The sequence below is a fragment of the Cervus canadensis genome, chromosome 33 (assembly GCF_019320065.1).
Source record: "Cervus canadensis isolate Bull #8, Minnesota chromosome 33, ASM1932006v1, whole genome shotgun sequence".
Taxonomy (NCBI): domain Eukaryota; kingdom Metazoa; phylum Chordata; class Mammalia; order Artiodactyla; family Cervidae; genus Cervus; species Cervus canadensis.
Genome location: NC_057418.1, coordinates 173,161 through 245,249, shown reverse-complemented (window position 1 = coordinate 245,249; position 72,089 = coordinate 173,161). Strand labels below are relative to the sequence as shown.

Sequence of the window (72,089 nt, the reverse complement as noted above, 5' to 3'; positions counted from 1 at the left end):
TCTTTACCCTGAGGGCAATGACAGACACTGAAGGCTTTAAACCAGAGTTGTAACTGAGAGGAGGAGCAATTGGTGGTGTGTGCATTTTGAAAACGCCAACCTAGATTAGTAAGGAGAAAGGACTGGAGGGAGGGAAGAGGGGAAGAAAGGAAATTGATTAGGACTAGGCCAGGCCAGGAATGAGGTGATGATGGGGTAAGGAGAGGTGCACATTTAGGGAAAATAGAGAAGGTAACTTTGGTAGGACTTGGTGATGCATTGGACTTGGGGGTGAGGGATGAGGAGGGGTCTCTGGTTTCTAATGGTATAACAGGAAGAAGCCAGTGCCCGTCCAAGAGACCAGAGACACAAACGCCGGGGATGCTGCAGGTCTGGAGTGGGGAGAGGATGAGGAGGTTGGGTGAGCTGGGTTCAAGCTGCCAGTGAGCTACCCAAGGGAGGACAGGGAGAGGACAGTCACAGGACCTGGCCCATCTTTACTGTCTCATTGCTCAGTCTTCCTCTCCTCCAAACAGGACTGTCAGGTCTATCAATTTTAAGGGTCCATCTGGGCCAAGCCTTGAAGTCCTTCCTGGGGATGGAAAGGTGACAAGGTTTTTTCCCTGCCTTCAAGAACCTCACAGTTTAGGAAAAAGATAGAAGAGGAAGCATAATTTCCCATTCACTGTGACGGAGGTGGGGGGGAAGGGCTGTGGGAGTGGGGAAGGGCCCTTAGTTCTGCCTACAGACAAAATCAGCTGCCTACAGCCACTTATGGCCACCTGCGGGCCATGTGAGACTATCCAGCATCCCCAGAGGGTTCTTGCCTTCATTCCGTTGCTTAGGCAATTCCCTCTTCCTTGAGCACCCTTGTCCCCATCTCCATCTGTATATACACCACCCATCTTCAAAACCTGTTCCAAAGTCATTACCACCAAGAAGCCTTCCTTTCTCTTGCATTTGCAGTCAGTCTTTCCACTGCACCCCCGGTTACACCCAATGCACGCAGTGTGCATCTGATCAACGCCTTCCTCACACGCAGCCATTGTAGCATGGTTAGTTCTGTCCAAATCTGCCTCCCCCACCAGCTGGAGAGATCCCAGGGCAGAAGTGTGATTCTGCTGCATCCTCAGAGCTGGGCACAGTCACAGTGTAGGCCGAGTTAAGGGCGTTTTCTCGCGGTGCTTGGAAACACCTGGGCATGCTCAGTGTCGCCCATTAGTCCCTAGAATCAGTCCCCCTCACCCACTACCCTCCCGTTTTCTGACACTCCCTCACTTTGGGCTTCTTTAACTTCTCAGGCCCTCTCTCCTTCTCCACTCTTTGGCCCGCCAACCTTCTTCTTGCAGCTGCAGCATCCAGCTTATTTCAGCAAAGAAACAGACCTAGGTCTTATGAGAGCTGTCAGAGAGACAGGGACGCGGCTCCTTTAACAGTGGCCAGCGAGGGGGCGTCGCCTGCAGAGAACTAGCCCGAAAGGGGGTGCGGCTCCTTTAAGAAGCGGCCAGTCCACTGAGAAGAGGCCCCTGAACCGCAGGAAAAGGCGAGGTCCCTTTCCAAGCTGTAGCACCGCCTGGAGAGCCCTGATTCCTAGAAGCCGGTACCTTCGCTTTAATTCGGGTGCGAGGTGTCGGGAGTGGCCATTACATCAACCGCCACGTGTGGGCCTCTCAGCGGGTGTGGGCGTGATGACCCCGCCCCCGGCCCCTGCCTTGGAAAATACCGGGGCGCCCAAGTCCCGGCCCCTTGCCCTGCCCCCGGACCGGCTCGGGCCCCTCCCGGCCCTTCGGGAAAGCACCCCCTCCCGCCGGGCCCCAGACTTGCAGTCAGCTCCCTCCCGCCATTGTCTGCGGGGCGCCGGCTGGGGTGGACGGCCCGGACTGTGGGCCCCTCCCCTCACCTGCGGCCGCCCGGGCCGCCCTAAGCGCACCTGGAGTGATGGTTGGGGTGGGGAGGGCGCGGATTCTTCCCGGGAGAACAGCAGCCGGAGAACACCGCGGCCGTAGCCCCTTCCCAGAGCCGGGAGCCGCAGACAAGGGCCCGAGGGCACCCAGACTCCCGGGCACGTCTTCCCAGGACCTTTGGGCGCGCAGGAACCCGCACCCGACCGGCGAGTCGGCGGGCAGATAGGGAGGCAGGTCGGCTGGAGGTTCCTGGCGTCTGCAGGCCCCCAGCGCGCAGACCCAACTGGCGCCTCTAACGGACGCTCTGGCTCTAGCGCTACCGGTACTGCCACGGGCCTGCCGCTTGGGTCCAAACCGTCCTCGGCACGCAGCTCTCCTCCTCCAGGAGCAGACCCCCGCGACGCGCCCCCCACCCCCCGCCGCTGCCGTTCCGCCCACTGCAGCTCCTTGGTGACCGCGGTGACACCCAGACGCATGCACCTACCCGACCTTTCCGGCGAGACAGACATCCCCACGCGTGTACCCACACTCATCCACAGATGCCCGCATGCATGCGTGATCACACACACACACTCCGCGCTCTCTCTCGCTCTTCCTGGGGCTCAGCCCCATGGAGCCACCAAACACCCAGACCTACGGCAGGCTAGAGAGAGGCTTGGGTGCAGCGCCCCCTTCCCACACCCTCTTCCCGGCCCCCAGGCGAGCTGCATCCGCCCCGCGGTGCGCCCAGGTGGCTTTCTTAAAGGGAAAGTTCCATCAGCCTCTTGAGGCTCTGTGCCGCCTTGAGTCTGCCCTCCCCGCGGATCTGCTCCTAGCTCCTCCTGAGCTTGTTGTGTTTTGGTTTTGGGCAGGCGGGGGACAAGAGTTTGGTGAAAGTTTGGAGAGTGAAGATGGCTTGGGAGACCTAGCCAAATCCCTCCCCTCTCTGAGCAGCTCCCCTGGCCGCCCTGCCCACCCCCGCCACCCCAGCCACCCCCCCACCCCATTCTCATCCCCACCCCTGGCCGACTTCTCAGGCTCCTCCTCCCAGGGAATAAATTTACCAGTTGCTCCAAGCTTTCCAAAGATTGGGCCCCATGAACCCCTGGGAGTGGACTCCACAAAGGAGCCCACTGCTCTGCCTCATCCTCGCTGCCCTCCAGCTGGGGCCCTTGGAGGAAGTAGATGTCTCCCCTTGGGCTAGGCTGGAATGAAGCCAGAAAGGCCTTGGGCACTTGGGGTACTGGGACTGGAGTTAGCCTGCCAGGCCCCGGCCTTCTGCAACTGCCTCCACCCTAGAGAGAAGTCTGAGCGAATTCCATTCCCTTTGGATCAGTGCCTCTGGGGACTGTGGGCACAGCTGGGTAAGGCCTGGGTCCTACTCCTTGGAACTGGAGGGCTTGGGGGTCCTTTCTCCACTGACCCTCTCACTGGTTTGGTCAAAGTTACACTGCCTCGGGTGCTATCCTTGGGCTGGGAAGATCCCCTGGAAGAGGGCACGGCAATCCGCTCTAGTATTCTTGCCTAGAGAATGCCATGTATGGAGGAGCCTGGTGGGCGACAGTCCATAGGGTCACAGAGTCAGACACTACTGAAATGACTCAGCATGCACAGAGGTTGTTGTATTTCAAGGGCTGCAGACACCAACCTGGGCCCCCTGTTCTTACCCTGGGGAGACATGCGGAGGTTCCAATCCTAGCTAAAGGAGGTTTTGCCAAAGGTAGCTTTGCTGAGCCTCAGTTTCCTGTCCTACAAAATAAAACACATTGCTCCAGGCTGCCTCTTAGCAGCAAAGCTTGGCAGTTGGTGGAAAGGGGCTCCCATATTTACTTGTCTTGAGGCCACCAGCTTTCAAGGAGTTAGTACTGGCTGTCAGGGGACTATTGTCGCCCCACCATGTGCTCAGGAAAGGGACCAGTCTCTTCTCTGCACCCTGAGTCTGTCCTCACTGTTGTCTGTCCAGGAAACCAGTTTTCTTTGATCCCTGGGATAGTCAGCCTCCAAGAAGCTGATTCACATATGCCAAACTCAAACAAGATTGGTTGACAAGTGAGATTCCACTTGATTAATTTACAGAGGCTCTAAGCAAGATAGCAGGCATCAGGCACAGACATTTCCTGTCAAGGAGCACTAGTCCATTCCACTAGGCTTCTCCAGGGCCCAACCACTCAGAACTTACAACCTATTCACTTTAGAGGCTTGGTCAGAACCGGGAAGATTTGGAGACGTTCTCATCAGCAAGATTATTTTTGTTTTAACTCTGTCCCCTGTCTTGCAGGTTTGTGATTTGTATTCCACAGCTCGTTTGTGATTTGTATTCTACGAACGAACCTCAGGTGTCTCACGTGTGCGCGTCCTCTTCCTGAGAAGTCTGTGGCTCACATGCCCCCCGCCCTTGTGGACTTGTCTAGATGGATCTGTGTTTGGGGGGGAGTGATTGTGCACTGAAGCAGCCCTGGGTCTCAGTGTGCGTGTGTGTGCCCAACTCTGGGGACTGGGCCCCTGTGGTCCAAGCCTCCCTCCCTCTGCCTCTCCTGCTGGGACATAAATTATCTTTCTGGTGTCTCCCTCCCTCCCTCCCCCTGGGGCTTGCCATAAAGGGCCACTACACAGGGAAGACAGGATGGAGGCTGCTGGAAGGTCCTCCATGGAGTGGAGTGGGGACAAGGGAGAATAGGAGGGTGGGACAATGGCCTCCATTCCCCTTGAAGGGGTAGACTGGGGCTGGGGGTCCCTGAGAAGAGAGCACTGCATGTCAGTGAAGCTTCTGGGACCAACGTGGCCACCCCACTCTAAGGGCTCCATGTGAAGTGGGGATGGGGAGTGGGCTGGGGTTGGAAGAAGCGAAGAGGAGGAGTGCTCAGGACTCAGCCCTGAGTCAGGGAGAAGGTGCATTTGGGATGAATCCCGGGACAGGGAGACAGTCTCACACTTTCTCCCTGGGGATTTGGGAAAGTTGGAGATGTTGCCCACATGGGTTTTGCTAGAGTGATGTCATCACAGAAACTACATTTGCATACATACAGAGACTTATAGATCTGTGCATTTTACCCATTTTGATCTAGAAAGGGCTTCAAGCAGATGCGCAATGAGGTGAGTACTGAGGAAAAGCTTAGGAGAATGATTCTGGTTTGAAAAATTGCCTGTCTCCACGAGTCAGAGACTAAAGTGACTGTTTTCTTCCAACCAGAATGAGGCCCCAAGGGAGGCAGGTTTGGGCTTAGCCCAGGTCAGAGCCCAGATGGCTTCACCCCCACCGTGGCCTAGGCCTCTGGCCCACAGGATGGGAAGGGCGTGGCCAGCCTGAGCCACTGTGGGGAGAGGAGGGGGATCAGGCCAGAGGACAGAGGGGAGGACCGGTGGGGTCAGACATCTCGCTGGCTGGCTTCTTCCTGGGCAGGGCAGCAAGAGGACAGGCAGCAGCTGGGCCCCACCCACTGTGGTCTAAGGCGTGTCTCAGGAGCCTCCCATTGCAGTGCTATTTCCTGGGAGGGCTGGGTCCACATCAGATGCCCTGGTGCTGACTGGTCTCACTTGTCATCATCAGCCCGAAGAAGCAAGGCTTCTGTCGGGCAGCACAGAGTGTGCTTAGGTGTGTGTCTGGTGGGATGCGGGATCAGGTCAGGGTGGGCACTTCTGGAAGGCACTCTAGGAGCTGGCGGCATGGGGCAGTTGGTGGAGGGGTGCTGGGGGACCTCGTGAAGAAGTTGGGGGAGGCTGGACATAGCTTTGAGGTATAGCCTGGCCTGACCAGGCTTGAAGCCCCGGCCTCAGGAGCTGCAGAAACCCACCTGGGCTCTGCCCTCAGATTCTTCCTCCCTTGAATGCCTAGTGGTCAGCGCCTAGCACCTTCCCTATCCTGTCCCAATGCAAGGGAGGGATCTAGGTTGGTTCCAGAAACAAGAGCTGCCTCTGGGGCTCCAGGTGCCCTTCAGGTCATCCTGCTGTGCTTACTCTGGCCCTGGTCCAAGGGTCAGCATGAGCCAATGACAGGAATCAGAGCAGGGGCCCAGGCTGGATCTCAGCAGCTGCAGGTAAAATGAGAGAGAGAGAACGGAAACATTGACTTTGGCCTGTCTGGGGCACAGCCTTGATGTCCAGAGCATTCAGTGTTCAGATTTCTAAATACCTTAGAGCTCTTAAAAGTCCAGGATTCCCAATGCCAAGGGTGCCAGAGCTCTGAACACCACAGGGAACCCGAAGTCTAGAGTTCCCAGCACCCAGAGGCCCTAAATGCCCAGAGCACCTCCTGTCTAGATCTCTGGGGTTCCTAACATTCAGCACTCACAGTGCCAATTCACTGGAAAGGAATCTGGAGTGGGGGGAGTGCTGACCCTGTTGACCCAGTTCAGTGACTGGCATTGCCTGAGGAGTGGCCGTCACAGAAGCTGGGCCAGGGGTGGTGCTGGAAGGAGAAGTGATGCTTCCTTGATGCTCTCATCCTGTCCTGAAGTGGGATGGAGGCTGGTGACCTTTGCTCCAGCCCCTCCCCACCCCAGGCCACATGACCTGTGTAAGTGAATGTCCACTAACTCTCCACGTGTGAATGCATATCTGCTCTGTGCTGGGGACTGTGCTGACTTCTAGGAACTCAGCGCTGAGAGGAAAGGAACTCCTGTTCCCTATACGGGAACGCGACCATGTGCCTGTGGCCCCTGTCGGGGTGAGACAGCCTGTCTCTGAGGCCCACGTGTAGTCAAGGGCTCAGCTGTGAGAAGGAAGGGCTGCTGGCCTGCGAGAGTGTGGCTGTCAGGCTGTGAGCACAGTCAGCCAGCAAGTTGACGGGTCTGACTATGTCTCCCCATTAGGCCGTCTCTGCCTCGCTGCTTTCTTAAGGGGTGGAGGGAAGGCCCCTATTCCGTCGGATCAGGCCTCCCTGCGAGGAGCAGGAGGCTAGTCCTGGGCTAGAGTCTGACACCCAGAGCTGTCCTGTTGAGGGATGAGAGAGATTCCTCCCACTGCCCCTGCCCCCGCTGAACCCAGAGCCTCCTTGGATTGGGAGGAGTGGCTATAAGTGGAGCAGCCAACACCAAAATTGGCCATCCGCCCCTGGGGAAAATCCTGAGACACCACCCCCTCCTCCCGGTCCAGCCCACCCAGCTGGCTGACCTGGAGCCTGGGTAAGGCTCCTGTCTGACTCCACCTCCCCAGGTCCTGTCTGAGTAGCCCTTTCAGACCACGAGGAGGACAAAGCCATGAAGTGCCTGCCAACGATGACGTCACAGGGAGCTCTGACATGATGCGGAGTGACACCGGGCCCCAAGTGGGGGGTGTCTGGCGGCCCGAGTGGGTAGGTCTCTGTCTGCTGGCAGCAGCCCACAACTCCCAGCAGCTGAGGATGGCGAGGCTGGGTGAGGTTTACTGGGGGGCCTGCCATACCAGTCTCCCCCACATGCCTTATAGCCTCCTACCCCTGGGCTAGCTCAGGGAGCAGACTGGGAGCAGGCTGGAAGAGGGGAACGGGTCAGCTGGGGCTGGCTGAGCTCCAGGGCAGCCAGCCAGAGTCAGGGAGCCCTGGCAGACCCTCAGAAAGGGGGTGGGAGGGATCCCCAAGACAGCCATGGCTGCCTGCATTCTTATCCCAGGAATTCCACTTGATAGCCAGGTAAACTGGAACCTCGCTTTCCTCAATATTCCTCAACAGAAGACTATCAGTAGTGGCTCCCAATCACAGTACTGTTGTGAGGATTAAACAGGGTGAAGTAGGCACAGAAGAGGGCCTGGTCCATAGTAAGTGCTCATCCTCCTTCCTAGGGAAGGCCAGGATCCTATCAGGGGGCCCACCTGGCCCAGGAGCAGCTCCTGGCTGGCCTGAGCCTCACTGGGCTTTCCAGAATCTGTGCAGCCCCATCCCCACCCCATCCCAGTCGGCGCTTGACTGCAGACTCCCCAGGAATCCTGGGCTTCCTGGCAGGGTTTCTTCCAGCAGCCTGCACTGAGATCTTGGAGCCCTGGTGCCCTCTGGTGACAAAATCCATCCTTGGCTGTTACAGCCTAGCCTTAGGGCACATCTGACCAAACAAATGCTATCTTTATGCCTTCCTCACAGCATGTTTCCAAGGTAGCAACTATCCCCATTTTCTAGAACTGAGGCTCCGGCAGGTTAAATCATTTGTCCAAGGTGAAAGAACTAATAAGAGGTAGAACCTGAGCTTGAACACAGGTTGGCCAGTCTCCAAAACCTATGCTCTCACCCTGCGAACAACATACACACATGGTCATGTGGTGGCCCGGTCAAAGTTTTATGTGCCGTACTGATAATTGGAGTGCAGTGATCTTGGGTGTGTGTGCATTGAAATTCTTCAACTGTAAATACAAACTCGTGTGACTTGGTGTTGAGCACAGTGAGGTTGGGTGTTTGACTATGGAGACGTTTTGCGTGACCGTGTGATTGTATTGTGTGAGTGTAAGCATAGTTAGGCTGGTCGTTTGTGTCGGGTGAAGTTAGCCACAGCAAAGTGCAGCTGTGTGTGTGTGTGTGTGTGTGTGTGACTGTTGTGGAGGGGTGTGTGGGGGACACTGACGAGGGCCCTGAGTCCCCAGCACCCCTGGCCTCTGTGGCCCCAGGACTGTCTGTGCTCACCATGACACTCTTGATGGGTGGCTCCACAAGCCTGATACACTCTCTTGGACCTCCCTGGTCTTAATCCTCCCCTCTCCCCTACTTTTTTTGGAGGAAGTAAGGCAAATAGTGCTGCCAGTGGAATTGGCTTTCAGTTTTTCTGTAGGATATTGGTGAACATTTTATTTGTGAGCATTTTATAAACCTTTGAGTGATTACTCCATTAAAAAACCATTAAAAAAAGAAAAAAACATAAATAGAGCTATTCCAATTCTTTCATTTGAATTCAAGTGTCAGTTCTTATTCGTTCTCCAGGTCTTGTTCACAGGTCACTGGGGGTCTCCAAGACCTTTCCAGGGGATCTCCAAGGCCAGAATGATGTTCGTAATACTACTGCATCGTTCTTTGCCATTTTCACCTGGTTGATGTTTGCAGAGCAGCAACGGGCAGAGCTGCTGGCCCCCAAACAGGAATCAGGGCGGGGCTCCCAACTGTACCAGCAGTCTCAGTCTCTCTCTCTCTTTTTTTCTGCCACTGTGCGAGCTCAGTACAAAAAAAGAAGAAAAGGCCGATTTTGCTGCTGATAAAACAACAAAATTATAAATTTTATTAAATCTCGACTCTTGAGTATATCTTTTCAACATTTCGTGTGACAAAGGGAAAGTGTGCATGTAGAAGTATGATAGTTTTCTCCAGGAAAAACACTCAAAACGATTGAGTGGTCAGCCGAATGTCACTTTTCTCACTGACTGGCTACTTTCCCTTAAAAGAGCACATGACAAAAACAGTTACTCAGACTTGAGTTTTTGGCATGATTTTCTCAAGTGAATGAAGTGAGCCTGTCACTTCAAGGGAGAAAAAAAAAAAACAAACTTGGTGTTTGTGGCCAGTGATACAATTAGAGCTTTCAAGTGAAAATTAGAGTTTGGGAAACTTCCATCTGCTACCGTGAGTTTGAAAGCTTCCCAAGTTTGATGAGATTGGTAATGACATTAATGAACGTACAGGACCTTTTTTGTTTGTTTGGATTTTTGTTTTGTTGTTTGGTTGGTTGTTGGTCATTGTATGTAATGAGATGTGTCAACATTTGGAAGACCTGATAACTAACTCGGTGAACCAATATTTTCCGAATGATCAGGGTACGAGTTACAGAAACACGCACAGATAAAAGAGCCATTCAAAAGCAAGACAGACCAATGGATTTTAATAGAGTATAATCAGTTCATTGATATAGTTTCAGATTCCACACTGTCACTAATGTTTGAGAAATGACATCTGTTGAGTTTTGGTGTGGTATCAAAGAGGCATAGCCACAGCAAATTAAAAGACTATAGTTGTTATTTAGTGGCTCAGTCGTGTTCACCTCTTTTGTGAACTTTTTTAGACTGTAGCCCTCTAGGCTCCTCTGTCCATGGGATTCTCCAGGCAAGAATACTGAAGTGGGTTGCCATTTCCTTGTCCAGGGAATCTTCCCAACCCAGGGATCGAACCAGTGTCTTCTGCATTGGCAGGTGGATTCTTTACTGCTGAGCCCCCTGGGAGGCCCGAAAAGACTATTAACTTCTCTCTTTTCTAACTACATATATTGGGAGGCTGAGTTTCCTTCACATCTTGCAACCAAAACCATTTAGTGCAACAGATTGAATACAAAAGGTGTGAGAATCAGTATGAATAAATGTGCATATCAACAGATAAAACTCAAACAAAAATTTTTGTGTCCTCAATTTAAAAAAAAAACTTTTTATATTTAAGTATGACCAATTAACAATGTTGTGATAGTTTCAGGTGGACAGCAAAGGGACTCAGCCATAGATGTACACGTATCCATTCTCCCCCAAACTCCCCTCCCATCCAGGCTGCCACATGACATTAAGCGGATTTCCCTGTGTTATACAGTGAAAGAACGCGTTCATCACTTAGTCATGTCCAACTCTGCGACCCAGTGGACTGTAGCCTTCCAGGCTTCTCTATCTATGGGATCTCTAGGCAAGGATACTGAAGTGGGTTTCCATACCCTCCTCCAGGGGATCTTCCAGACCCAGGCACTGAACCTGGGTTTCTTCCATTGCAGGCAGATTCTTTACCATCTGAGCCACGCACCTTTAAGGTGCGATACAAGAAGGTCCTCAATTACTTAAAGGTTCCTAAGATGAAAAAGTTTAAGAACCACTGAATTAGAGTTTTACTTAGAAAAGGACAAAACTGTGTTTAAAAACTTGCTAAGAAACAAGATCTTATTTGTCCCTATAATAATAATGATTACATAAAATGATAGAGGCATTAGCTAATGCTACAATGGCTATCACATTGCAATATATAGATGTATCAAATTAATATGTGGTCCCCTTAAATGTACACAGTGTTATATGTTAATTATATCTCATTTTTTTTCAAAGGAGACTTTATTTTTTCTTGTCATTATTAATGTACTATTAGAGAATAAGCTTCTTTTACTGTTTTCCATCACAAGGCAAAGAAGTCACAGGTTTTCCTCATTTTCACGGTAGGCCTGGTGGCATTTTCTCTCCCTTGTGGAATGTTCACTTTGTCACCTTCGCCCTGTACAGCCTGGTCTTCCTTCATGAGAAGAAAAATCGATCCCTCAGTAGCTCCTGCCTTCAGAAGTGGTGACATCGGCCAGTTGTCTGGCTGGGTTGTCTATAATTACTGGCACACTTTCTCATTCCATCTCTCCTGTTTCTAAAGACCCTTTTAAAAAAGCGATTATTTGTTAAGGACTTTGTTAACTTCAAGCCAAAAAGAAAGTGAAGTTTGCTATATATGAAGGATGTTAAGATGTACTGCTGTACATTACTGTGCCATAGTATTTCAGTTTTAACTTTGCATCTCTTAACAGCTTTCTCATCTGTCAACAGCTTTGGTTTTCTTAGAATCTTAAAATTCTGGATGAACTTTATGTTTTTTTATTGTCTACAAACCTTTAAATGACAATATTGTTTTTAGAATACTAGAGCCTGTCAGTGGCTTCATCATTTACCTTTTGAGGATCCCATAACTGATGGTAGAGTATGGTCTTATTTCTTCCCACTAGGACTACCAGCTGGAGAAGGCAATGGCACCCCACTCCAGTACTCTTGCCTGGAAAATCCTGTGGATGGAGGAGCCTGGTAGGCTGCAGTCCATGGGGTCGCTAAGAGTCGGACACGACTGAGTGACTTCCCTTTCACTTTTTACTTTCATGCATTGGAGAAGGAAATAGCAACCCACTCCAGTATTCTTGCCTGGAGAATCCCAGGGACAGAGGAGCCTGGTGGGCTTCCGTCTATGGGGTCGCGCAGAGTTGGACACGACTGAAGTGACTTAGCAGCAGCAGTGTTAACTTTATATTTATTTTCTCATTTAATCCTCACAATGATTCTACAGGCTAGAAACTAGGATTCTTATTTTATAGGTAAGAAAACTCAACCTCAGAAAGGTTAGGAGAAGCCTCTAGGAATGGAAATGACCTGAAAGCCCTTTTAATTCATACATTCAAAAAGTTGCCCAGCTGAATTTTGGTACTTGAACAATTGTTATTAGTGATAAATTACCACTGAAGGGAGACATGAGCACAGATCTGCACCCAAACCCTGAGGATGTTTAGGTCCTGGCCCGTGAGAACCCCATGCTGAGAGCATGTCTGAGCCCTGCTGATGATGTCTTGCCTGGACTGTTTCCAGAAGCTTTATGCCAAGCCTTCACCCCCACCTCACCCCCACATTTTCGCCAGTGGTCTCTCTGAGCCCTTACCAGGGGCAACACGCTTGAGCTCCTCACTGCACCCTGTATACCTGGGCCCTGTGATCCACCATCACGCCAGAATCTCACTCCTGAAGGTGAGATCTGGGTGGGTTCAGACTCCAGGATGGCACTGTTTAGGCAGCAGCAGCAGAAGTGGGGGCTGGAGGGGGAGGGGAGTGGGTACAGATGGAGTGTGAGCCGAGAGAAGCAGGCATCGAGGGGAACCTTGGGCTCTCGGCCCCCGGCCACAGCCAGGAATGCTCCCAGACAGTGCTGACCTCTCACCCCAGCTCACTTCAGCTCAGGATCCACAGCGCCCACCACTCCCACTTCAAGGACCAGCAGCCACCTCTGGAGCAACTGGGGCATCACTATAGCAACCAGGCCAGACAGGATGGGAGTGGGTTGGGGCTGCTTTAAAGTCTTTTATTGCTTCAGAACATAGGCCTGCTCCTCTCATTGTGGTCATGTTCAGGGGCCCTGAGGACTGGGAGGTCCAGACCAGCAGGGACCATCCGCTCCCCACTGTGTCTCTCAACTCAGGGAAGGAAGTTTCTGTGGTCTCAGTCAGGGACTCGCCAGCACAGTCCAGGAGGAAATTCAGGCTCTCTGTCTGGGCCTGCCCCACCCCAGCACTCTGGATGCTGGTGAGCATCTCCTCTGGGCATTCTGGTGGCAGAGCTGGAAGGGAGGCAGGGAGGGGCTGACCCCTTGCCTCTGCCCCTCTGGGCTGAGATGCATTAGGGATAGGACCTCATCAACTGAGTACCTGATGGGAGGAGTAGAGGAGTGTCTGCTCGAGGTGGGGCTGCTCAGGGCTCGGTGACCTGGACAGAGCCTTGTGCAGGCAATTATCTGTCAGACTGGATCTAAACTCCTTACCCTCGGACCTCTAGCCTCCCCACCCCTAAGTCTAATGCAGAGGTGAGCAGGGGAGGGCCTTGACAGGTCTGCAGTGACCCATGCAGCGCCACCAGCTGTGGCCCCGTGGGGTCAGGCTTCTCTGCATCCCTATCTCTGTGCGTCTCTCTGTTTCTGGGACTCCTCTGCCCACCTGGCCTTGTGGGGTGCCTCTGTGTTTTGGTCTCCCCGACTCCACGTGTATTTCGGGCCTTGTCTTTGTGAAGAGCTCCCTGAAACCCTGGGGGTTTGACAGAGGGGCACAGACCTCAGTGACAGGGCCGTGGGAGACAGCAAGTCTTTGGAGACACAGACTGGTAGGTGACGTGAGGCCTTAGACAGCACAGGGTCTCGGTGACAGCGCATTGCAGGTGGCCCAGGTTTGAGGAACGTTGGGCTGTTCATACCTGACACACAGATTGGGTGACTCTGAGTGTGTGGCTAACACAGGGTCTGGTGACTCAGAGCGATTCAAAGCGAGTTCTTGGGCAGCCGAGTGACAGCAGAGGATCTTGACTAGGGCAGCCGGTCCCTCCCCTGCGGGGACACTTGGCTGTGTGTGGAGACACGTTTGGTCGTCACATCTGAGGGGAAGGTGTGCTATTAGCCTGTAGCGTGTAGAGCCAGCATGTTCCTCCACAGTCCACAAGGACCTAAGTGTGGCGGCCTACTCTGACACCTGACTGCCAAGCTGAAATCCTAGCTCCGGCCCTCTGCGACTCTGGGTGAATCTTTTTATGTCTAACGTAGAGTACCCAGGCGGTACCCTTCTGGGGTGTTGGGACTGCTGAGCTGACTCTTGTCAAGTGTTTGGAATTGGGCCTGGCACAGAGTAGGTGTGTTTTTTGACTCAGGCCTGGAGAGAACAAGGGCAGGTTTAAATTCAGTGACTCAAACGTTCTCTCCCTTTCTCGTTACAGTTTCTACTTCAGACAGGCTTCTTCCATCTCAGGAAACCACATGGCCAAAAGCGCTCCTGTCTTATAGTTACTGACCAGGGTTCTTGGCCTTCCTTGTGGGTCAGTCCCTAAGTCGTGTCCGACTCTTCAACCCCATGGATTGCAGCACGCCAGGCTTCCGTATCCTTCACTATCTCCTGCAGTTTGCTTAAACTCACATCCATTGAGTTGGTGATGCCATCCAACCATCTCATCCTCCAGTGTCCCTTCTCCCGACCTCAATCTCCTGCCCTCATTAAGGTCTTATCCAATGAGTCGGCCCTTCACATTAGTTGGCCAAAGTAATGACCTTCCTTACTCAATAAATAATAAGAGGCCAGACAAGAAATCCAGGCAAGGACTTCACTGGGGCTTCTACTGCATCAAGGGGAAACAAAAACAAATAAGTTTCCCTTGCTGGCTCCCTGAGTGGGAAGGGCAAGTTGGTTCCGTATATGGGGTGAAGTAAGGGCTGTGTGCAGGGGTTGGGCCATAGGGGTGGCTTGGGTGGTTTGCCCACTCCTACACCCCTAGGTGCTGTTGAGGGCAGGCGGCATATGGAATACCCTGCTTTTGTTCCTGACCTCCACTTTTGTTCCCAGCACTTTGGAAGTGGCAGTTGGGTTTCTGGCCTTTTTATATCTTGTCCATAATTTGCCCTAACTGCATGTGCATGGTTATTCCTCATGCCTTATTGTTTCTTTGTATTTTTGTTGCTTGAGGAATGTTTGTCCAGATGTAAGCATTGCAGCAAAGGGTACAAGGTCCCAGGTCTCAGCTGGTCTCTTCATGTCATGCAGGTGTAGTTATTTCTGAGGAAAAGAGACAAATACCTATACATTCCAAAGAAATGGCTCTGATTGGCTAAGCCTGGATCACCTGACCATCCACGTCTTGCAGAACACCACATAAATAGATTAACTCTTCTATTCTCCAAGAGGACTTCCCTGGTGGCTCAGCAGTAAAGTATCTGCCTGCAATTCAGGAGACCAAGGTTTGATCCTTGGGTTAGGAAAATCTCCTGGAGAAGGAAATGGCAACCCACTCCAGTACTCTTGCCTGGGAAATCCCATGGACAGAGGATCCTGGAGGGCTATAGTTCATAAGATCACAAACAGTCAGACACAACTTAGCGACTAAACAACAACAACAACAATTTTTTCATGGCAACTCTCCAGAGTAGAACACTTACTTTCCTCTTTTAACAGCTAAGGAAACTAATGCCCAGTGGTTCAGTAACTTGCAAACCCAGAATTGGATCAAGGCAGTCTGGTTTAAAAAGATGCACCCTTCCTTCACAGCAACCATCTTGAATGTTTATATTTAGATATATTAGATTTTATTTTAAAATGTGCAGTAAGAAGCAACATTGTATTTGTTCTAAGATGCAATCACAGAAGCATTTTCATTACAAAGAATTGCTCGTTTTTCTTTTTCTAAGATAAAGCAATTGCATTAGTCATTAGTCATCTGGTTTTTTGAGTGGGCTAATGAGAGAATGGTTGTGCTTTTCTTGATGAGAGGAAACAAGAAGAGCTTGTCCTGGGGTGAAGGGTGGGGTAGGAGGGAAGAAGGGACCTTGGTGATGAGCAGAACTAAGTCTAGATAGAATCTGGCCTGGTCCTGAGATAGGACTGCCATGTTGACAGATTCTTTATTTGGATGATAACCCAAGACAGGACTTAATCTTTCAACTGTTCCTGAAGCACTGATAGGGATATAGCACAGTCAAATCAATAATTCACTAATAATACATCTGCTGTCAGTTGCACACATCTTGAGGGAAAGAATGCCTGCATTTTGAGAGCTATCTTGCCCTAGGGCCAAGGGTGCGAGATGAGGGGCATAGATAGACAGGTGTGCTACTTACATCCTTATTCATATCACCTAATGCTTCTTAGGTGGTTAGTATAAGGAATAACCAGATGAAAGCAGGTGAGTGCGTTGAATAGGAAGAGGAAGGTCCCTTGGGGAATTTGGCTTCAGAGGTGAGGTTATAGTGCTCTCTAGTGGACACCTTGTGAATTTACACACTATCAGACTGGATGCAGCAAATTGGTTTCTGCTTTTTGGTTTTTTGTTGTTTTTTTTTTCAACCAAGGGGCTGGTCTCCAGAGTGTTTGGGAAGCAGGCCCATAAGAAACAGTGTGTGTGTGTGTGTGTGTGTTTTGGGAGCTATGAAGCTTTGCCTAACTTCACCATGCAGAAATCAGGAAATGGTTAGAGAAGAAAGATGTGGGAGTAGTTGATGGCAATAACCCAAAGATTTTATTTACTTATTTATTTTGATTGATAGTTGCCATTTTAATTGATTTAATTGAAATCGATTTGGCATAAAGGAGTGCACAGAAAATTATTAACAGTGACCTCAAAGGTTTTTTTTTTTTTAGATTTCATTTTTTAAATTCTTTTTATTTTTCCCAATTATTTTTATTAGTTGGAGGCTAATTACTTTACAATATTGTAGTGGTTTTTGCCATACATTGACATGAATCAGGCATGGATTTACATGTGTCCCCGTCCCGAACCTCCCACCTCCCTCCCCATCCCATCCCTCTGGGTCATCCCAGTGCACCAACCCTGCACACTTGTCTCATGCATCCAACCTGGACTGGCAATCTGTTTCACATTTGATAATATACATGTTTCGATGCTGTTCTCTCAGATCATCCCACCCTCGCCTTCTCCCATAGAGTCCAAAAGTCTGTTCTATACATCTGTGTGTCTTTTTCTGTCTATTACCATCTTTCTAAATTCCATATACATATATACATTAGTATACTGTATTAGTGTTTATCTTTCTGGCTTACTTCACTCTGTATAATGGGCTCCAGTTTCATCCATCTCATTAGAACTGATCCAAATGTATTCTTTTTAATGGCTGAGTAATATTCCGTTGTGTATATGCACCATAGCTTTCTTATCCATTCGTCTGCTGATGGGCATCTAGGTTGCTTCCATGTCCTGGCAATTATAAACAGTGCTGCAATGAATATTGGGGTACATGTGTCTCTTTCAGATCTGGTTCCTCGGTGTGTATGCCCAGGAGTGGGATTGCTGGGTCATATGGCAGTTCTGTTTTCAGTTTTTTAAGGAATCTCCACACTGTTCTCCATAGTGGCTGTACTAGTTTGCATTCCCACCAACAGTGTAAGAGGGTTCCCTTTTCTCCACACCCTCTCCAGCATTTATTGCTTGTAGACTTTTGAATAGCAGCCATTCTGACTGGCGTGTAATGGTACCTCACTGTGGTTTTGATTTTCATTTCTCTGATAATGAGTGATGTTGCTGTTGTCATTATTATAGTAAAATTTTAAATATATATAATGGTATATATAATATACATATAGTATATGTATTAAGTATAGCAGATTCCCTCTCTCTCATACACACCCCCCCCACACACACACAAGGTCATACAATTCACGTGGCTAATACGAGATTCTAATAAAATGTTTATTAACTCTAAATTTAGGTCTTATCATTCCTGAACACTCTGATTACCTTGAAAACGGGCAAAATAAGTATAAATTAACTACTGTCCTAACAAGGCGCTGCACATCATTCACACTGTTTGAGGTAAGAACATAAGACAGCGTCCTAACCCTTCTAATTATCTTAGACTTCTCTGTGCCTATGTTATAACACACTTTTAGTGATTAAATGATATTACAACAACGGAGTTCTTAGCCCTGCAGCTGTCTCAATAGTTTTGTATAAGTGAGAGAATGACCCCAACCATTTGTTCTAGCCAACTGCGGCAGTAGTAACAAAGCTCAAAGCTCATTGGAGGTTTCACTTGCATGTTTTATAGATGACTTTTCCAAGTCAACCTTCAAGGTTACAATAAAAAGTCTTATATTTCAAAGTCATGTTCAAATTCTCCTTGCTTCTAGAAAAATTTTAAGATTACAGAATCAGAAATTGACAAAATTCTTAGACTCAACATCCTGAATTATACTAGGATAAAAATTAAATGCAGCTATTTGTGTTTGCTCACATATATAATTAGTGAGGTGGTTATACAGAGTGATATTTAAAGATGAGAAGTTAATACTAATTTTTTGCCCACTTTACTCAGTCATCTAATATTTATGCTGTGCTTACTGTAAGCCAAGAGTGATAAAGAATGCCAAAAAGAAAAGCAGTTACTTTAATCTCCTTGACTTAGTATCTTGACAGGATTTAAGGACTTGCCTTAAATCCCTGTCTAAAACATGCTCTCAGCTGATGTTTACTGACATTTGCTTTCATTTCACTAATATCATTTTTGCTTTTATTATTTTTAATAGCTAAAATATATTTCATTGCATCACTCTAATCACAGTCAAGAGTACAACACATTCAGTTCAGTTAGGTTCAGTTCAGTCGCTCAGTCATGTCCGACTCTTTGCGACCCCATGAATTGCAGCATGCCAGGCCTCCCTGTCCATCCCCAACTCCCAGAGTTTACTCAAACCCATGTCCATCGACTTGGTGATGCCATCCAACCATCTCATCCTCTGTCGTCCCCTTCTCCTCCTGCCCCCAATCCGTCCCAGCATCAGGGTCCTTTCCAATGAGTCAACTCTTTGCATCAGGTGGCCAAAGTACTGGAGTTTCAGCTTCAGCATCAGTCTTTGCAATGAACACCCAGGACTGATCTCCTTTAGGATGGACTGGTTGGATGTCCTTGCAGTCCAAGGGACTCTCAAGAGTCTTCTCCAACACCACAGTTCAAAAGCATCAGTTTTTCAGTGCTCAGCTATCTTCACAGTCCAACTCTCACATCATACATGACCACTGGAAAAACCATAGCCTTGACTAGACAGACCTTTGTTGGCAAAGTAATGTCTCTGCTTTTAATATGCTGTCTAGGTTGGTCATAACTTTCCTTCTAAGGAGTAAGCATCTGTTAATTTCATGGCTGCAATCACCATCTGCAGTGATTTTGGAGCCCAAAAATTAAAGTCTGACACTGTTTCCACTGTCTCCCCATCTATTTCCCATGAGGTGATGGGACCAGATGCCATGATCTTACTTTTCTGAATGTTAAGCTTTAAGCCAACTTTTTCACCCTCCTCTTTCACTTTCATTAAGCGGCTTTTTAGTTCTTCACTTTCTGCCATAAGGGTGGTGTCATCTGCATATCTGAAGTTATTGATATTTCTCCTGGCAATCTTGATTCTAGCTTGTGCTTCTTCCAGCCCAGCGTTTCTCATGATGTACTCTGCATAGAAGATAAATAAGCAGGGTGACAATATACAGCCTTGACGTACTCCTTTTCCTATTTGGAACCATTCTGTTGTTCCATGTCCAGTTCTAACTGTTGTTTCCTGACCTGCATACAGATTTCTCAAGAGGCAGGTCAGGTGGTCTGGTATTCCCATCTGTTTTGGAAATTTCCACAGTTTATTGTGATCCACACAGTTGAAGGCTTTGGCGTCGTCAATAAAGCAGAAGTAGATGTTTTTCTGGAAATCTCTTGTTCTTTTGATGATCCAGTGGATGTTAGCAATTTGATTTCTGGTTCCTCTGCCTTTTCTAGTACAACACATTAATATCTATTAAATACTAGACAAAAGGAGTACATTTTTCTAGAGTTATCATTACAAGATGTACTCAAGTTAGCATACTTTTAATAACAGATATATTTTTCCTCTTATCATCATTTCACTCATTACTTCATTATTCATTTCATCCTCTACTAGCTATAGCCCTATACTTGAGAATTTAAAAAAAGTAAACAATATGAGATGTTATCTGCACATGTCTGTCCAGTGGAAGAACTAGCTATTGATCAAACAAATACAACAAAACTATCAACCAAGAGATAAAGCTACTAAATTCTGAAATATGTTTCTCAGAATTTATATTTGGAAGGAGATTTGATCTGGGACTCTTGACTTGATTGCTTATTTGTTGAAACAATAAAATAACCTTATAATTTTATCTATTTTTTTTTCTCTTTCCATCAACATAGCATCTTAGGATGTTAGAATTCTCATAAGAAGAAAACAGCACGTGATATGGACTTTATAGCTGGGAACTCTACCTTGGTGACTGAGTTTATTCTGTTAGGGTTTCCAACTTGCCCTGAACTGCAGATTGTCCTGTTTCTGACTTTGTACTCTATGATTTTAATGGAGAACATTGGATTGATGATGCTAATCAGGGTTGATCCGCACCTTCAAACACCCATGTATTTTTTTTTCCTTAGTAACTTATCCTTTGTAGACCTTTACTATTCTTCTGTCTTCGTTCCCAAAATGCTTGTCAACTTCCTTTCTCGGAACATGTCAATTTCCTATCACGGCTGTGCCCTGCAGTTCTATTTCTTCTGCGCTTTCGCAGATACTGAATCCTTTATCTTGGCTGCCATGGCGTATGATCGCTATGTCGCCATCTGTAACCCTTTACTATACATGGCTGTGATGTCTCGGGGAATCTGTATATGGTTGATCGTCTTGTCATACTTTGGAGGCAATACGAATTCCCTGGTGCACACATCCTTTGCATTTATTCTAAAATACTGTGATAAAAATATCATTAATCATTTTTTTCTGTGACCTGACTCCCTTGCTTAAGTTATCGTGCACAGACACGTCACTCAATGAGTGGCTTCTCTCCACATATGGCAGCTCAGTGGAAATTATCTGCTTCATTGTCATCACCATCTCCTACTTTTACATTCTCCTCTCAGTCTTAAAGATCCGTTCTTCCACCGGAAGGAAGAAGACCTTCTCCACCTGTGCTTCCCACCTGACATCCGTGGCCATCTACAAGGGGACTCTGCTCTTCATTTACTCACGACCCAGCTACCTGTATTCCCCCAACACTGATAAAATCATCTCAGTGTTCTACACCATCATCATCCCAGTGCTGAATCTCTTGATTTATAGTTTGAGAAACAAAGACGTAAAAGATGCTGCTAAAAAAAGTCTTAAAACCAAAGATAAATTCCTCCTGAGACATAAGGTTCCAGGATTCATCTAAATCCCCAATTGCAAACTCCAGCTGTGTGTATGCTCAGTCGTGTCCAGCTCTTTGCAACCCCATGGACTATAACCTGCCAGGCTCTTTTGTCCTTGGAATTATCCAGACAAGAATACTGGAGTGGGTTGTCATTTCTTCCTCCAGGGAATCTTGCCCACCCAGGGATGGGACCTGTATCTCTTGCTTATCCTGCATTGACGGGCAGATTCTTTACCCTTGCAGTGCCTGGGACAAAGTGTAACTAAGAACCTGCAACAACCTTGCCAGCATATACACAATTTCTCACACAAACATTTTATCAAACACTTGTTTTCACAGAAGCAAACTCATTTCATAGCCCCAAGATAAAGGAAACATTTAAAAGTTTCAAAATTGCTGCAAAGTAATATTTGAATAACTTTCCAACTATTCAGTTCAGTTCAGTCACTCAGTAGTGTCTGACTCTTTGCAACCCGGTGGACTGCAGCACACCAGGCTTCCCTGTCCATCACCAACTCCCGGAGCTTGTTCAAACTCATGTCCATTGAGGTGATGATGCCATCCAACCTTCTCATCCTCTGTCGTCTCCTTCTCCTCCTGCCTTCAATCTTTCCCAGCTACAGGGTCTTTTCCAATGAGTCAGTTCTTCACATCAGGTGATCAAAGTGTTGGAGTTTCAGCTTCAGCATCAATCCTTCCAATGAATATTCCTTTATCATTGACTGGTTTTATCTTCTTGCAGGCCAAGGGACTCTAAAGAGTCTTATCCAACATGACAGTTCAAAAGCATCAATTCTTTGGCACTTTCTTTGTGGTCCATCTTTCACATCTGTGCATGACTACTGGAAAAACTATAGCTTTAACTAGATGGGCCTTTGTTGCTAAAGTAATGTCTCTGCTTTTTAATATGCTGTCTAGGTTTGTCATACCTTTTCTTCCACGGAGCAAGTGTCTTTTAATTTCATTGCTGCAGTCACCATATGCTGTGACTTTGGAGCCCAAGGAAATAAAGTCTATCACGTCCAACCATTAGGAGCTGGAAGTAAATACTAGAACAGATTGTATTAGGTTGTCTGAAAAGATATAGTAAGAACCTCAGAGATTGTGCCTGTGTGTGTTTTCATGTGTAGAATATCTCCTTAAGAAGATTGCATTTACAAAATTACTGGATTAGAGAGGAAGCCAGATTCCTTTGGTTTCTGTGCTATCTCTTGTACCCAACTAGTCAATTGCACTTTGATCAGTTACTTAATTTTTCTGTCTCAATTGTCTGACCTGTAAAGTGAGGAGAGTATAGTACCTACATCAGTGGCTGTTGTATGTTTGACTAAATGCTGAGAATCATGCTGAATCATTTTAAATACCTGATAGATCTTAAATACATGCATTTCTTTAATCAATTAAAATACATAAAGTGCAACAAGATCGTGTGAGGCAGGGATGCTAGGAAAGCAATAATACAAAATCAAATACCTTTTCTTAAGTGCTGTCCAATAACAAGTCAAGAACCTTTTATACCCAACCTAATCCAAATTAATTTGAAAACATTTTTCTAGGTGGCATCTTGTAGACTAAGGTTTAATTGCAAGCAAAGTATTTGTTTTCCTCCCTATCTTTTATTTTTTATGTCTGAAAGTATTACTGAAAGTGTGGAACATCCTTCTCTGGTATCTCAGAAACACAATGAGCTACCGAGCGTATAACCTGTGTTTTCAATAGCCGGTCAACTGACGTGACATTGGGAAGCACCACAGTGAACATTTACTTGAAGCCTGGACATAAAAGGACATATATAATTGCAAAATATATTTCTATACCTTATGTTTTTGCTATTTATTATTATTTTCATCCTTATTATTTATTATATCATTATTTAATTGCCACTTATATATCTATCGGTGAGATATCTGTTCAAATCATGTTCCTATTTTTAACTGGATTTTGTTTTTCTTATTTATAAACATTTTTGTATAGTCTAGCTACAAATTCTTTGTTGCAAAAATGTTTTGCAAATATTTTCTTCATCTATAAATCTAACATCTATCTATATTACATAATAATACATAACATTACCTAAGAATACAAAACATTAAAAATGATTTCATAAAATTATGTAACAGGAATAATTAATAATCAACAAAACATTTTTTCCCCTCTGCTTATATTCTATTCATACTGCTTCAGTTTTCTTTTGCTCTATAAACACTATCTCAAAATGGCACAGGTTAAATAACTGGGCTGTCTTCTGTTATTCTTCATGTTTACCATGATCATATGGTATCAAACCATACAGTATCCCATGGACAGAGGAGCCCAATGGGCTACAGTCCAGGGGGTTGCTAAAGTGTCAAACGTGACTTAGTGACTAAACAACAACAACAACCAAGTATAAACATTAGTTTAAAGATTCTTGTTGCAGACAGACCTCAGATTGGGAGATAATAATAGCAAACGAAGCAACAGACCAAGGACTAATCTCAAAAATATACAAGCAACTCCTGAAGCTCAATTCCAGAAAAATAAATGACCCAATCAAAAATGGGCCAAAGAACTAAACAGATATTTCTCCAAAGAAGGCAACAGATGGCTAACAAACACATGAAAAGATGCTCAACATCACTCATTATCAGAGAAATGCAAATCAAAACAACAATGTGGTACCATTACATGCCAGTCAGGATGGCTGCTATCCAAAAGTCTACAAGCAATAAATGCTGGAGAGGGTGTGGAGAAAAGGGAACCCTCTCACACTGTTGCTGGGAATGCAAACTAGTACAGCCACTTTGGAGAACAGTGTGGAGATTTCTTAAAAAACTGGAAATAGAACTGCCATATGACCCAGCAATCCCATTTCTGGGCATACACACCGAGGAAACCAGATCTGAAAGAGACACATGCACCCCAATGTTCATCGCAGCACTGTTTATAATAGCCAGGACATGGAAGCAACCTAGATGCCCATCAGCAGACGAATGGATAAGGAAGCTGTGGTACATATACACCATGGAATATTACTCAGCCATTAAAAAGAATACATTTGAATCAGTTCTAATGAGATGGATGAAACTGGAGCCTATTATACAGAGTGAAGTAAGCCAGAAAGATGAAGAACATTATAACATACTAACACATATATATGGAATTTAGAAAGTGGTAATGATAACCCTATGTGCAAAACAGAAAAAGAGACACAGATGTACAGAACGGACTTTTGGACTCTGTGGGAGAAGGGGAGGGTGGGATGTTTCGAGAGAAGAGCATCAAAACATGTATATTATCTATAGTGAAACAGATCACCAGCCCAGGTTGGATGCATGAGATAAGTGCTTGGGCCTGGTACACTGGGAAGACTCAGTGGGATTGGGTAGAGAGGGAAGCGGGAGGGGGGATCGGGATGGGGAATACATGTAAATCCATGGCTGATTTGTGTCAATGTATGACAAAACCCATGACAATATTGTAAAGTAACTAGCCTCCAACTAATAAAAATAAATGAAAAAAAAAAAAAGATTCTTGTTGCTTTATTTCAAAAGTAGTTGACATTCCATCTTACAAATAACAACATGTGAAAAAATGAACTTCATGTGAACAATATGTCATATTGTTTAGGTCTAAAAAATATACACATCACTCACATTCCAATTTTCACATATTATCCAAGACACACACACATGCAAACACGTGACACACATATAATGCATGCAAACACAATGGAGATAAGTCTATACATTTCAGAAACAACTGAAAGTGAAAGTCACTTAGTCGTGTCTGACTCTTTGTGACCCCCTGAACTATACAGTCCATGGAATTCTCCAGGCTAGAATACTGGAGTGGGTAGCTATTTCCTTCTCCAAGAGCTCATTCTAAACCCAGGGATCAAACCCAGGTCTCCCTCATTGCAGGTAGATTCTTTACCAACTGAGCTACAAAGCAAGCCTACAGCATTTATTATCACTCATCTCATTTGCATTTTATAAAGAAAAAGAGTTTTTTATATTTCACTGGAGTGGGTAGCTGTTCTTTTCTCCAGGGGATCTTCCCAACCCAGGGTTTGAACCCAGGTCTCCCATATTGCAGGTAGAGCCTTTACCACCTGAGACACCAGGGGAGCACAAGAATATTGGAGTGGGTAGCCTACCAATTCTCCAGGGATCTTCCTGGCACAGGAATTGAACCAGGGTCTCCTGTATTGCAGGAGACCTGTATTCTTTTTTTTTTTTTTTAGGAGACCTGTATTCTTTACCAGCTGAGATACATGGTAACTCAAGAGATGAAAATCCATGTGTTAAATAAGTTTGTAGAAATATTTCCCTTCAATGAGTAAAGAGATTCTTTCTTTGGCAGGAGACAATTCCCACAAAAAGGTAATTAATATTATGACAAATCAAAAATACATATCTAGAGAACTGCTCATTAATACCTGCTTATGTCTCACCAAATACTGAACATAACATAAACCAAAACCAGAAACATAATTATTTTATTATCATCAATCCATGATATGCTTGTTATTTCTGGAACTGATACAGATACTCTTAAAACAATCATGGTTTTGAGAAATATTAAAATTGCTATCTTGTTTTGTATCCACATGAATATTCAAAGAAAATGCTTAGTCCTGACTCTTACAGCCAGGTACCTCTAACATTAGAGTCTCACCCACATTATTTTGAAGAGGAGAAGACAGGTAAATTCATCAAATGTATTCTCTGAAGTAAAGAAAGGGAGGCCCAGAGACAAGCTTGTAGAAAGTAACATGCCTCACAAATGACATTTAGATTAGGTTCAGTTTCTCAATGTTCTGTTCCAGGTGCTTGTTTTTATTGAGTAATAATAGTTCTGCCTTTTTAAAGAGTGGGTGCATGAATGTATAATTTTCTGAATATAAAGACTATTGCAGATGGAACTGTGTTCTATCTTATGATATACTGCAGATGTGCAGAAGTGTTACACATCCATGTGTCCTTTTCTTGATCATTTTCTAAAAGCTTAGACAAGAACAAAGAAAAATGGATGGAGGGAATTGCTCCTCCATGACTGGATTCATTTTCTTGGGAATTACTGATAACACAGAGGACAAAGTTAGACCATGGTTCTAACTGTTTATCTCATTGGCCACTTGGCAGATCTTGGGATGATATTGCTGATTAAGATGGATCTGCAGCTCCACACACCCATGTACTTTTTCCTCATCACCTCTCTTTAGGTGTCCTCTGCTATTCCACTGCAATTCACCCCAAGATGCTCTTAGACCTATTTTCCAAGATTCTAAGACCTATTTCCCTTTTTATGGCTGTTGGCTGTGCAATTCTTGGTCTTCTGTATCTTTGCTGATTGTGAGTGTCTGCTGCTGGCAGTGATGGCCCATGGCCGGTACAAGGCCGTCAGCAGCCCCTTGCTCTATGCGGTCAGCATGTCCAGCAGGGCGTGCTCCCTGCTCATGGCTGGGGTTTACCTGGTGGGGATGACAGATGTTTTGATACACACGGCATTAGCCTTCTGTTTATGTTTCTGTGGGCCAAATGAGATTAACCTCTTTTTTTTTTGTGATGTTCCTCTTCTCCTATTGCCATCTTGTTCAGATACACAGGTCAATGAGCTAGTGATATTCACGGTTTTTGGCTTCATTGAACTGAGTACCATTTCAGGAGTCCTTGTCTCTTATTGTTATATTATCCTTTCAGTCTTGACGATCCACTCTGCTGAGGAGAGGCTCAAAGCTTTTTCCACCTGTACCTTCCACCTAACTGCTGTGGTAATTTTCCAGGGAACTATGCTCTTCATGTATTTCAGGCCAAGTTCTTCCTACTCTTTAGATCAAGATAAAATGTCCTCATTGTTTTACACCCTCATGATTCCCATGTTAAACCTTCTGATTTACAGCCTAAGGAATGAAGATGTGAAACAGGCCCTAGTAAAACTGAAAACTAAATTGAGTTTTTAAATATTTATATCATATGTATGTGTACACACCCACACAAATATATAGTAGTTGTTTAATTAAAAAATTAAGAAATTAATATAAATTTCTCAGGTTCCTAAATAAAGAAGTATTTGGATTAAATCTCAATCCTAAAATATATTGCAATTTCCTTCACAAGTCTGCTTAGTGTGTGTCCAGAATTTAAATGTGGCACTAACTGTTTTTTAAAAACTTTTGACTTCGCTAATTATGGTAATTTTTGTTTCAGTTTTTCATTAAAATGTTATTTCAATTACCCTAAGACTTATTGTGCATTTACTGAGAATTTTCAGCACTTATTTCCTTTATATGTTGTAGTACATCTTGTAGATTCTGTACTAAAAGTTGCTAGTGTTAATATTAAACATTAAGGAACTAAACATTCAAGCAATTCATAATAAGACTTAAAATCATTATGAAATAAAAATTGAGAGCTGTAAATCCAAAAGCAAAATGTCCAAAACTATTGTAAAAGAAAGATATATGTGTATATATACACATATATGTATATACATACACACACACACACGTATATGTATGTGTATACATACAAGTGCTGTTCTGTATTTAGTTGCTCAGTCATGTCTGACTCTTTGCTACCCCATGGACTGTAGCCCACCAGGCTCCTCTGCCCATAGGGATTCTCCAGGAAAGAATACTGGAGTGGGTTGCCATGCCCTCCTCTAGGGCATCTTCTCAATCCATGGATTGGAACTCCATGTCTCATGTTTCCTGCATTGGCAGGCAGGTTCTTTACCACTAGTGCCACCTGGGAAGCCCATGTTAATATATGTAAGGTCATGTATATATATATATATATATACACACACACACACATATATATACATATCTATATATACAGCATAATTGAATATACATATTGTTTATACATGTATACAACAGTTTTTTTTTGAGGGGGAATGCAGATGAATTAGTTGTGGACACTAATAATGGATCTATAAAGACCTGCAGAATGATTACATTAGAAATAAAGAGCTATGAATTATTGATATTCACCTTTGTTCTTGTTTCCTGAAGGTTAAGCACTGAATCAGTTTGTTGAGAAAGTGAAGATATGGCCATATATTTGAAAGGCCATAAGCTACGGAAAGACTGTTCATTATCCATTAAAATTTTAAAAGCTAAAAGCCAAGGATTGTCTTAAATTTTCTAGTTCCCATTCTACAATATCTTTATGTGAATGTATTTCAGAATGGAAGTAAAGTCAAAGAACTTACTCTGTTATTCAAAATTTCGTTTGTAAGACTTTATGGCATATTGGGCTTCCCAGATGTCTTGGTTGTAAAGAATCTGCCTGCCAATGCAGGAGATGCAGGGGACATGGGTTTGATCCCTGGGTCAGGAAATCCCCCTGGAGGAGGAAATTGCAACCCACTCCAGTATTTTTGCTCAGAGAATCCCATGAAAAGAGGAGTCTGGCAGGCTACAGCCTATAGCATTGCTAAGAGTCAAACATGACTGAGCTCACAAACATGCATGGCATATTAGGGAAAATTCTCATGGTGGAAAAATACTGCAAAGAATTTTTATTTTAGATAAAAGATTTATAGGTTTCTAATCCTAGCATATTTTATCATTTTATCAAACTCTTTTGGAACTGTTGCTTCTGAAAAGCAGCTTGATCAAAGCACTGTCTGAAAATTAAAGTCTAAGAAAAATGGGGCATCAATGGATTGTGATGTAACATACTATCTAATTAATCCATCTCCATTCACATGACAGATATTTGTTACATTATCTAAAGACTGATATGATTTGCATATTGGTCCATTTTATTGGATCCAATGTAAGTGATATGAAAATGAAAGAAAATTTGAGCTCATTAATTGATAGCCAAAAATAGAATTGCAGCAAACAACATCTAGATAATATCTGGCTTTCATGTCTGGAATTACAGATGTTAAAGATGAAATTATGGGAATATTTTTTAAGGAATATATATTTCAAATAGAAGCTTGGGCATGGTGTGTAAAGACTCTCCTATAATGGAATTTTACAGAAATAAGGAGCAACATATCAAAAGGCTCTGATATATTCAAGCCAGTCTACTTCAGTCTTCATCACTATCTTTCCTTTTCTCCACATTACATCCCTCTGACATATCACCGATCTTGATGGAAAATGTATTTGTTCAAGTGCAGTATTATCAGTGACAGTGGTCAAATTTCCATTCTATAATCCCTTTCTTCATCCTTGAATTTGAATTGTTATCTGTAAATGTGGCATGATAGTAGACTCAGTTATCTATTTAACACAAAGAAGAGAGAGATGTATAGTGGTCATAGGCTGTATAACTACATTTGATAGAAAGAGCAGTAGTAATGTTCAATAAACCAATACATAAGAGGGTTTCTGTTTAAGCTGGAGGGAATGACTTTTATCCTCACTGGAAATCTCTCTCCCTAGTTAGAAACATGCTCCAGACCAGGTAGCGATGCCCCTCTAAATGGAACTCATCACTTCCTTTCTATCCTTCAGATCCCCCTGTGTAAAGTGGGGATTTCAGCCAGATTACCTGTAAGGTCCTTTCCAGATGATACAACCTGCCCCTATAAAATATGACTATACTTCTATGTAAAGCCATCCCTATAATTAGAACAGATTTGAAAAATGAAAGAAAAAAGAGCCCTTCATATTTAAACAAAGAATTGTGTGGCCTGTTACTCAAATTCAGAATCTCATAGATTCCTCATAGAAGTAGATATTCAACCTTACTAGTGCTCAGGTAAATAAAATTGAAACAAAAAGTAAAGTCATATTTTATCACCTACAGAATGGCAGAATATAAACAATTGAAATGTCAACTACTGGTGAAGTTGTGAAACACCATGGCCTTCACACATTGACAGTAGATGGAAAATTGCCACAGTGCTTGGTAAAACTCCATGGCTGAGTCTTCTATAGCTGGCTATACAAATGTCCTAGGACCAAAAATACCATGCCTGGAATTAAGCCCAAGAGGGAAGAATGAATATCTTCACTAAAAGACATGTACAGAAATATCCACCATAGTAGTATTTGAAATACTATAACATTTAAAATAACTCAATTTTTCCCAGTACATTAGTACAGGACTTGATAAGCTTTTCTTTAATGTATATTTTAGGGTTTGTAGGCCATAAAATCTTAGCCACACCTAAACAGTTTTTTGCTATATGACAAAAGGAACCATCTGTAATACACATAGAAATGGTATGTCTCAGTTTAGGTAAAATGTCATGGATCAAGTTTACTGACTCCTGCTCTGGATTAGATAAATTACTTTATGGCAAGTTTATATGTTGAAAAAGTAGACTGAAATGTAGATGAATAAACTACCTCTGCATACAACAACATATAGAGAAATTTCACAAACATAATACTGAGTGAAAGAAGCCAGACATAATAGTGTAAAGGCAATATGATTTCTTTGGTATATACCTCAAAAATAAACAAGCTAAGTGATATATGGTATTGAACATTAATTTGTGATGGGTATGAGTAAAATTGCCAAGAAGCAACAAATTACTTTTTTGGGGGGGGGGTCTGGTTATAGTTTCATTTTTTAAAATGTTCTTGCAGTGTACTTTTGTAGGTGAAAATTTCTGTATGCATATTGGACTCTGATTTTCATTAAGCAAAGTAGATTCAATGAGAAATGGTAAGAAATCTTGTTTGTATTTTTTAATCTAAACGCCTATTGTACAGAATGAATGCTCAGTGTATATATGTGATTTTAGTGTAATGCATAATTCCACAGAGTATCTCAGTGCAGTATTTATTTTTATGTTGTTAGAAATGCTGCCTTACTCATAGAAAAACAGTGCCTTTATTCACACACTGGCTCTCCCAGTCATTCTCTTAGCTGTAGTGAGACATAATGTATTTTGTATAGTATCATCCAATGAACTGTGTGTCATAGTACTCTAGGTTTGAGGAACAGAAACTGTATCCTGAAAAAAGTAATTTCTTCCTCAGTACATATTTACCAATAGAGGACTGTCTTAATGTTACCACGAGTACCAGGAAAATCCTAGAGATTTTTTTTTCCCACTTGCTTATATATGAGGAAGACATTTTCTTCTAAAGACTTGTTTTTCAATTATGTAAGATCTCCATTTTTAATGAAACACAAATCCCATTGTGAGATATTTTATGTTATTCAATTTAAAATAATAATTTTATCTACCCAAACTCAGGTTTAAATTGTTGGGTGAGAGTAGATTGAAAAGTGTTAGTCAACATGGTCTTGATAACAGCACTGTTAAAAAGCTAAAGCTGGGTTCTGGATGAATGAAATGCAACAGAAGGGATTCTTCCCAGAAGACAAGAATGTAGCTGAGGGGAAAATTCAAATGCATAGGAATAGAATGACTTAACTAAAACAATTCTATGTATACCATATGTGTGAGAGTGAAGTAAATAATGATAAGACTATTTTGTAATACAAATGGATCAGTTTCTTGATTTTAGTGAGAAATTATTAACAGTTATGTGGTTTGATCTTTGCCTCAAAAATATCTCCATAGAGTACTATACTTGATACCTTAGTATTGGTGTGATTTGGCTTCCCAGTGGCTCAGTGGTAAAGAATCTGCCTGCTAATGCAGGAGACACAGGCTTGATACCTGGGAGAAGATCCCCTGGAGAAGAAAAATGCTACCCACTTCAGTATTCTTGCTTGGGAAATCCCAAGGACAGAGGAGCCTGGTGGGCTTCAGTCCATGGGGTCACGAAAGACTCAGACATGACACAATAACTAAAATAATAAACAACAGTTGGGATTATTATACCAAGAATGGGAATAACAATTAAAAAAGCAACACAATTTTTCACTAGGTATCTTTTCCTCCAAATTAAAATTGGACTAATTAAATGAACTTTAACCTGCTGAATTTCGTAGTTTTAGAGAAAATAACGTAGATGAGAGCAAGAAACAAATAAAAGAAGCAATCAGAAAAGGAACCCAAACAACTGTGACTCTGTTTCTGTTTTGTAAAAAAGTTGCTTGTGCCATATTCTAGATTTCACATATAGGTGCTATCTTATGATATATATCTTTCTCTGTCTGACTTCTCTCTTCTCTCAATATGAAAATCTTTGGGTCCATTCATGGACCTGTGCTGCAAAAGACATTATCTCTCTGTCAGATAAATATATGGTTTTCATGTATATACATACACTTTCCCTGGTAGCTCACATGGTAAAGAATCTGCCTGCTTTGCAGGATATCCTGGTTCAGTTCCTGGGTGGGAAGATCCCCTGGAGAAGGAAATGACTACCCACTCCCATATTCTTACCTGGAGAATTCCATGGACAGAGGAGCCTGGCAGGCTACAGTCCATGGGGTCACAGAGAGTCAGACATGACCGAGTGACTAAGCACAGCATAATACATTTAAAATTTGTTTCTCTCTGATTTATTTCCCCACACAGTTCCTGTTATCCCTTACTACATAAAACTGTATTTCAAACCTAAATAACTTAAAATAATGACCATTGATTCATTATCTTGTTTTTTTCTCATGTTAACTGAGGATACATGAAATATTCATGGAAAGATGGGTTAGACTGCAAGGTCTTTCCTAACTGCACAGGATGTAAATGACTAGCAAAATGGACTCAAATTCTTCTCTTCCCAGTCCATGTTATCTCAGAACTTGTCAAATCTGTTACTCACATGATTTGTCAGACTTTCTGTACTGTAAGTCATGACTTTTAGACACTGCTTTCTTAAAGGCTAGACTCAGAAGTGACTTACAATATTTCTGACAATTTCTGTTCATCAAAGCAGTTAGAGTGTGGCAAAAATTTTAAAAAAAAAGGTAAAGAGGTACTGTATCTCTGAGGAAAATATGGGAAAAATGTACAATTTGCTTTATTTTTCCCAAACTATCAATGAGCTCATTGTAGAACTCTTTAATTTCTAAGTGCTGATTTGGTTATTAATGATTTTTAATGTTATTGTTATTAAATCTGTGAGCAGGGGTGCAGTCTCTTCTTAATTTTGCTGTGCATACATGCACACAAAGTGCCTTTATGAAGCACTTCTGAAACAATATGCATATAGAGGGAGAGGGACTGACATTTTGGTCATTCAGGTCGTTGTGAAGAGAACTAGTTCTGGGACGCTGGGAAATAGTCCAGTCATATCAGAGATACCAATATGTTAGATCAAATTTTAGATTCTTTACCATCTGAGTCCCCAGGGAACACATTATTTTAGGAATAAATTGGAACTCTGATGATTTAGAAAAAATTGTCATACCTGTGCAATTTTCTAAATGGGTCATCTTTGCACATATGAGCCATATCTGTATTAAAATCCCCCAACCAGCTATATTTTATTTATTTTATATCACTTTGATAACAAGAAATACTTAATAATAAGTGTTTAGAAAGCCCTACTTTTCATCTTCTTGTACCAGGGAGCTTAGGAAATGCAAAATAAGCATTGATCATATCTCTGAGGCCTTAATTGTAGTAGAGAGATTCTCAAATGAACAAAATAAACATAACTCAAAAAAGAGTGCACAATTTAGAGAATGTGAGAGAGTCACAAAATCAGTGAAATATCCTTGGATGATATGTAGTTGGAGGATGGGAATAAGATGATAATTGGTGATAAGAGCTGCCTTGAAAGTTAAGACCCAGAGGGATCGGGTGGAGAGGGAGGTGGGAGGGGGTATCGGGATGGGGAATACATGTAAATCCATGGCTGATTCATGTCAATGTATGGCAAAAACCACTACAATATTGTAAAGTAATTAGCCTCCAACTAATAAAAATAAATGGAAAAAAAAAAAAAAAAAGAAAGCATTAGAAGGAATGTTTATAGTGTCATTATTCACAACTAAATAGAAATAACCCAATGATCATCTAACTGAAAAATGGGTCAATAAAATGTGTTATAGCCTGAAAATGAATTATTATTCTGTCACTTAATGAAACAAACTTATATGTTCAAGAACATAGATGAACATTGAAAACAGTATACTGAAGAAAAGAAGCCTGACAGAATAAAAACACATACTACATGATTTTGTTTATACACAAGGCCAAGAATAGGAAGCCATGCTGTATCAGAAAGGAGTGGTTTCCAGGGCTCAGGGAGGGAAGACGGGGAATGACAGCTAATAAGCTTGTGTTTCTTATTGGAGTGATGAAAATGTTCTGAAGTAGATAGTGGTATCTACTTAAGTGATAACTGAACAATCTTGAAAATATACTAAAAGCTAAAGAATAGTATACATTAAAAGGGTGAACTTTATTTTATATGCATTATAATTTAATAAAAAAGGTACTGCAAAGTGTAATAATACTCCAAAATGAGATAGTAAAGGATAGTGTTTCAGAAACAAAACGAACAATCAAAAGGAGCTGGAAATGATGGAGGGAGAATATTTTTCAGTTTCATTAGGTTTCCTCTTTGACTAGAGAAGGAGATAGTTTCAGGCTAACTGTGAGGCACACCACAAAGACAATTTGCAGTTTTCACTCTACCATGAATCAATTTGCTGACAATAGTGAAGCAAAAAAGCTTAGCCTTTGCTAAATTGTTCCTGAATGCATGTGGGAATATAGAGAAGCAGAAATGTAGTTAAGGAAATATTTGAATAACATCAAAGCCAAAGGACAGTAGCACAGTGATTTAAATCCCAATGAATCTGGTTAAATAAAAAGCCATCTGTCTATTGTTCAGCTAACCAATACCTGCTTGTTTCAGGTACGTTCCTAGATCCTATCTTAAGAAATGTAAGAGAAAATATTTAACTTTTTGATAAAAAAAGAAAAAAAATATGTAAATGAAGCATTTTATGCTTGGTTACTCACTAAAATCTGCATCTAATGGCTAGAAATAGTGTTTTCTTCTCATAATTGAAAGGATCTGTCTGAGCTTGTTAGTATCCACAATACAACATTTTATCTTATTTTACTGTTGGTTTACACAAAAGCCTTTACTCCCTATAGCATTGCGCATGTGTATATGAGCTTAAGATATGTTTTGTTGTATTGAAAAATAGTGTAGGTGCCACAATAAAAATAAAAATATGTACAAATGTATCCCCATGTGAACACATGCCATGTTAACTTAGGTCTAAAGACAAGTCCATAACTTATACTCTTGCTCCATACACCTAAATATATACATATGTTCACACATAAATACAAATGTATAACAGAGAGAGAAGTCTATGTATTTTAGAAATATGTATCGTCCCTAATCTCATTTCCATTTTATTATATAAAAAGCCATTTAGAATCTAAAGTGACACAAATATGTGTGATAAATTCTGTTACTATGACAAACCTAGACAGTGTGTTGAAAAGCAAACTCATCACTTTGCTGACAAAGGTCTGTATAGTCAAAGTTATGGTTTTTCCAGCAGTCACATACAGTTGTCCGATCTGGACCATAAAGAAGGCAAAGTGCCAAAGAATTGATGCTTTTGAACTGTGGTGTTGGAGAAGACTGTTGAAAGTCTCTTGGACAGCAAGGAGATCAAATCAGTCAGTCTTAAAGGAAACCAACCCTGAATACACACTGGAAGGACTGTTGTTGAAGCTGAAGCTCCAATACTTTGGCCACCTGATGCAAACAGACAACTCATGGGGAAAAACCCTGATGTTGGCAAAGATTGAAGGCAGAAGAAGAGGGCGACAGAGGATGAGATGGCTGTATGGCATACTGAACACGTGTTTAAGCAAACTCCAGGAGATGGTGAGGGACAGGGAAGCGTGGCTTGCTGCAGTCCATAGGGTCGTGAAGAGTCAGACATGATGTGGCAACTAAGCAATGAACAACATTGTCTCTCCTATCATTTCCATTTTATTATATAAAAAAGACATTTAGAATCTAAAGTGATGCAAATGTATGTGATTAATTTTGTTGCTTTCACTTCCTCTTAGCTCTTTTTTCCCACTGGTAAAAAAATTCATCCCTTGACAACAACCACACCACAAAGAGATAATGAGCATTGTGGGAAAGCAATAGCAAATTTCTAGAAAACAAGTCAGTAATGATTATTTCATGTCTCACCAAAGACTAAACACAACATGAATTAAAATAAGTAACATAATTCTTTTGTTGCTGTTGTTATTACTAGTCATTGATATACTCACCATGTAGGGAACTAAGTCAAAAACTCTTTAACAAATCATGCTTTTTTGAGAAACACAAAAATTGTAATCATGTTTTTTACTCAAGTGAATATTTTCAAGCATTGAAAATATTTAATCCTAAGTGTTAGAGACTAACCTCTCTATCATTGGAGTTTCTTTCATATGGTTTTCAAGAGGTGAAAAAAAGGTATATTTCTCCAGATCTACTCTCTGAGGTTAAAAAAAGAAAAAGTAAGGCTCAGAAAAGAGCTGGTAGAAAGTGACAAACCCTGTGGATGGCATCTAGATTTATATCAATCTTTCAAAAAGGTTTTTCTCAAATTCATTTTATTCTCTCAGTATAGAGGGCTATGCCTCCTTAATTTGTGTGCATGACTGGATATTTTTCTGAATATAAAAACAGAATAGCCAAACAAATATAAAACATGTTCTGCCTTATGATTTTTCACAGATGTGTAGAAGTGTTACACATGAATGTGCCATTTATTTTTTTTCTTGATCAATTTCTCAAGAGTTTGATACAAGATCTAAAAAGAATGGAAGGAGAGAATTGCTCCTGTGTGACTGAATTCATTTTCTTGGGAATTACTAATAACACTGTGAACAAAGTGACCCTATTTACCATGGTTCTCCTTGTTTATCTCATCAATCTTCTGGCAAACCTTGGAATGATAACCCTGATTAGGATGGACCCCCAGCTGCACACACCCATGTACTTTTTCCTCAGCCACCTCTCCTTCTGTGACCTCTGCTATTCAGCAGCAATTGGTCCCAAGATGTTGATAGACCTTTTAGTCAAAAACAAATCAATCCCCTTCTATGGTTGTGCTCTGCAATTCTTGGTCTTCTGTATCTTTGCTGATTGTGAGTGTCTCCTCCTGGCAGTGATGGCCTATGACCGGTACAAGGCCGTCAGCAGCCCCTTGCTCTATGCGGTCAGCATGTCCAGCAGGGCGTGCTCCCTGCTCATGGCTGGGGTTTACCTGGTGGGAATGGCAGATGCTCTGATAACACACGATATTAGCCTTCTGCTTATGTTTCTGTGGGTCAAATGAGATTAACCACTTTTTTTGTGATGTTCCTCCTCTCCTGTTGATATCTTGCTCAGACACACAGGTCAATGAGTTAGTGATATTCATGATTTTTGGCCTCATTGAACTGAGTACCATTTCAGGAGTCCTTGTCTCTTATTGTTATATCATCCTATCAGTCTTAAAGATCCACTCTCCTGAGGGGAGATTCAAAGCTCTCTCTACCTAACTGTTGTGGCAATTTTCCAGGGAACTATGCTCTTTATGTATTTCAGACCAAGTTCTTCCTATTATCTAGATCAAGCAAAATGACCTCGCTGTTTTACACCCTTGTGATTCCCATGTTAAACCCTCTGATCCTATGAAACAAGGATGTGAAAGAGGCCCTAGAAAAATTGAAAAATAAATGGCTTTAAATATTTATGTTAGGCATATGTGAATAAACATGCATCCACACACATATAGTGACAAATGATTTATTAAAATTATATGGTAGAATACATGACAAACATAATTTTTCAATTTCTTAAGGTAGTATTACACTAAATCTCAATCTTAAATCTATTATTGTTCCTCCCACTTGTCATGTTTAATTATTTTTCCTGAATTTGTACATGGCATTTAGTTTAAATGAAAAACATTTCTGACTTTTCCATTATGCTAATTTTGTTTAGTTTTTATTCAAACATTGTTTCTATTATGCTGAGACTTACTGTGCATTTACTCAGTGATCTTTGAGCATGTAGATTCTTTATATACTATAGTGCATCTTGCAGTTTAAATACTACTAAATATAAGCCAAAACAAATAACATATTAACTAAATGGTCAAGTAACTCATTATAACTTCAACTTCATCATGAAATAATACATACAGGGCTATAATTCCAAAGCAAAAATATCTAAATCCAGTCCAAAATAAAATCATCTTTGAATAGAGATATTCAGTCAAATCTAAATAAGACTCAATTTAAGAGATGAAAGGATAGTAGATAGAGGATTTGACAGTTATTCAGGTTGTGGAATATAGAAGTCCATGTTTGTTAGAAGAAGTCATATTTGCTATAACATGGAAGAACCGTGAAGGCAACATACTAAGTGAAATAATCCATACAGAGGAAGATAGGTACTCCGTGGTCTCACATACAGATAGAGTCTAAAAAGTAAAACTCAGGAGTTCCCTGGAAGTCCAGTGAACAGGAATTGGTGCTTTCAATGCCCAGGCCTGGGTTTGACCCCTGGTCAGGGAACTAAGATCCTTGCAAGCCTTGGGGTGCAGCCTAAGTAAAAAATAAATTTCATAGAAGTAGAGAATAGATTGGTTGTTGCTAGGAGCTGAAAGACAGGAGAAAAGGGTGATGTTGGTCAAAGTGCACACATTTTCTATTATTTACTGAACAAGTTTAGGGGATTTAATCTACATGATACTCCAGCTAACAATACTGTAGTATAAACTTGAAATTTGCTAAAAGAGTAGATTTTAACTGTCCTCACCATACACACACTCAAAATGGTAACTATGTGAGGTTATGCATGTATTAATTAACCTTATTGTGATAATCATTTCACAAAGTATACATATATCACTTCATCACATTGTATACCTTGTAACTATATGTGGTATCTATCAATTACATTTGAAGTAGCTATGTTAAAAATGAGAAGGAAAGAAGTCTTAATATTAGATTATAAAGCCCTATGGAAAGTATAGAAAGTGACTTGTTAAAATACAATATTGTGTTTTGTTATCAACTACCAATTCCTCTGCACTTCTCCCGAGATACTTTTCCTTCCTTCTTTCTCAGCCCTAAGTGCCCCTTTTTTGTCTCTTTGTGGTTCACAAACAACCACTTACCTAAAGCATTGTTTTATACCACACTGTTTGTGCTCATTCTTTGGTAATGAACAAAGCATTCCATCCTTGTTAATCAAAGCACTGAAAGTTGCCTGAAGCATAAAATAAGCAAATATATATTAACCTAAAAATACTAGACAACCTTTTTTGGCTATTACTTGTATCTCAGAAACACAAAATTAACTGAGAGTTTTCTAAGTGCCATATATATATATCACAATATGCAGGTGGATTCTTTATCAGCTGAGCCCCCAGGGAAGCCCTATATATCACAATATACTATAACTATTGTATGCATATAACAACAGCTTTGGGAAGGTGCAGAAGTGATTGTGGAAAAAAAATAACAGACTTTTATAAAGACATACATATTTATTAATTGAATTAGATGTAAGAAATTATAAGTTCTTGATATTTGATGCTTCATATACCTTGAATCTGTTTCCTGAAGGCTAAAGGACAGAAAGTGAGAATATAAACATATATTTGAAATACCATAAAGTACTGAAGATCACTCTTATTTATCCATTAAAAGTGTAAGGTTAAAAGACCTCTGATAGTCTTAAATTTTCTAGATGTCATTGTAAAATATCCTTATGTGAAAATATTTCAGAATGGAAAAATAAAGCCTACAAAATTCTTTTGTTATTCAGAGTGGTATTTGTGAAACACTATAGCATGTTGAAAAGAGTTTTCATGGTGGAAAAACCTTAGAATAATTGTATAATATAAAAGGTTGAAATTTTCTACTCCTGGTATATTTTATCAACTCAGCCAAATGTCTTTTGAATTGTTGCTTATGAGGAGAAACATGGCAGAAAAAATTGACTGGACTATATTAAAGTCAAGCAAAATAGGAAGTTGATGGATTTCCATTAATTAAGAGTTAATGAACACATTAATTAACCATTCTTCATGCTTATTATATATATTTATTTCAGCAACTAAAGGCTGCATTGCAAATATTAGCTCATTTTATTAGATCTAGTGGGAATGATGTAAAGAGAAGGGAATTTTAAGCTCATTAAATGTAATTCCAAAAATAGTACTGATTTAGATGAAAAATTTCTATGTGTATATTACAATCTAAAATGACATTCCATAAACACAGTACCTTCACTATGAGATTGTAGGAAAGTACTGATTTTTATTTTTAATTCTAAAAGTCTCTTGTAAAGGATTTATTGTATGTTTATGTAATGGATATAGTGCATACTTTCTAGAGTATTGAAAGGTTGTTGCTGAACGATAAGACGCCAGGATTCTTGGCCTCCGGAGGAGATGAATTCAATCCGGGACCAGAGACGAGGCTGGATCGCTCAGAGCTTTTGTGTAATAAAGTTTTATTAAAGCATAAAGGAGATAGAGAAAGCTTCCGACATAGGCATCAGAAGGGGGCAAAAGAGTACCCACCTCCTAGTCTTTAGCTGTAAATTATATAGTCACTCACAGTCTGTTAATGAAAAGAAAGGAATGTCTTAGAATTTAGAATGGCACCAGATAATTCATCTCTGGCCATAAAACGATTGACTTGAATCTTGTAGAAGGGCAGATTACCAACAGATAGTTTCATTTACATAGATTAGGGAACAATATCTGAGTAAGTAGTTTAGGCCGTTTGGCGGAACCAACTTGAAGACAGAGTCTGGGGTACATTAACATAGCTTAAGACAACATTTCCATAAGAAAAAGAAATGTATTGGTTAACTCAAGGTTTGAGAGTAGTTAGCTTCAGGTGAAACCAGGTATCATGGCAACACAGCATTTTAAGAGAAACCTCCTTTTAAATTTGTATAGAGAAGAAAAAAATATATTGCTGGTTTGCTTCCTCCTGCCGCTTAAGAGAGATAAAATTGTCTGGCACTTGCAGCCTCTTTCCTCCGTTTGGAGACCCCTGGCCTTCCTGCCTGTTACCCTCTCAGTATCTCAGTACCTTATTAATCTTTATGTTACTAAAAGTGCCACCTTGCCTGTAGAACAACACTGTCTTTATCCACCCACTGGATCTCCCCTCATTTTCACAGAACCTGTGAGCTATAAAATACTTCAGTACCATACCACGCAATGAACTCCATGTCATAATAGGTTTGACGAACAGACAACTGTATTTTGAAGAAGATCGTCTGGGTGATATGGTCTGCCTAAAATTGTTTTAGTGTTTGAAAAGCACCAGGAAAACTCTAAATATAGAGCCTTTCTCTCACTTGCTTATATCTGAGGAATACACTTTCTCTTTAAGAGATGTTTTACAGTTATTTAAGATCTCCATTTTTAATGAAACACAAACCCCATTGGAAGATTTTTCCCCCCCTTAGGTTACCCAGCTTGCAATAACAATGTAGTTACCCACGCTCAGTTAAATTGTTAGGTGGGGGAATATTGAAAGGAAGTTAATCTACATGTGTTTGAGGAACAGTCCTGTTAAAAAGCTAAAGCTGGGTTCTGGCTGAACAAACTAGTTGTTGCAACAAATAGTTGCATCCCAGAAAACAGGGATTCCCGAGGTAAAAATTAATTTGGATTGGAGTATAATTAGAGCTTCCTTGGTGGCTCAGACATTAAAGAATTTTCCTGCAATACTGGAGACCGGGGTTTGATCCCTGAGTCAGGAAGATCCCCTGGAGAAGGGAATGGCAACTCACTCAAGTATTCTTGCCTAGAGAATCCCATGGACAGCAAAGAGTCGGACAGAACTGAGTGACTAACCACCATAATTATGCGACCAAAACCAATTCTACGTACACCATATGTGCAACAGAGAAGTGGAATGACAATAAAATTCTTCTGAAACACAAATCCATCAATTTCTTGATTTTACTGGCAAAATATTAGCAATTAGTTTTGGCTTGAACTTTGCCTCACTGATAGCTCCACAGTAGTACAATTGGTATTTCAGTGTTGCGATCCTCACAACCAAGAATAACAATGACATAAAAAGGCATCAAAAGTTGCCATTAAGAATCTCATTAAAAAAAAAAGAAAATCACATTTCCAAAATTAAATATGAAATAATTATATGGATTTAAGCTAAATGATTTCCCGGATTTGTAGAAAATAAAAGTAGAAAAACAAACAAATGAAAAGAACAAAGAAAAACACCCAAACAGATAAGAAAGCCTGTCTCTGATAGTTCCCAGATGAGATTTCTGGTGAATTAGGAAATTTGTTATGCTGAGTATATTAATTTCAGTCCATTTGACATTTGTGTTATGTTATTGTGTTGTGACTTTATCCTCATTGCTTTAATAACTAATGGTTCTGAGCAAGATCTCATGCATTAACTTCTTGCTTATGTATTTTCTTTTTGAACATTTCTGTTAATTTTTATTTTTTGGGGGGCATTTTTTAAGTCTTTTTTTTTTTTTTTCAATGAGGAAAGCTATTAGTATATTGTGGATACAAGTTCTTTGTCATATATATGGATAAATGGTTTTGAAATATTTTCTATTTTATGGAAATATTTCTCTCTGATTATGTTTATTTTTTGTTGTGAGTGAGTGAAAGTTGCTCAGTCATGTCTGAATCTTTGTGACCCATAACTGTAGCCCCCCAAGCTCCTCTATCCATGGGATTTCCCAAGCCAGTACACTGGAGTGGATTGCTGTTCCCTTCTACAGGGGATTTTCCAGACCCAGATATCGAACCTAGCTCTCTTGCATTGCAGGAGAATTCTTTACCATATATGTCACCAGGGACGGACAATCTTTTGCTACATAAACACTAGTCCAAAATTCAGTTCAGTTCAGTTGCTCAATCGCATCTGACTCTTTGGGACTCCATGGACTGCAGCACACCAGGCTTCCCTGTCCATCACCAACTCCCAAAGCTTGCTCAAACTCATGTCCATCGAGTTGGTGATGTCATCCAACCATCTCATCCTCTATAGTCCCCTTCTCCTCCTGCCTTTAATCTTTCACAGCATCAGAGTCTTTTCCAATGAGTCAGTTCTTTGCATCAGGTGGCCAAACTATTGGAGCTTCACTTCAGCATAAGTTCTTCCAATGAATATTCAGGACTGATTTCCTTTAGGACTGACTGGTTGGATCTCTTGCTGTCCAAGGAACTCTCAAGAATCTTCCCCAACACCATAGTTCAAAAGCATCAACTCTTTGGTGCTCAGCGTTCTTTTTGTCCAACTCTCATATCCATACATGACTACTGGAAAAACCATAGCTTTGGCTAGATGGACCTTTGTAGACAAAGTAGCGGAGAAGTCCATGGCACCCCACTCCAGTACTCTTGCCTGGAGAATCCCACGGGCGGAGGAGCCTGGTAGGCTGCAGTCCATCAGGTCGCTAAGAGTTGGACATGACTGAGCGACTTCACTTTCACTCTTCACTTTCATGCATTGGAGAAGGAAATGGCAACCCACTCCAGTGTTCTTGCCTGGAGAATCCCAGGGACGGGGGAGCTTGGTGGGCTGCCGTCTATGGGGTCGCACAGAGTCGGACACGACTGAAGTGACTTAGCAGCAGCAGCAGCAGCAGCAGACAAAGTAATGTCTCTGCTTTTCAATGTGCTGTCTAGGTTGGTCATAGCTTTTCTTCCAAGGAGCAAGTGTCTTTTAATTTCATGACTGCAGTCACTGTCCACAGTGATTTTGGAGCCCAAGAAAGTAATGCCTGTCAACACGTTTCCATTGTTTCCACATCTATTTGCCATGAAGTGTTGGGATAGGATGCCATGATCTTAGTTTTTTGAATGTTGAATTTTAAGCCAAGTTTTTTACTTTCCTCTTTCATTTTCATCAAGAGGCTCTTTAGTTCTTCTTCGCTTTCTGCCATAGGGGTGGTGTTATCTGCCTATCTAAGGTTATTGGGAAAGAGTTTATAGATAGTATTATACTTCAGGAATGGCATGTAGATTCAGACAGATGTTTTTCAACTGCCTATCTCAGATATTTTTATTATTATCAGTTAAATAGCAATATCTCTTCAAAGAGTGCCTTTTAATGGAGACTTTTCGGAATGTAAAAAGAAAATAGCACAAATAAATTATGCTTTCTTATAAATATGTTGTGAATGTCCAGGAGTGGTTCACATATATGTATCATTTTCTCCGTCATTTCTTCAAAACTTTAGACAAGAATACCAAAGATTGGAAAAAGAAAATTGCTCTTTCTTAACTGAATTCATATTTAGGGGAATTACTGATAAGTCTGGGATTAAAGTGATCTTATTTATCATGTTTTTTGTTGTTTATCTCATTAACATTCTGGCAAATCTTGAAAAGATTATTTTAATTAGGATGGATCCCTAGCTGCATATACCCTTGTACTTTTTCCTCAGTCACCTCTCCTTCTCTGACCTCTGCTATTCCAAAGCCATTGGCCCCAAGATGCTGGTGGACCTATTTGCCAGTTCAGTTCAGTTCAGTCACTCAGTTGTGTCCAACTCTTTGAAATCCCATGAACTGCAGCACGCCAGGCCTCCCTATCCATCACCAACTCCCAGAGTTTACCCAAACACATGTCCATTGAGTCAGTGGTGCCATCCAACCATCTCATCCTTTGTCATCTCTTCTCCTGCCTTCAATCTTTCCCAGCATGAGTCTTTTCTAATGAGTCAGTTCTTCATGTCATGTGGCCAAAGTACTGGAGTTTCAGCTTCAGCATCAGTCCTTCCAATGAACACTCAGCATTGATTTCCTTTAGGATGGACTGGTTGGATCTCCATGCAGGTGAGGGGACTCTCAAGAGTCTTCTCCAACACCACAGTTAAAAGCATCAATGCTTTGGTGCTCAGCTTCCTTTATAGTCCAAATCTCACATCCATACATGACTACTGGAAAAACCATAGCCTTGGTTAGATGGACCTTTGTTGGCAAAGTAATGTCTCTGCTTTTTAATATGCTGTCTAGGTTGGTCATAGCTTTTCTTCCAAGGAGCAAGGGTCTTTTAATTTCTTGGCTGCAATCACCATCTGCAGTGACTTTGGAGCCCAAGAAAATAAAGTCAGTCACTTTCCACTGTTTCCCCATCTATTTGCCATGAAGTGATGGGGCCGGATGCCATGATCTTAGTTTTCTGAATGTTGAGCTTTAAGCCAACTTTTTCACTTTCCTCAGGAGGCTCTTTATTTCTAATTCACTTTCTGCCATAAGGGTGGTGTCATCTGCATATCTGAGGTTATTGATATTTCTCCCTATTTGCCAAGAACAAGTCAATTTCTATCTATGGTTGTGCTCTGCAATTCTTGGTCTTCTTTATCTTTGCAGATTGTGAGTGTCTCCTGCTGGCAGTGATGGCCTGTGACCGGTACAAGGCCGTCAGCAGCCCCTTGCTCTATGCAGTCAGCATGTCCAGCAGGGCGTGCTCCCTGCTCACGGCTGGGGTTTTCCTGGTGGGGATAACATTTCTCAGATACACACGGCATTAGCATTCCATTTATGCTTCTGTGGGTCAAATGTGATTAACCATTTTTTCTGTGATTTACACCTGTTTTTTTTTTTTTTTTCCCTGTCCTGCTCAGAAACACAGGTCATTGAGTTAGTGACATTCACTGCTTTGGATTTTATTGAACTGAGCACTCTTTCAGGAGTCCTTACTCTTATTTTTATATCATCTTTTCAATCTTGAAGATCCACTTTGCTGAGGGGAAAGTCAAAGATTTTACCACCTGCACCTTCCACTTGACTGCAGTGTCAATTTTCCAGGGAGCTATGCTTTTTTATGTATTTCAGACCAAATTCATCCTATTCTCTAGATGAAGACAAAATTATTTCTTTGTTTTACACTCTTGTGATTCCCCTGCTAAATCCTCTAATATTTAGCCTATGGAAAAAGGATATAAAAGAGGCATTAGTAAAATTGAAAGCTAAACTATATTTTTAAATATCTGTATTATGCATATATGCACACAACCACCCACATATAGTAATTGTGTGATTAAAATTTTATGGCACGACACAGGAGAAACAATTTTCTCAAGTTCCTAAGTGAATAATTATTTGTATTAAGCTCCACTGTAAAGACTGGAAGAGGAAATGGCTACCCATTCCAGTATTCTTGCTGGAGAATCCCTATAGAGAGAAGAGCCTGGTGGGCTACAATCCATGGGGTCGCAAAGAGTCAGATATGACTGAGTGACTATGCACAGCTTCACTGTTAAGGAATATTGCAGGTTTCCTCAGATATCATGCTTAGTATGTGGGCAGGATTTATATATGACACTTACTGTTTTTGAAAAACCTTTTCACTTCTCTACTTATGCTAATTTTTGGTTCATTTGTCATTCAAACACTATTTCAGTCTCACTAAAACATTATACAATGTCTTAAAGGTTTTGACTTAAAGTAAATCAAAGATTTACTGAGCGATCTTTCAGAACTCAGGTTTTGTATATTTTATAGTATATCTTATAGATTCTATACTAATGAATTTAAGCTGGTACTACTAGTAGACATTAATGAACTAAGCAGTTTAGTAATAAATGAGCCACACAATCATCATGGGATAAAAAATTTAAGGGCATTTGTGAGACATTATGGCATGTTGGAAAACTTTTCATTGTGGAAAAAGCTACAAACTTATAAAAGTCTTATTTTTACATAAAAGATGTATAGGTTTCTATCTCTACCATATTTTATCAATTCACCAAACTCTTTTGGAACTGTTGCTCATAAAAGGCAGCCTAACTGAAAATATTGTCTGAAAATTAAAGTCTAAGACAAACAGGGCATCAGTGGATTGGCAGGTATTGTGCAGTAAATAAACATGTAATCTAGTTAATTTGTCTCCATTCAAGTGTCCGATGTATATTACAGCATCTAAAGACTGATTTGACCTACATATCACTCCATTTTATTGGATTTAATAAATATGATATGAAAAAAAAGAAGAAAAAATTAAGCCCATTAAGTGGAAGTCAAAAATACTGCTGCAGCAGACAACATTTGATTAAAATAGGCTTCCTCATCTGGAATTGGATAACTTAAAGAAGAACTGAGTGTTTTTTAGGAAATTTGCAATTCAAATCAAAGCTGTAGCAATGGCATGAAGATACTCTTCTATTCCACGAAAATTCTTGAAATTCCACAAAAATAGGGAACAGCATATCAAAAGACTCTGATGTATTCTAGGTTGTCTACTTCAGTCCTCATCACTAACTTTCCTTCTTCTTTCCATAGCACATCCTTCTTACACATCACTGATGACTGATGGAAAATATCTGTAATGTCAGTTGTTACTTCTCATCTTTCATTTCTAATTTTATTGACTTGAATCTTCTCTTTGCTTCTCTTGAAGAGTCTGATTGAAGGCTTATCAACTTTATATTCTCAAAGAACCAGCTTTTAGTTTTATTGGCCTGTGTTATTATTTTCTTTATATTTTTCATTTATTTATGCTCTGACCTTTATGTTTTGGTTCCTTCTATTAACTTCGGGCTTTGTTTATTCTTTCTCTGGCTGCTCTAGGTGTAATGTAAAGTTGTTTCTTTGTGATTTTTCTTGTTTCCTGAGGTAAGTTTTATTGCAATAAGCTTCCTTCTTAGAGCTGTTTTGCTGAGCACCTTAGGCGTTGGATTGTCATGTTTTTGTTGTCATTTGTCTCTAGGTATTTTCTTTTTTAATTTCCTCTTTCTTTTCTTCAGTGATATTGGTTGTTTAGTCACATATTGTTTAGCCTCCATATGTTTGTGTTTTTTACAGCTTTATCTTGTAATGGATTTCTCATATTGTCATTGGAAACAGATGCTTGTTACTATTTCAACTTTTAAAAATTTACCAGGTCTTGGTTTGTGATCCATGATATGATCTGTTATGGAAAATATTCCACGTTTACTTGAAATGAAAGCGTATTCTGCTTCTTTCAGATGGAATGTCCTACAAATATCAAATCTATCTGGTCTATTGTGTCATTTAAGAATTGGTTTACTTATTAATTTTCTGTCTGGGTGAGCCATCCATTGGTGTAATTTGAGTGTTAAAGTTCCCCACTATTGTGTTACTGCCGACTTCCCCTTTTATAGATATTAGCACTTGCCTTATATATTGAAGTGTTCCTGTGTTGGGTCCATATATATTTACAATTGTTATGTCTTCTTCACGGACTGATCCCTTGGTCATTGTGTAGTGTCTTTCCTTGTCTCTTTTAACATTCGTTATTTTAAAGTCTATCTTGTCTGATATGAGTATTGTTTTTCCAGCTTTCTTTTGATTTTCATTTGCATGGAATATCTTCTTACATCCCCTCATTTTCAGTCTGTATGTGTCTCTAGGTCTGAAGTGGGTTTCTTTGTATATATCTTCTTGATGAGACTTAATTTGTTCAAATTCTTTGTTCAATTTTTATTAGGTTGTTTGTTGTCTTACTGTCTGTGAGGATTCTTCATTTACTTTGGCTACAAGTTCTTTGTCATCTATCTATCTATCTATCTATCTATCTATATGGTTTTCAAACATTTTTCCTCAGTCTTTGAATATACATGCATTTATACACACACACACACACACATATATATATATTCAAAAACTTGCTTCTCTGATTTATTTTTGCACTGTTCCACTTACCTTTTGCTACACAAAGTGCATTTCAAAACTAGATAACTTAAGAGAATGACCACTGACCATGTGTGCTCAGTAGTGTCTGACTCTTTGTGACCTCATGGACCGTAACCTGCCAAGCTCCTCTCTCCAAGAAATTTTCCAGGCAAGAATACTGGAGTGGGTTACCATTTTCTACTCCAGGGGCTCTTCCCTACCCAGGGATCGAACTCACATCTCCTGCTAGACAATCCGATTCTTTCCACCTGGGAAACCCTTGAATATACATGCATTCATATATACTCAAAAGCTTGTTTCTCTGATTCGTTTTTGCACACTGTTCTAGTTATCTCTTCCTACATAAACTGTATTTCAAAACTAGATAACTTAAGAGAATGACCACTGACTCCTTATTTTGTTCTTTCTCATGTTTACTGAGACTGCATGAAATATTCAGTGGAAAGGTGGGCTAGGTTGCAAGTTCTTTAATAATTGACATTAGATGAGAATGTCTAGAAAGATGGACCCAAATTCTCCCCTTTTAGTTCATGTAATCTCAGAATGTGCCACATTGTAAATTCAGATGGCTAGTTGGAATTTCTACATGGTAATTCATGGCTTTCACATACTGTCTTCTTCAAGACAAGACCCAGAAATGACTCACAGTATTTCTGCTAATTTTTTTTTTGATGATATCTTTTTTATTTTATTTTTATTTTTATTTTTTTTAATTGGTTGGAGGCTAATTACTTCACAACATTTCAGTGGGTTTTGTCATACATTGATATGAATCAGCCATAGATTTACACGTATTCCCTATCCCGATCCCCCCTCCCACCTCCCTCTCCACCCGATTCCTCTGGGTCTTCCCAGTGCACCAGGCCCAAGCACTTGTCTCATGCATCCCACCTGGGCTGGTGATCTGTTTCACCATAGATAGTATACATGCTGTTCTTTTGAAACATCCCACCCTCACCTTCTCCCACAGAGTTCAAAAGTCTGTTCTGTATTTCTGTGTCTCTTTTTCTGTTTTGCATATAGGGTTATCATTACCACTTTCTAAATTCCATATATATGTGTTAGTATACTGTAATGTTCTTTATCTTTCTGGCTTACTTCACTCTGTATAATGGGCTCCAGTTTCATCCATCTCACTAGGACTGATTCAAATGAATTCTTTTTAATGGCTGAGTAATATTCCATGGTGTATATGTACCACAGCTTCCTTATCCATTCATCTGCTGATGGGCATCTAGGTTGCTTCCATGTCCTGGCTATTATAAACAGTGCTGCGATGAACATTGGGGTGCACGTGTCTCTTTCAGATCTGGTTTCCTCAGTGTGTATGCCCAGAAGTGGAATTGCTGGGTCATATGGCAGTTCTATTTCCAGTTTTTTAAGAAATCTCCACACTGTTCTCCAAAGTGGCTGTACTAGTTTGCATTCCCACCAACAGTGTAAGAGGGTTCCCTTTTCTCCACACCCTCTCCAGCATTTATTGCTTGTAGACTTTTGGATAGCAGCCATCCTGACTGGCGTGTAATGGTACCTCATTGTGGTTTTGATTTGCATTTCTCTGATAATGAGTGATGTTGAGCATCTTTTCATGTGTTTGTTAGCCATCTGTATGTCTTCTTTGGAGAAATGTCTGTTTAGTTCTTTGGCCCATTTTTTGATTGGGTCATTTATTTTTCTGGAATTGAGCTGCAGGAGTTGCTTGTATATTTTTTGAGATTAATCCTTTGTCTGTTTCTTCATTTGCTATTATTTTCTCCCAATCTGAGGGCTGTCTTTTCACCTTACTTATAGTTTCCTTTGTAGTGCAAAAGCTTTTAAGTTTCATTAGGTCCCATTTGTTTAGTTTTGCTTTTATTTCCAATATTCTGGGAGGTGGGTCATAGAGGATCTTGCTGTGATTTATGTCGGAGAGTGTTTTGCCTATGTTCTCCTCTAGGAGTTTTATAGTTTCTGGTCTTACATTTAGATCTTTAATCCATTTTGAGTTTATTTTTGTGTATGGTGTTAGAAAGTGTTCTAGTTTCATTCTTTTACAAGTGGTTGACCAGTTTTCCCAGCACCACTTGTTAAAGAGGTTGTCTTTTTTCCATTGTATATCCTTGCCTCCTTTGTCAAAGATAAGGTGTCCATAGGTTCGTGGATTTATCTCTGGGCTTTCTATTCTGTTCCATTGATCTATATTTCTGTCTTTGTGCCAGTACCATACTGTCTTGATGACTGTGGCTTTGTAGTAGAGTCTGAAGTCAGGCAGGTTGATTCCTCCAGTTCCATTCTTCTTTCTCAAGATTACTTTGGCTATTCGAGGTTTTTTGTATTTCCATACAAATTGTGAAATTCTTTGGTCTAGTTCTGTGAAAAATACCGTTGGTAGCTTGATAGGGATTGCATTGAATCTATAGATTGCTTTGGGTAGAATAGCCATTTTGACAATATTGATTCTTCCAATCCATGAGCATGGTATGTTTCTCCATCTGTTTGTGTCCTCTTTGATTTCTTTCATCAGTGTTTTATAGTTTTCTATGTATAGGTCTTTTGTTTCTTTAGGTAGATATACTCCTAAGTATTTTATTCTTTTTTTTTTTTGGTGAATGGTATTGTTTCCTTAATTTCTCTTTCTGTTTTTTCATTGTTAGTATATAGGAATGCAAGGGATTTCTGTGTGTTAATTTTATATCCTGCAACTTTACTATATTCATTGATTAGCTCTAGTAATTTTCTGGTAGAGTCTTTAGGGTTTTCTATGTAGAGGATCATGTCATCTGCAAACAGTGAGAGTTTCACTTCTTCTTTTCCTATCTGGATTCCTTTTACTTCTTTTTCTGCTCTGATTGCTGTGGCCAAAACTTCCAACACTATGTTGAATAGTAGTGGTGAGAGTGGGCACCCTTGTCTTGTTCCTGATTTCAGGGGAAATGCTTTCAATTTTTCACCATTGAGGGTGATGCTTGCTGTGGGTTTGTCATATATAGCTTTTATTATGTTGAGGTATGTTCCTTCTATTCCTGCTTTTTGGAGAGTTTTAATCATAAATGAGTGTTGAATTTTGTCAAAGGCTTTCTCTGCATCTTTGGAGATAATCATATGGTTTTTATCTTTCAATTTGTTAATGTGGTGTATTACATTGATTGGTTTGCGAATATTTCTGCTAATTTTGTTTGTCAAAACAGATGAAGTATGGCAAAAATTCAAAGAAGGATGAATAAGCAATGCATGCAATATAGATGAACCTTGAAAATATTTCAATTAAGACAAGGCTGATGAAAAGAATAACAGTAGCCACCAAAAAACAAACAAAAAAGCATGTTGCATAATTCTATTTAAAAGGAGGCCAAGAATTGGAAAGCACAAAGAATCAGAAAGCAAATTAGTAGTTACCAGGGCTCAGGAAGGAAGGAAGTAAGGAAGGGAAAGCAACAGCTAATAAATATCTAATAAATAAGAATAAAGGATTTCTTATCATAGTGATGAAAATGTGGAAGTAAATACTGGTGATAGCCTAAGAACCTTAAAAATATAGTAAAAACAAACAACTGTAGACATTAGAAGGGTGAATTCTATGATGTACACATTACATTTCAGTAAAAAAGAAAACATGAACAAAGTGTGGTAATATCCTTAAATGAGATGTGAAGGAGACTCTAAAACACTATGAACAAATCTAAGGAAATGGAAATGATGGAGGGAGGATCTTTTTCGAGTTTCAGTAGGTTTACTCTTTAACTAAAGAAGGAGAAAACCATTTCAGGATAACTGTGAAGCACATCATACAAAAAAAAAAAAAAATTGCAGTTTTCTTTTTACCATAGGTCAATTTGATGACAGGAGGAAGGCATGAAAACTCAGCCTGTGCTAAGTAGCTTCTGAATTCTCAGGGGGAAATACTGAAGCAGAAATATAATTAATGAAATGTTTGCATAACATCAAAGCAGAGGGGCAGTAGCACAGGGATTTAAGTTCCAATGTACCTGGTAAAATATGAGGTCATCTGCTTGTTGCTCAACTAGCCAAGACCTGCTAATCTCAGGTAGGTTTCCAGTTGCTAACTTAAAGAATATGGAAGAGAATACTTAAGATTTTCAGGAAACAAATTGTAAATGAAACATTTTGTGCCGACTTACTCATTAAAATCTGAAATCAATGGCTAAAAATATTTCAACCTCAGAATCACAAGAATCTGAACTTGTTAATATCCACAATGAAACTGGTTATTTGTTTTATTTTGCTCTTTATTCACAGGAAATATTTACTCTTTTTATCTTTGGAAAAATGTATACATGAATTTAAAGCATGTTTTGTTTTATTAAAATAGATTAGGTACCACAATTAAAATAAAAACATGTACAAATTCATGAACCACATGCCATGTTTACTTAGTTCTGAGGGAAAAAAGTTCATTGCTTACATTCTCTTCTTATAAACATTAACACCTATACACATAGAGGAAAGTCTATGAATTTTAGAAACATTATTGTCCCTCATCTTATTTCCAATTTAGTAACTAACAGACCATTTAAAATCTAAAACGATGCAAATCATACAATAAATTCTGTTGTTTTCACTTCCTTTTAGTTCTTTTTTTCACTCGTTAAGAGATTCACCTTTTGACAACTGCCACTACACAAAGAGGTAATGAACATTGTGGGAAAGCAAGAATAAATTTCTAGAAAACCAGGTCAATAATACTTAATTCATGTCTCAGCAAATACTGACCATAACATAAACTAAAACAAGTAATGTAATTTTTTTTTTATTACTAGTCGTTGATATACTGACTCTGGAACAAAGTCAAATTCTCTGAAACCAATCATGCTTTTTTGAGAAACATAAAAATTGCTTTCATTTTTTATATATAAGTGACTATTTTCAGTCATCATAAATGCTCAGTCCTGTGTCTTACAGTCTGTGTCTAACACAGGCATCTCTTCTAGGTTTTTCTCAAGAGGTAAAGAGTTAAATTTCTCTAAATCTACTCCTTGGGATGAAGAAACTAACACTCAGAGACGAGCTTGTAGAAAGCAACAAACCTCATGAATGACATCTAGATTTACATGCAATTTCTCAAAGGTCTTTCTCAGATACTTTTTTATTATTGAAGAATTGACAGCTATGCCTCTTTAAAGAGTGGGTACATGACTGAATACTTTTCTAATTATAAAAAGACATTTATAGAAAAATATATTCTGTCTTATGACATTTTGTAGATACCAAAAAGTGTTACACATGCAAGTGTCCTTTTCTTGATCATTTTCTCAGAAGTTTACATAAGAACTAACAAGAATGGATAGAGGGAATTGTTCCTCCATAACTGAATTCATTTTCTTGGGAATTACTGATAATGCTGTGAACAAAATGATCCTATTTACCATATTTCTCCTTGTTTATCTCATCAATCTTCTGGCAAATCTTGGAATGATAACCCTGATTAGGATGGATCCCCAGCTGCACACACCCATGTACTTTTTCCTCAGCCACCTCTCCTTCAGTGACCTCAGCATTTCCACAGCAGTTGGCCCCAAGACGCTGGTGGACCTATTTGCTAAGAACAAATCAATTCCCTTCTATGGCTGTGCCCTGCAATTACTGGTGCTCTATACCTTTATAGACTGTGAGTGTTTCCTGCTGGCAGTGATGGCCTATGACCGGTACAAGGTCGTCAGCAGCCCCTTGCTCTATGCGGTCAGCATGTCCAGCAGGACATGAGTGTGCTCCCTGCTCATGGCTGGGGTTTACCTGGTGAGCATAGCAGAGACTTTGATACACATGACATTAGCCTTCTGCTTATGTTTCTGTGGGTCAAATGAGATTAACCACTTTTTTTGTGATGTTGCTCCTCTTCTATTGCTATCTTGCTCAGATACACAGGTCAATGAGTTACTGATATTTACTGCTTTTGGCTTCATTGAACTGAGTACCATTTCAGGAGTTCTTGTCTCTTATTGTTATATTATCCTATTGGCCTTGAAGATCCACTCTGCCAAAGTGGGGTTCAAAGCTTTCTCTACCTGCATCTCTCATCTAACTTCTGTGGCAGTTTTCCAGGGAACAATGCTTTTCATGTATTTCAGGCCGAGTTCTTCCTATTCTCTAGATCAAGACAAAATGACCTCTTTGTTTTACACCCTTGTGATTCCCATGTTAAACCCTCTGATTTATAGCCTAAGGAATAAGGATGTGAAACAGATCCTGAAAAAATAAAGAATAAATGGTTTTAAAAATTTATATTTTGTATACGTGCACACATACACATCCATACATATATGGTGATTGATAATTTATTAAAATTAAATGGTAGGTTACATGATAAACATAATTTCTATTTGAGGTATATTGCTATTTCCCCCACCTGTCATGCTTCTTTATATTTCCAGAATTTGTATATGGCATTAGCTTCTGGGATAATTTTTTCTGACTTTTTCAATATGTTAGTTTTTGCTCAGTTTTTAGTCAAGCACTATTTAAATTATGCTAATATTTATAGTGCATTTTATTCATTGATCTTTGAGCTTTTTGGTTCTTTATGTACTACAGTATATCTTGTAGTTTAATACTACTAAATATAAGCTAGTATTAATAATGTATTAACTAAACAATCATGTAATTCATAATAAGCCTGAAATTCATCATGAGCTAACACATAGTGGTCTATTATTCAAAAGTAAAAGTATCTAAAACCAGTCTAAAGGAAAGTCATCTTTGGATATTCAGTCAAATCAGAAAAGGATTCAATTTGGAAGATGAAAAAATAGCAGGCAGAGGATCTGACAGTTACTCAGATCTTAAAGTGTATGAATCCATACATGTTAGAAGAAGCCATATTGGCTACAACATGGAAGAACCATGAAGGCATATGCTAAATGAAATAATTCATACAGAGGAAGACAAGTGCTATACAGTCTCACATGCATGTAGAATCCAATAGGTCAAACACATAGAAATAGAGAATAGATTGGCTGTTGCTACGGGCTGAAAGGTGGGAACAATGGTTGATATTGGTCAAAGTTTACAAACTTTCTGCTACTTGATGAATTAGTCATGAATTAGTCACATGTGCATTGTGACTCTAGTTAACAATTGTGTATTGTAAGACTGAAATTTGCTGAGAGAGTAGATCTTAAGGGTTTTCATGGTATGCACACTCAAAATGATAGCTATGTAAATTGATGAATGTGTTAACTAACTTTATTGTAGTAATTATTTCACAATGTACAAATATATTAAATCTTCATGCCCTGTACTATATGCATGCTATTTGTCAATTTTATCTGAATACAGCTAAACACACACACACACAATAAAAAAATGTAAGGGACAGTGGACAGAATCATAGTAAAGTACATAATTGTGCTTCATTATCAACTATCAATTCTTCTGTGACTCTCTGCTCACCAATTTTCTTCCCTTTTTCCTTATTCTTAGCTCTGGTTAAATACCCCTCTTTGTCTCTTGTGGTTCACAAAATAAACCACCTAATTAAAAGATTACTTTATATTATCCTGTTTATCAGAGTTCTTTGCTAAAGAATGAGCATTGCATTCAAATAAACAAATATGTAGTAAACTAAAAATAGAAGACAACACTTTTTCACTGCTAATCATATGTCAATTATATGTCAATACAACTGTATGTCAATTATAGTCAATACAAAACTGGGCATCCCTGATGGTTCAAGATGATAAAGCGTCTGCCTGCAATGCGGGAGACACAGGTTTGATCCCTGGGTCGGAAAGATACCCTGGAGAAGGAAATGGCAATCCACTCCAGTATTCTTGCCTGGAAAATTCCATGGACTGAGGAGCCTGGTAGGCTATAGTCCATGGGGTTGCAAAGAGTCAGACAGGACTGAGAGACTTCACTTTCACTTTCCTTAATACAAAATTAAATGAGGGTTTGATAAGTAGCTTAAAAATGTATATCAGAGTACAGTTAATATATCGAACACATATACACAAGTTTGTTTGGAAGGTGCATAGAATGGTTTTGGACATTAAGATAATATACTATAAAAGCATTCACTATAAAGACATATACTATACATATACTATAAAGACATTCACTAGAAAGAATAAACTCTGAGTTCTTGCTATTTGACTATTTCATCTGCCTTTGATCTGGCTTCCTGAAGGCTAAAGCACTAAATTAGTTGGTTGAGAAAGCTAGGATGTGACAATGTATTTTAAATACCATAATGTACTGAAAGACTGATATTTATTCATTACAATTATAAAATTAAAAGCCTCTGATGGTCTTCAATTTTCTAGCTGCCACTGTAAAATGTCCTTATGTGACAATATTTCAGAATGGAAAAATAAAGCCTACATAATTCCTCTGTTGTTCAAGGTGGTATTTGTAAAACACTATGACATGTTAAGGAAAACTCTAAATTCTTGCATAAGATAAAAGACTTAAATGTGTGCTCCTGGCATACTTTATCAATTCACTCAAACTTCTTTTGACTTGTTGCAACAATAAGGCAACAACATGGCAGCAAACATGGTCAGAAATATAGCTAATCAAAATGGATGTCAATGGATACCATTAATTCAGTGGTTAATAAACATGGATCTAATTAATCCATCTTTATATATATGATCAATTTTAACATCAGCATCTAAAGACTGAGTCAATATGAATACTAGCCCATTTTATTGTACCTAGTAACTAATATGTAAAGAGAAGAAAATTTTAAGCCCATTAAGTGGACTTCCAAAAATAGAACTGATTCAGTTGATTGTAGGCTTCCTCTTCTTGAATTGAAGAAATTAACTAGAAATTATAGAAATTGTTCAAGATAATTTCTTAGTCAGATAGGAATTTGGGCAAAATGATTCTTCTTTCCTGATAATAATCTGAAAAAAAGGAACAATACAACACAAAATTTATTCTAGCCTGTCAATTTCAGTATTCTTCATTCTTTACCATTCTAATGTCTTCACATCATATTCTCCTCATACATGCACCAATGACTCATGGAAAATATCATTGTGCAAATGCAATTTATCAATGCCAGATGTAAGGTTTTAATATTACAGTCAAATTCCTATATCTTGACCTCTTTTTGCATCCTTGCCACTGAAATACTTTGGCATAAACATGGCAATCACTGACTCAATGGCATGAGTTTGAGCAAGCTCCGGGAGTCGGTCATGGACAGGGAAGCCTGGCGTGCAGTCCATGGGTCGCAAAGAGTCAGTCATGACAGAGTGACTGACCTGGACTGAAACATGGCAAGGCAGTGTTAGATTTGGTAGATGTCTAATGCAAAGGATAGACACACTCATACTTGTTGTAAGCTGCACAAGTAAACTACTTACAAATAGAACAGCAGTAATGTTCATGACACCAGTAAGTAGGAGGATCTGGGTTAAAGCTAGAGGCAGAAATCTTTAGCTTCCCTGGATGGCTTTCTCATTAGTTAGAACCATGCTATGAACCAGGCAGGAACACCACTCTAAATACCACACTCTTGCTTTCTATCCCTCAGATCACCCTGTGTAGAAAAGGGATTTAAGCTAGATTACCTCTAAGGTTCTTTTCAGGTGATATGATCTGCTTCTATAAAATATAACTTTACTGTTGTGTAAATCCATCCATATCATTGGAAACAATATGAAAAAAAAAAGAGTCACTTCACATTCAATCAAAGAAATGATCTGAATATATACGTTGGTTATCTCAGCTGGTAAAAAAAAAAAAAAAAAAAAATCCACTTGCAGTGCAGGAGACTCTAGTTCGATTCCTGGGTTGGGAAGATCCCCTGGAGAAGGGATAGGCTACCCACTCCAGTATTCTAGGGCTTCCCTTGTGGTTCAGCTGGTAAAGAATCCACCTGAAATGTGGGAAACCTGGGTTCATTCTCTGGGTTTGGAAGATACCCTGGAGAAAGGAAAGGCTACCCATTCCAGTATTCTGGCCTTGAGAATTCCGTGGACTGTATAGTCTGTGGGGTTGCAAAGAGTTGGACATGACTGAGTGACTTTCACTCACTTACTCACCCTGAAATGTCAGTTACATGAAGCCATCGAGACAGTGTGAGTTTCAGTAGGCCAAAAACTTTTAAAAACAGCTGTTTTACATGCCCTGTTATCCAAGTTCAAAATCTCATAGACTCCTTATGAGAGGGTAACAGGCAGGAAGGCTAGGAATCCCCAAGCAGAGGAAATAGACTGCAAGTGGCAGACATTTTGCTTGTTTGCTTGTTTGTTTTGTTTGTTCCTTCTCTATACAAAATTAAAAGGAGGTTTCTTTTAAATTCTGTGTTGTCAGAATGACACCTGGTTCAGCCTGGACTTAACTTTTCTCAAACCTTGAACCAATGATGGCTCAACAAATCCATATGTCTTACTCATGGAAATGTTCTCTTAAGCTGTGTTAATGAAACTATGTATTTGCTTGGAAATCTGCCTTTCTTACATGAATAAATGGTGTGTCACAGCTTCAATAAAACTTTACAGGTCAAGTTTACTGACTCCTGCTTCAGATTAGACAAGTGACTTTATGATAAGTTTGTATGCTGGAAAAGTACACAGAGCAATGAGAATGAGTAACTACATCCTCATACAAGAGCATGGGGAAACTTCACAAACATAATCTTGAGTGAAAAAAGCTGGACATAGAAGTGTAAAAGCTGTATGATGTCACTACTTTGTACCTTAAAAATATACAAACTCACATATCACACAGAAAATCAATTTCTGATGGATGTAGGGACAATTTCTGAGAATCCAGTAATGTTCTTTTTTTGATCTGATTCTGAGTGCAGGAATCTTTCCATTTTTGAAAGTGTTTTTGCGGTATACATTTTTAGATGAAAATTTTTTTCTGTATGTATATTTTAATTTTTTTCTCGATGAGATTGTAAAAAGTGTTAATATTTATTTTTAAGTCTAAAATTTTCTTATATAAAGTGGTTATTCATATAGATTTATGAAATTGATGTAGAGCATAATTACCAGAGTATCTTAGTACATTATTGATCTTTGTATCACTGAAAGCGCTCCCTCACTTGTAGAGCAGCACTGCATTCGTCCACCCACTGACCCTCCTGGTCACTCTCACAGCAGCGGGGAGCGCTAATGTACTTCAGTACTGGACCACGCAATGAGCTCTGTGTCATAGTACTCTACGTTTGAGGAACAGGCCATGAGAGTCTAAAAAAGGTCATCTTCTGGGTAGTATTTGCCAACATAGAATTGTCTTTATGTCAGCAGAGGCACCAGGAAAAACCTGCAAAATGACTTTTGTTTTTTCTCATTTCTATCTGAAGCATACATTTTCTCCTTAAGATGTTTTTTGATTACTTAAAATCTCCATTTTTAGTGAAGCACAAATCCTATTGGGAGATATTTTAGGTTACCCACCTTGCAATTAACAATGTAGCTGCCCAAACTCAGGTTTAAATTGTTATGTGGGGGAAGATAGAAATGATGCTAGTCCACATGTTTTTGAGGAGCAGGTCTGTTAAAAAGTTAACACTTGCTTCCGGCTGAACAAAATGTAACCCAAGGGATTTTTGCATTCCTGAAGATAGGGATGTACCTGAGGAAAAAATTAATTTGGATAGAAGTAGAATTAGGGGACTGAGAACAATTCTACATACACCATATGTGTAACAGAGAAGTAAATAATGATAGCAAAACTTTTGAAACATGATCAGTTTCTTAATTGTGTGTGTGTGTGTATGTGTGTGTGTGTGTGTGTATATATATATATATATATATATTACATTTCAATAAAAATAAATATGATCAAAGTGTAGTAATATCCCACATGAGATAGTTACAGAGAATACATCTAAAACACAATGAACAATCCAAAGAATTTGGAGAAGAGGGATCTATTTGATTTTTGTTAGATTTCCTCTGACTAGAGAAGGAGAATATTGATGGAGGTGTCAACTACAAATTCAGTCAGTTCAGTTCAGTTCAGTCACTCAGTCGTGTCTAACTCTTTGTGACCCCATGAATAACAGCACATCAGGTTTCCCTATCCATCACCTACTCCCGGAATTTACTCAAACCCATGTCCATCGAGTTGGTGATGTCATCCAGCCATCTCATCCTCTGTCGTCCCCTTCTCCTCCTGCCCCCAATCCCTCCCAGCATCAGGGTTTTCTCCAATGAGTCAACTCTTTGCATGAGGTGGCCAAAGTACTGGAGTTTCAGCTTCAGCATCAGTCCTTCCAGTGAACACCTAGGACTGATCTCCTTTAGGATGGTCTGGTTGGATCTCTTTGCACTTGCCAAAATCTTTGCCAACAACTGAACAACAACAAGGGCATTTGCCATCGGCCTTTGTGGAAACTAAACCCTGTGTTGCTGCAGCTGCTGACAGCCTGTGAGGGGAATTCAGGGTGGAGAGTGAGGCACTCTGTGCCCTAGGGAAAATGGTGGAACAGGTCTTTATTTTATTTATTTATTTATTTATTTTTTTTTGTGTAATAAAGTTTTATTAAAGTATAAAGGAGATAGAGAAAAGAGTACCCCTTTGCTAGTGTTAGCAATGGAGTTATATACTCTCCAATGAATCCAAAGAATGTCTGGAGGTTGCAAAGACCTCACCAGACCCACTCCCATAATTTACATTTTAAGATAACAGAGTTGGCTAGAAGGTTTAATCCAAAGATTGTCCTCAGGCAGGATACATCCTTGTAAAGACCAGACCTACTCCCATAATTTATGTTTTAAGATAACAGAATTAGCCAGAGGGTTTAATCCAAAGACTGTCCTCAGGCAGGATACATTATTGTTATATAATCCTAAGGAATGTAGAGGAAAAAAAGTAAAAAAGTTTGTCCTTTCTTCCTCCTTGAATATCCCAGACCTCTCTCTCCTTGGGGACCCCTAGACTTCTTATCAACCTGCCTAGGAAATGACTCTCATTCCCCCCTTTTCTTTTAGGAGAATTATGTTGCCTAGGGAAAAGGGGCGTCGTTCTCATTCCATAACTGCTTCCGAGCTGACAAGGGGCGTTGTCCCTAAATTGGTGAGGCAACATATTCTCCTAATCCTCATAGTGAGGATGTCTGATCCAGGGGCTCCAAGTAATAGTTGGAGGAGGCTGTGGCACTCATAGGAGCTCGGACAACTATTTGTAAATTAAAAGCTTTTAGACGGTTAGAAAACCCCATTATACAGTTACAGATGTAAGGCAAAATAGGCATTAAACCAAGTTAAAATCAAAATGAAAAGTCACATTATGTCCATAGTTACATCAGTCCATCTTAAGGTTGTTAGATGTCATCAGTTTAAGAAGAGGCATCACATGCGATTGTTGAAGGCATTTGCAGACTTGGAGAAAGTCCTTTCCTTGAAGTGGAGATGTCCACCATGGGACACCTTCCACTGATGAAGAGGGGAGTGCTCCGCCGACCCAGCAGTTAGACCGATTGTGGAATGCAGCATAGGAGTGAGCCCAGGACAGGAAGGCATTGTCTTGAGGATCAAACGGCAGACTCAGGATTTCTGGAGTCAGCAGAAGTAGGCTCACATAGATTATCAGGGAACAGGTCTTTAGATAGCTAGAAATTTTCAGGAACTGATTTTATGATCCTAATCCTTGCATCTCTTCATATCTAGAAAATTGCCAAATCCCTTCACGGGGGCATTAGCTCCTTGTGATTAGCAGAAAACCTTTTGTAAAATAACACTTGATTACACTGAGCTCCCCCTTCATCAAATGTTTTTGTATTGACTTTCCCCCAGTGCCTCTTTGGAGAAATCTCTCAGAACTACCTGAGATGTTGTCTCCCAGGCTGCAGTCCTCATTTTACGCCAAATAAAATTTAACTCACAACTCTCAAGTTGTGCATCTTTTTGAGCAGATAAAGGGTAACTGTTAGGAACACCGTAAATAGCTTGTGCAGTTTTCTTCAGACCATATTAATTTGGCGACAATATTGAAACATAAAAGTTCAGACTTTGCTAAGCTGTTTCTGAATTCACAGGGGGATACACAGAAGCAGAAAAAAAATTAATGCTGTGTTTGTGTATTGTCAAAACCTAGACACACTAGCATAGGGATTTAAGTCCCAGTGTGCCTGTGATAGAAGCAAGGTCCGATGCTGTAAAGAGCAATATTGCATAGGAACCTGGTATGTTAGGTCAATGAATCAAGGCAAATTAGAAGTGGTCAAACAGGGGATGGCAGGAGTGAATGTCGACATTCTAGGAATCAGTAAACTAAAATGGACTGGAATGGGTGAATTTGACTCAGATGACCATTATATGTACTACTGTGGGCAGGAATCCCTTAGAAGAAATGGAGTAGTCATCATGATCAACAAAAGAGTCTGAAATGCAGTACTTGGATGCAATCTCAAAAATGACAGAATGATGTCTGTTCATTTCCAAGGCAAACCATTCAATATCATGGTAATCCAAGCCTATGCCTCAACCAGTAATGCTGAAGAAGCTGAAGTTGAACGGTTCTATGAAGACCTAAAAGAGTTTTTAGAACTAACACCCAAAAAAGATGTCCTTTTCATTATAGGGGACTGGAATGCAAAAGTAGGAAGTCAAGAAACACCTGGAGTAACAGGAAAATTTGGCCTTGGAGTTCAGAATGAAGCAGGGCAAAGGCTAATAGAGTTTTGCCAAGAGAACGCACTGGTCATAGAAAAGGCCCTCTTCCAACAACACAAGAGAAGACTCTCCACATGGACATTACCAGATGGTCAACATGGAAATCAGATTGATTATACTCTTTGCAGCCAAAGATGGAGAAACTCTATACAGTCAGCAAAAACAAGACCGGGAGCTGACAGTGGCTCAGATCATGAACTCCTTATTGCAAAATTCAGACTTAAACTGAAGAAAGTAGGGAAAACCACGAAACCATTCAGGTATGACCTAAATCAAATCCCTTATGACTATATACAGTGGAAGTGAGAAATAGATTTAAAGGACTAGATCTGATGACAGAATGCCTGATGAACTATGGGCGGAGGTTCATGACATTATACAGGAGACAGGGATTAAGACCATCCCTGTAGGAAAGAAATGCAAAAGGGCAAAATGGTTGTCTGAGAATACCTTACAAATAGCTGTTAAAAGAAGAGATGTGAAAAGCAAAGGAGAAAGGGAAAGATATTCCCATTTGAATGCAGAGTTCCAAAGAAGAGCAAGGAGAGATAAGAACAACTTCCTCAGTGACCAGTGCAAAGAAATAGAGGAAAACAATAGAATAGGAAAGACTAGAGATCTCTTTAAGGAAATCAGAGATACCAAAGGAACATTTCATGCAAAGATGGGCACGTTAAAGGACAGAAATGTTATGGACCTAACAGAAGCAGAAGATATTAAGAAGAGGTGGCAAGAATACACAGAAGAACTGTACAAAAAAAGTCTTCATGACCCAGATAATCACGATGGTGTGATCACTCACCTAGAGCCAGACATCCTGGAATGTGAATTCAAGTGGGCCTTAGAAAGCATCACTAAGAACAAAGTTAGTGGGGGTGATGGAATTTCTTTTGAGCTATTTCAAATTCTGAAAGATGATGCTGTGAAAGTGCTGAACTCAATATGCCAGCAAATTTGGGAAACTCAGCAGTGGCCACAGGATTGGAAAATGTTGGTTTTCATCCCAATCCCAAAGAAAGGCAATGCCAAAGATTGCTCAAACTACTGCACAATTGCACTCATCTCACACACTAGTAAAATAATGCTTAAAATTCTCCATGCCATGCTTCAGCAATACGTGGACCATGAACTTCCAAATGTTCAAGCTGGTTTTAGAAAAGGCAGAGGAACCAGAGAACAAATTACCAATATCCACTGGATCATTGAAAAAGCAAGAGAGTTCCAAAAAACTTCTATTTCTGCTTTATTGACTATGCCAAAGCATTTGACTGTGTTGATCACAATAAACTGTGGAAAATTCTGAAAGAGATGGGGATACCAGACCACCTGACCCGCCTCTTGGGAAACCTGTATGCAGGTCAGGAAGCAACAGTTAGAACTGGACCTGGAATAACGACTAGTTCCAAATAGGAAAAGTAGTATGTCAAGGCTGTATATTGTCACCCTGCTTATTTAACTTATATGCAGAGTACATCATGAGAAACACCGGGCTGAAAGAAGCACAAGCTGGAATCAAGCTTACTGGGAGAAATATCAATAACCTCAGATATGCAGATGACACCACCCTTATGGGAAAAAAAGTGAAGAGGAACTAAAAAGCCTCTTGATGAAAGTAAAAGATGAGAGTGAAAAAGTTCGCTTAAAGCTCAACATTCAGAAAACTAAGATCATGGCATCTGGTCCCATCACTTCATGGGAAATAGATGGGGAAAGAGTGGAAGCAGCATCAAACTTTACTTTTTTGGGCTCCAAAAATCACTGCAGATAGTGATTGTAGCTATGAAATTAAAAGACATTCCTTGGAAGGAAAGTTATGACCAACCTAGATAGCATATTAGAAAGCAGAGACATTACTTTGCCAACAAAGGTCCGCCTAGTAAAGGCTATGGCCTTTCCAGTGGTCGTGTATGGATGTGAGAGTTGGACTGTGAAGAAAGCTGAGCGCCGAAAAACTCATGCTTTTGAACTATGTGTTGAAGACTCTTGAGAGTCCCTTGAACTGCAAGGAGATCCAACCAGCCCATCCTAAAGAAAATCAGTCCTGGGTGTTCATTGGAGGGACTGATGTTGAAGCTGAAACTCCAATACTTTGGCCACCTGATGCGGAGAGTTGACTCATTGGAAAAGACCCTGATGCTAGGAGGGATTGGGGGCATGAGAAGAAGGGGATGACAGAGGATGAGATGGCTGGATGGCATCACCGACTCGATGGACATGAGTTTGAGTAAACCCAGGAGCTGGTGATGGACAGGGAGGCCATGGCTTCTATTCATGGGGTTGCAAAGAGTCGGACACGACTGAGCTACTGAATGGAACTGAACTGAACTGTGCTTGGTAAAATAAGAGCCTATCTCTTTATTCAGCTACCCAAGACCTGCTCATCTCAGGTATTTTTCCAGGTAATGATTTCAAGACTCTAGAACAAATAGCTACAGTTTTGGGAAAATAAATTTGTTTGTAAAACACTTTATGCCTGCATACTCTGTTAAATAAATTATATAATTTAATGTCCAGAAATAATATTTTCTTCTCAGAACTGTCAGAATCTGTTTGTACTTATTAGCATCCATAATATGACTATTAATTTATTTTGATGTTGATTCACAGGAAAACCTTCGCTTCTTTTATCATCAGAATGGTATGTCGATAAATTTAAGGATTTTGTTGTTGTTGTTAGTTTTACCTTATTTAAAAACTAATGTAGGTGGCACTTTAAAAATTAAAATGTGCAAATTCATCTTCATGTGAATCCCATGTCATAAGGTATAAAGAAAAGCTCCTCACTTATATTATATTCTTATGCACATTAGAGACATGTAATAGACATTCTACATGACACACATTATACACACCCTAGACAGAGAAACCAGTGTATCTCAGAAGAATTTATTTTCACTAAACCTGTTTCCACTTGGATGCTATAAAAGTCCATTCAAAATCCAAAGAAATACAGCACTGTGTTTTAAATTCTGCTGTTTACATTTCCTTTTAGCTCTTTGCTTTGACTGTTCTATAGACTCCATCTTTGGCACCAGACACTCCAAAAACAGGTAACAAGTCGTGTGGTAAAGCAGTAATAAATCTCAAGGGAAAAGGTGATATTAATTATTGCGTGCCTCACTAAGTACTAGAGACTAATATCAATAACATAGTTATCTTCATTGTTATTAGTGTGTGTTGTAATTATTTATTCTAATACTAATACATAAATGTTTTAAATTGTTCTTTGAATGACATAAAAAAATGTAAACACTTTTTGTATGCATGGAAATTTTTCAAGCATAGAAAACACTAGTCTCTCTTATAGCCTGGTGTTTCTAACGTTGTTGTTTTTTTCACATTGTTTTGATGATGTAATGAGACATTAATTCATCCAAATATTCTTGAAACAAGAAAGGTTATGCTCAGAGTAATTAGTTTGTAGATTGTAATATACTTTGGGAACAACATGTAGATTTAGAACAAATTCCTCAACTACCTATCTCACATATTTATATTATTATCAGGTAGGTAGAAATGCCTCTTTAAAGAGTGACTATTGACCAAGTCATTTTCTGAGTACAAAATGAAAATTGCAGAAATAAATTGTGTTCTTCCTTACAAATATACTGTAAACACCAGAAGTGATACACATGTCTGTATCATTTTCTTGATCATTTCCTCAAGAATTTAGAGAAGAGCATAGAAGAATGGAAAGAAGAAGTTGCTCATCCTTAACTGAATTCATACTTTCCAGAATTACTGATAACCCTGGGATTAAAGTAATCCTATTTATCCTGTTTTTTCTTGCTTATCTCATTAACTTTCTGGAAAATCTTGGAATGATTATTTTAATTAGGTTGGATCTCCAGGCTGCACACACTTATGTACTTTTTCCTCAGCCATTTTTCTTTCTGTGACCTCTGCTATTCAGCAGCAATTGGTCCCAAGATGTTGATAGACCTTTTAGTCAAAAACAAATCAATCCCCTTCTATGGTTATGCTCTGCAATTCTTGGTCTTCTGTACCTTTGCAGATTGTGAGTGTCTCCTGCTGGCAGTGATGGCCCATGGCCGGTACAAGGCCATCAGCAGCCCCTTGCTCTATGCGGTCAGCATGTCCAGCGGGGCGTGCTCCCTGCTCATGGCTGGGGTTTACATGATGGGTTTACATGATGACAGATGCTCTGGTGCACACGACATTAGCATTCCACTTATGCTTTTGTGAGTCAAATGAGATTATCCATTTATGCTGTGACTTACCCCCAGTTTACCTTCTCTCCTGCTCTGATACATGGGTCAATGAGTTGACATTATTCACTATTTTTGGCTTTGTTGAATTAAGCTCCATTTCAGGAGTCCTTGTTTCTTATTGTGATATCATTCTAGCAGTCTTGAAGACCCACTCTACCGATGGGAGGTTCAAAGCTTTCTCCACCTGCACCTCCCATCTAATTGCTGTGGCAACTTTCCAGGGAACTGTACTCTTCATAGATTTCAGACCCAGTTCTTCCCACACTCTAGATCAAGACAAAATTACCTCATTGTTTTATACCTTTGTGATTCCCAGGTTAAACCCTCTGATCTATGGCCTATGGAACAAGGATGTGAAAGATGTCCTAGAAAAGCTAAAATATAAAAGATGGTTTTAAATACTTATATTTGACATATGTGCACCCATGAACTTTATTTATAGCATAAATAAATTATTTACTGTAAAATTATTTTGAATGTTACAAGAGAAAAAAAGATGTCTCCAATAATTTAATTGATAAAATGAGAATTCATTCTAAAGCTCAATTTTAAGAAATGCTCCATACTTCATTATATGTCTAAAATTTATAAATAATATCCCCTCTATTTAGAAAGTTTTCAACCTTTCTAGTTTTGCTAAATTTTTGTCCATTTTTTCATTCAAATATCAGTTCACTGTTCTTATAGTGCATTATATGTTTACTAAATGAAGTCTGAGCATTTAAGTGTTTTGTGTTCCATGGCACTTTGAATAGCTTCTATACTAATAAATCTTATTATCTTTTTGAAGTAACTAACATTAATTACATAAATACCAAATAATTCATACTAACCTCAATATCATCATGAAGTAAAAACAATAGGTAATAAATATAAAGAAAATCCTGTATCTATTTTTTTTAATAAAGGCTTCATCAAATGGAGATTAGAGTGTAAAATAGAAATGATGCATGTAGTGATATGGGGAGATAGCAGGCAGAGACCTGACAATTATAGAGTTCTTAAGGTGGACAATTCCATGACTTTTTGGAAGTAAAGAATTTTTAAGGAAGGAAACAATTTAATTTTGCCCTCCTAGTGAATGTTGGCAGATCTAATAACTAAATTTACATGAAAGAGATTAACAAGAGGAAGAAAATGTTTAATTACATAAATAGATGGAATCCACATAACATGAGAAATTCCAAAGACAGGTAAAAGGAGGTATACATAATCTCATTTTATCTTTACGTTTTAACCATATATAACTAACAAAGGAGAAAGTGGTCAGAGTCTGAAAATAATAAGGAATGGAAAGCCATTCACCAGGAAGTGAAAAGAGCAAATGTTTGGTAGACAAATGTTTCCTGAGAAACAGAAACAATGAGTCATAGAGAGAAATTATAACAGAATTTTTTAGGTTCCTCCCTGTCTAGGAGACCTAGTTCATATTATTCTGCAGTCCCCATCTATGATAGTAGTTCCTTCTTTGAAACATGAGATCTATCTAAATTATTTTAGACAGCTAAGGGCAAGTTAAAAAGAAAAAAAACTTTTCTGTGTCATTTGCATCTGCCCACAGGAACTGCTGCCCACTACCTTTCTGACCCCCACCCCTACCTGGCTCCCTTTCCCTGCAGCCAGTACCAGCTCCTTCCCTGATGACCTCCAATCAAACCGTGTAGATTCCTATCATGGCCTCCACACTGCCCCTTTTTTCACTTAGGTATTACCTAGAATGATCTCTTATATATAATAAGTCAGAATTCAAGAAATATGCATGGAATGAATGAATGAATAATCATAAAATGGGTATACCCATAATGTCATAGGATTCTTGTAGAGTTTAATAAGAAAATATATGTAAATTGATTAAAATAGAAGTATTTGGCACAATAAAAATTACTCAGCTCAATATACTTGTCATACTAAACAGCCATATTTTGGGGTGGCAAATTTTGCTGTTTTAGATTCACAGTTTTGAAAACATGGATTAACCTCGAAGGCATTATGTTAAGTGAAATAAGTCAGACAAAGTAAAAACAAATGCTATATAATCTCCTTTATATGGAATCTAAAAAAGTCAAATTCAAAGAATCTAAGTAGAACTCAAAGAACCCTCCATGGGCTAGAGGAGTCGGGGGAAGGTGATATTGATGTTGCTCAAATGGTTCAGATTTTCTGTTATAACATGAATAGTGTCTGGGGATCTAAGGCACAATGTGATGACTATAATTGCCAATGCTGTGTTGTACACTTGAAATTTACTCAGAAAATATATCCTAAATTTTCCCAACACAATAGAAAAATGAAAACTATGTGAGGTTTGCTGTTGTTTGCTAGTCCCTAAATTGTGTCCAACTCTTTTACGACCCTGTAGACTGTAGCCCACCAGGTTTCCCTGTTCTTGTGATTTCCCAGGTAAGAATAATAGAGTGGGTTGTCATTTCTTTCTCCAGGACATCTTCCCAATCCAGGGATTGAACCCATGTCTCCTGCATCTCCTCAACTGAGGGTGGATACTTACCCACTGAGCCGACTGGGTAAAAAATCCACCTTCTTCAGCATTTCCACAAGCTAGTAGTTAACTACTTGAATAATGTGTCTGAACTGCTATGGTAATACCACTCATTAGGTATAGAGTTAATCAAATGATTGTTAAGGGGGGTTAAGTTCAGTCGCTCAGTCATGTCTGACACTTTTCTACCCCATGGACTGCACCACGCCAGGACTCCCTGTTCATCACCAACTCCCAGAGCTTGCTCAAACTCAAGTCCATAGAATCAGTGATGCCATCAAACCATCTCCTCCTCTGTTGTCTCCTCCTCTGGCCTTCAGTCTTTCCCATCATCAGAGTCTTTTCCAATGAGTCAGTTCTTTGCATCAGGTGGCCAAAATACTGGTTCCAGTTTCAACGTCATTTGTTCCAATGGATATTCAGGACTGATTTCCTTTAGGATGGACTGCTTGGATCTCCTTGCAGTCCAAAGGACTCTCAAGAGCGTTCTCCAACACTACAGTTCAAAAGCATCAATGCTTCAGTGTTCAGCTTTCTTTATATTCAACTCTCACATCCACATATGACTACTGGAAAAACCATAGCCTTGACCAGATGGATCTTTGTTGGCAAAGTAATGTCTCTGCTTTTTAATATGCTGTCCAGGTTAGTCATAACTTTTCTTCCAAGGAGCAAGCATCTTTAAATTTCATGGCTGTAGTCACCATCTGCAGTGATTTGGGAGCCTAAGGGGACTAAAATGCATCATCAGTTCTCTATAATACACATATCTTGTTTTTAGCTCTCTAAAAAGAGAGAAAATTATGAGTCACAATAAGTCTTTACCAGCTGAGTCAATCCTTGTTCTAAAAAGATATAGTGCAGGTATAAAATAAGTGCATTTCCCCCACTTTTCATTTCTAATGGTTGTTAGTGGAATCCAAGTATCCCCACAAACTGAATCAAATCTTTGCATTAATCAGACAGAATTGATTTTAGGTACTGATTTTTTTAAAAATCTTTTGGCCTTTCATGCATTGCTTTGACATTTCTTCATATCCTTTTATTACTGGAAATATTCCTAAATGACATGGGAAATGTGAACATTTCAAAAAGGTAGAAACAAAATGAATGATAGGAAGATATAAATTACTAAGTGGGGAAATCTTGTAATTCACTGGATCTCTACTTTACTAGTCAAAGTGTAAGATGCACAGTGTAAATGTGCAGCTTAAAATAAACGTAATCTGTATGTTTCTTCCTGTCAGATAAATATGTTGACAGTAGTGAAGAAATAAAGCTCAAAATTTGCAATTTTTTTTTTTTTTACTGTTTTCACAGGGGAAAATGAAGAGCAGGAAATATAATTAACCAAATGTTAGAAAACAATGAGCCAGGGGATGGAAACTTCAGAGATTTAAGTCCCAAATGCTACCAGGCAAAATAAAACGTTAGCTGTTTATTTTTTTAGGCATCAGTAGCAAGGGCACAAAGACCTGCTCCTTCTAGGTATGTTCTTGAATCTCTAGATTTAAGAATATAGGAGAAAAACTTACCATTAAAAAAATGAGAGATTTATAAACTTAATGGTCAAAAAATATTTTCTTCTCGGAACTGGAAGAATGTGTCTCTAGTATCTATAAAATGATTGTTTAATTATTTTCTTTTAATTTAGATTCACAGGAAAGCCTTTACTCTTTGTCATTGAGGAAGTATATACATACCTTTTAGTTTTGTTTTGTTTTTTAATAATTTAGGTACCACACTATAAATAGCAATAAGTGCAAACAATTCTATGTAAATCATATGCTAATATATACTTAAAGAAAATCTGTCACCAATATTCTAATTGTTATATCAACAGAGACGTGCATACATGTAGACATAACACATGCAAATACATACACACAAGAAGACTGTATTTATCAGAGGTGTTTATTATACCTCATCCCATTTTCTTTTTTTTAATATGAAAGCCAATTTAAAATCAAAGAAATGCAAATGTGTGTGTTAAATTCGATGTTTTCACTTCTTTGTATCATTTTTCTTTGACTGGTCAAGGGATTCATCGCCTGGCACCAGGGTGCTGCAGAGATCGGTAATGAGTACTGTGGCAAAGCAACAACATATTTCTATGGTAAAGGTCAATAATACTTATTTCATGTCTACCGAATGCTGAAGGAAACAGACTAGGACAGTAACATAGTGATTTTCATTATGAATAGTTGCTGATATGCTCTAGAATGAATAGACAATCATTTTAAACCAACATCATCTGAGCTGTTTTTGAGAAACATAACAATGGTAACAATTTTTTGAGTCCAAATAACTACTTCTAGAGATGGAAAATGCCTAATCCTGTAACTGACAGCCAG

General features: G+C 39.9%; 2 protein-coding genes and 5 pseudogenes across 2 annotated transcripts in view; 6 read left to right on the top strand and 1 right to left on the bottom strand.

Moving 5' to 3' along the window:
* The window catches only part of LOC122433820, a 20,549-nt gene extending 18,190 nt beyond the window's left edge, over positions 1-2,359 (bottom strand). Inside the window, exon 1 of the mRNA XM_043456781.1 lies at positions 1,910-2,359. Coding sequence (XP_043312716.1) covers positions 1,910-2,359 — 450 coding nt within the window. The remainder of the gene's footprint in view (positions 1-1,909) is intronic.
* A 17,652-nt stretch (positions 2,360-20,011) lies between these two features.
* Positions 20,012-20,952, top strand: LOC122434068 (olfactory receptor 5I1-like). The gene is given in 3 exon segments (XM_043457230.1): positions 20,012-20,539; positions 20,541-20,915; positions 20,917-20,952. Coding segments are annotated over 3 exon segments (939 nt in total).
* A 5,014-nt stretch (positions 20,953-25,966) lies between these two features.
* LOC122434070 lies at positions 25,967-26,901 on the top strand (annotated as a pseudogene).
* Positions 26,902-36,577: 9,676 nt separating this feature from the next.
* LOC122434072 lies at positions 36,578-37,488 on the top strand (annotated as a pseudogene).
* Positions 37,489-38,581: 1,093 nt separating this feature from the next.
* On the top strand, positions 38,582-45,758 carry LOC122433819 (annotated as a pseudogene).
* A 7,717-nt stretch (positions 45,759-53,475) lies between these two features.
* LOC122434071 lies at positions 53,476-54,622 on the top strand (annotated as a pseudogene).
* Positions 54,623-66,695: 12,073 nt separating this feature from the next.
* On the top strand, positions 66,696-67,636 carry LOC122434067 (annotated as a pseudogene).
* The last annotated feature ends 4,453 nt before the right edge of the window (positions 67,637-72,089 follow it).